This window comes from Mastigoproctus giganteus, chromosome 13 (assembly GCF_048544385.1).
Source record: "Mastigoproctus giganteus isolate SK-2022 chromosome 13, ASM4854438v1, whole genome shotgun sequence".
Taxonomy (NCBI): domain Eukaryota; kingdom Metazoa; phylum Arthropoda; class Arachnida; order Uropygi; family Thelyphonidae; genus Mastigoproctus; species Mastigoproctus giganteus.
The window spans coordinates 35,262,127-35,334,215 of NC_143587.1; the positions used below are offsets into that span (position 1 = coordinate 35,262,127).

General features: G+C 35.8%; 1 protein-coding gene across 2 annotated transcripts; it reads right to left on the reverse strand.

Annotated features, from left to right (window-relative positions):
• Positions 1-10,843: 10,843 nt before the first annotated feature.
• On the reverse strand, positions 10,844-56,504 carry LOC150075960 (uncharacterized). Of its 2 annotated transcripts, XM_090387513.1 has the most exons (4): positions 56,047-56,504; positions 55,648-55,911; positions 18,983-19,042; positions 10,844-11,232 (listed from the first exon to the last, which is right to left on the reverse strand). In XM_090387513.1, exons 1-4 carry the CDS (start codon positions 56,204-56,206, stop codon positions 10,877-10,879), a joined length of 840 nt encoding a protein of 279 aa, XP_090243639.1. In that variant the 5' UTR covers positions 56,207-56,504; the 3' UTR covers positions 10,844-10,876. The 2 variants fall into 2 exon arrangements, with proteins under 2 accessions (XP_090243639.1, XP_090243640.1); XM_090387514.1 differs by lacking the exons at positions 55,648-55,911; positions 56,047-56,504 and adding an exon at positions 30,639-30,990.
• Positions 56,505-72,089: the final 15,585 nt, after the last annotated feature.

A 72,089-nucleotide genomic window follows, 5' to 3' on the forward strand; every position in this document is an offset into this window, starting at 1 on the left:
TGAGTTTTTGAGTAGTAAATGGATGGCCAGTGCTCAAAACAGAAGGAACTGGAAAGTTGCTGGAGAGGCCTTCATCCTGCAGTGGATTGAAAATGGCTGATGATGATGATCATTATTTTCATACAGGTTTAATTCATTTTTAAGCAGTGAAAATTTTGTGCCTGGTGGCTTTATATGCTTGGTTGAAAATCAGTATATAAATAATTTTTTTGATATTCCAAGGTGGTCATATAACATTGGAGTTTATAAGAACTTTACCATATTTAGGGTTACTTTGCAGGGACAGTCCATACTTTTTACTTCTGCATGATTAAAGCTTTTTGATTCCCCTCAACACTGCTTTAGCCTCTTTAGAAAATCCTTGGACTGCCCCTGATCACATTAACTGCTCAGCCACATTGGCAGAAAGTGGCGATTAAAAATTTTACTTAATTTTGTGATAATGTTACAATTTAATATCCAAATTTATTTTGGATATTAAATTGTTGATTTTTGTTATTGATATCTGTAATACTCTGCATGCGTTTCATCCTGAAAATGTTTTATTTGTAAATGCACTTTAATAAGAGGATTACAATTGGGAGTAGAAATTATCCTGTTGTTCCCTATGATAAAATATGCAGTGTAGGAGAAAATATGCTTCTGTATTTCAAGTGCTTCTGTTTTAGTAAAGAAAATGCGCTATGGCACATTTCCTCTTGTAAGCAGTGAGGTATGCATGTTCTATACGAATACGTTATAAGTTCTTCCTTTTCGCAGTACTGCCAGAATTTTTTTTTTTTTTTTTTATTAGCTTCATTAACTGGGTGTTTTGTCCATATATACTGCCATTACAACTAGTATTAGCTACCGTATATTTCCTCTGCTTAAACAGCAATATTTTTTGCTGCTATCCTAAATAAAATTATGAAAAAGATATGTCAGACAAATACCCTCCAAAAAAGAATTCGGATGCCCGTTTTCAGTCTATTGAACCTTTCCACATTCAAGTAACTTGGACTAGTATGTAAGGAGAGCATATGGGTGACCCGGTTACTTGTTGCCATGGTACATAAATCCAAACTGATTTCAAAAGGTGTTATTGGATATCACACTACTAACTTGTCAATTAGTACAACTGCTACCAACCTACACCATCCAAAATTTACTGCTGATGTTATCACAAAATGGAAGCATCACTGCCATCCAGCAATTCACATTAAGTCACTCAATGTGATCAGCAGGCACCTAGAAGGTAGTGCAACGACCTTCAGTCATATCCCTGCAAAACATCAAGTTTAAATCATTAGCAGTGATTGAGATTTATATAAACCCACTCTAGTTGCACAGCCTTATCACAGTGCATAAGCCAAACCATTAACTGCAATTAGCACTTTTACCTTTCATGATATAACAAATACCAGCGTAGTGAGTGTTCTACAGTGACAGCTGCTTCGAGTGTGCCTACTGTTGGAATGCATTGTGTTCCAACAGTAGAAATGAAGTTCAGAAGAGGTGTAGTTAGTGGCGGCTCGTGACTGATGTACTGCTTCTTAAAGTTACATAAAATTGCCTTTGTTACAAGACATGTAGATAGTAATAACAATGAACAAGTTAAAAATACTACAAAACATTAACTGGACACTTACCATTAATAGACTTGAGTAATCTTGTAATTTTATTTAAAAATAATATCCATTCTTCGGTTTTTATTTGTTGAAAATAGATTAATAACGTTTTCATTCAGGTATTGCTTTCATTTCATTTCATCTAGACATTGCCTGAACCACTGGGTCCAAAATGTGGAACTGTGTAGTGCACAGTTCCAACCACAGTTAAACTTTATATTAACTTGTACTTGTAGAAGAATAAGAGAAATTTACCTCAATATGATACGTAGACCACTTCTGTATGATACTCTCCAGAAATTAAAACAATATTAACACAAAATTGATTTAAATTTTTTTTTTTTTTTTTTTTTTTTTATGAGAACCCCAAACACGAGAGGTATTAGAACCTATAGTACTTAGTACCGTGCTTGGGTTGGAGGTTGAGAACACGAAAGAAGATATTTGTTGATATTGGACTTGAACTTCTGTAGATTGTAATTTTCAGGAAATACATATGAAGGAAGGTTGTTCCAGAAAACGGCAGTTGAATGAATAAATGAGGAAGATGAAAAGTTGGTTCTGTGGGTTTGAAGTTGGACAGTAAATGGATGTTGGCTGGTGGCGGCACGTGTTCGGACTGTTTTGAAAGAGAGAGAGGGAATTATAGAAGCCAATTCAGAAGAACAGTGCCCATGGAAGTATCTGTAGAAGAGGCATGCAGCAGAAACAGTGCGTCTATGAGAAAGCGAGTGGAGAGACTCTGTTAGAGATGAATCATTAATTAACCTAACTGCCCTCTTCTGAATGGAATCAAGAAGACTGAGAGAGGTTTTGGGGGCACCACCCCAGATGTGGGAACAATATTCCATGGCAGGGCGGATTTGCGATTTATACAGAGTGAGCAGCTGTTTGGGAGAAAAGTAACGCCGAGAGCGAAAGAGAAAACCAAGTTTTTTAGATGCAGAGGAAGCAATATTTGTAATGTGCTTGTGCCAAGAGAGATTAGAAGTCAGGGTAATCCCCAAAAGAGATATATCATTTTGCCTAGAAATCGGAGTGTCACTAAAGATAAGCATAGGAGCAGAAGAATCCTTTTTGCGAGATATAAGACAAGATTGAGTTTTAGAAGGGTTGAAATCAACTAAGTTGTCTTTGCCCCACTGGAGAATTACCTGAAGATCGGCATTTAAGGAATTGGCAGCAGATTTTCGAGAACTTGAAGCTGATTGAGCTGGACAAGGTTTCTCAAAATGGAAAGTTGAATGCAATGTGCTATCATCGGCAAAACTATGGATAGGATTTCCAGTCAATGGAAGAAGGTCAGAATTAATTAATGGAAGAATTAATTGAACAATTTAAAAAAAAGTTTAACGTAAATTTTGAAAAACGATTTTCTTCCCTTCCTTCCTTAAAGAAAATCGTTTTTCAAAATTTACATTAAAGTTTTCAAGTTAATTTTGCTTTAATATTATATTTGTTTTAATTTCTGGAGAGTATCATAGGAAGTGTTCTATGTATCACAGAGGTATATTTATTCTACAAATACCGAAAACAACGTAGAACATACTGAGCATCATAGCCCTGGTTTATACTATTAACTTGTACTGTATTGTGAACTATTCGTGTATATATATAACATGGTTAAAAATTCGCATTAAATGAAGGCTAAGTTTGATTTTAATTTCCAATTGGTCAGTCAGTCATATAAATAATATTTTTTCTCTGCCACTAGAAAAACAAGCTGAATCTGCCCAAGTCTTGATTTGAACCTTATGGGATTAATTGCAGTGTTGGGTGAGGGCCAGAGACCAACACACTACATTAGTAACTCAATGGTCACTGTTTTAAGGAAGGAATGTGTTTTACCTGTAAGTCTAAATTTCATTGGACTGCCTATTCAGGAGGGTGAAGTGTATCATGGCTGCCAAAAAGGCAACTGACATGCTCAAGAGTAGTTCCAGGATTTTCTAAAAGGAAGTAGTTTTAAAAATATTAAACTTTAATTATCACATAGCATTAAAAAAAAAAACAAACAAACAAAAAAAAAAACATTATTTTGATCACAAGGGGGGAGGTTCGGTTTATAGCCTATTTAGTCCTTATCTGGGCCTGCCCTGGACATGTGAAACCTTGTGTCGATAACTATACGATTACCAATTTGACTTGCTTTAACTTTGTCATATGACCAATAAAAGGTTTATGCACAGCATTTATTTATGCATACTATAGTAAGATGTTACTACTTTGTGTGCATTAAAAATCATTTTGGCATGAAAAGTTAACATTTTGTGCCAGGCAGCTTGAAATGGAAGCTTTTACAAAACTGAATACTTGTCAGGATATAATGCACATAGAAGGCAGTTAACATTATATGACATTACTGACATGACAAACTGGAAGAGCATTATTGTTACTGCATCCATTCTGAACCCTGATGCCAAATTACACTGGTTGTAAAACCTGCAACTGTTTGGTAACAGCTTTGTACATGGTACAATATGCTTGCATTAATATCACCCCTTTAATAAACTGTTCATAAAACATTGCTGGATGGATGTATAAACTGTAGTAGTAGTAGTAGCACACAACCAAATGCTTGAAAAATAGAAAACTTCTGCATTTTTCAGCATTTCATTCTTCACTAAGACCTCATGCAGTCATATGAAAAAGTGGTTTCTAATGGATGAAAAGGAAACAATTTTCCCCATTTTCTACTGTGTTTATGAAGTTTAGTGTTTCATTTACAAATTTAGTCACTGCATTACTTTGTACACGGTAGTAAGATGTTTCAAGCATGGGCTGCTTTTAGTCACACTGGGCATCACAAATTTTGTGAAAAGCTCTCTTAGCTTTATTAAGTGTTTTAAATTGCACCACTGTGAAGATGCTGTTCAAAGAATTAAATTCCCTTAATGATGCATAGGTACGTTCACAGGGATATGGGCATGGTATATACTCCTCCATGAATGTTTTATTGGATAAAGTATTTATATAATTGTACTTTCACATACTGATGCTTGTGAAAGCTACCAATGTGGAACCTATTCAGTGAAAAAAATTTCTGGATGTCACACTAAGGAGATAAATACAGACTGCCTTGTTCAAATTAGAAGAAACAAACAAATGTTCTTCATGACAGAATAGGATTTTGACTTTTTTTTTTTTTTTTTAGAGTTCCTGTCTTCATCTACTGAATTTTCTTTAATAATGCACCAAGTTGTAATTTAAGATTGGTATACTCCTTACATTAGGAAGAAAGAAAAGAATGATCTTTTGAGAAAGACTGACCTTAGAATACATGGTACAGACTACACAAGCAATGAACTCATGACACCCGAATTGCCTATGGTCATTTTTATCTGAATGATGATATTTTCAGTCGAAGTAAATCTTGTAGCAACCATTATTAACATTAGAATTAAATTCACAAAATATTACAATAATTATGCAGATACCAAAAATTTATCAACTACCGAACTTAAGAATTTAAACTTACAAAACACCAAAAAGAATTTACAAAAAACTTCAAAAATTTCAAAATGAAGTGAAATTTATAAAATTACAGAATTTAAATTTAAGATATTAAATAAATTAAGGAAATGCAAAAGTTAATCTTCTTCTAATCCTCAGATATAATTTCTGGGAGAGGGATTATAATCTATCATCTGTTGGATAACATCATCGGAACCGAGACTCATCTATTCTCTGCAATGTCACCTTTACACAGGTCATTACTAAAACAAGTAAAATTCTATATATAGAGTGTTTCATAACAAGTGGGCCACACTTTCAGGTTTGATTCAGGGCCTAAAAACACCGACAGAAATTTACATATATATGTGTCTAATTCTGAATGGTTATGGAGCTATGGTTGTTTCAATTTTAAAAAATAGCTATGGAGTTTTCAGTGGTTAAAAATAATAAAATAAATAAGCTATATAAAAACACTATCTTATTTTGTAATTTAGAAACAAGGTGATCATATACTTGGGCACTGAGAATAGTTTAAAAAAAAAAGAAAAGGTAGTAGTCATACTGAAAAAGGTTTCTATAGTAGTTTTTCAAAACTGTCCTTTTGATCTCAGCAGAAACTTTGCTGCAGATTTCACAGCTAGTTTGGCAATGTTGACCAAACTCGCACTAAAATTTCACTTGATGGTTTGTTGATAAAACTATACCAAAATCAACATTACTCCAATAAGTATTTTAATTTTTAAAGCACTTGCAACACCAGAAAGTCTGTTACGTCATGGACACGTACTGAGTGCCTTTCAATAACTTAGATGACAGTTCATAACTTTCAAACACATAAGCTAATGGTGGCACCCTGTTTTGGTTTTAAAAGTACTGTATAGCTATATATTTATTGCTCTTATAAGTTTTGATTAATTGAATAATATACATTTTATGTAGAAAGAAAAAAAAAAAAAAATAATAAATAATAAAAAAAGAAAAAAAAAATTACACGGAAACCAAATACAAACTCACAATATCATTTATTAAATACACTGTATAACTACAGCAGGATACTTCTTCATGTACCATTTCATATTTTTCATACCATCATAACAAAAGCTGATATTGGTTACAGAGCTGTTATTCTTTGTCATTCGTGACAGCTCCTTTAGTCAATATGATTTGTTCCACAAGTGTTGCTGATACTTAAGAGCTCAGAGGTCTGTCCATCAGAACTACAAGACATGAATTTCAAAACATTTTATATATGAAATCAGAAAGGCCATACCGTAGAATATATTAGGTACCACGGCAACCTGGCACTAAGGATATGTTGTGCTATAACTGTACATGTCACACAAGAAATTATTCTTCATTGGCAAGGTCCACACAAAAGAAAGACGTCTTGATAATATCCTGTAAAAATGTGAGAAGGCTAGTCCCATGATCAGTGCCAATTGCTTTCCAAATAACTTTATTTTGAAGTACTTCAAAACTTACAGAAACACATAGAATTAAGAGAATTTTACAATTATTGTACGTTTAAGTATATTTTATATTATCATATTGTTAAACTAATTCATACAACATCCATATTACTATGATATCCTCAAAATATTTAGCCTCTCACAAAGTTAAAATAAAATAAATAAAATTACTACACTATGTATTTACAAAAACTAATATAATAATTAAATTATGTACATTGTGAAAACATTAAAACTGTAATAAAATCCTTGCAATAAAATATACTAAAATAAACCAGATTAAAAGCGATAAAAACCTGGAGCTTTTGGAAGCATCGGCTTCCTTCCTCAGCAGTAACAAAACTTCCTTATATAATAGGCTCACGGTACTTAACGTAGTTCAGTCGTGCATGGTACGAACGTGAAGCAGAAACAGCCGGGAGCGTGTCAAGCAAACGTTCATCGTCATCCGTACTTAGGACAATGGTTTCAAACAGAGGATGCATACGCATACCTCTGTCCCTATTCATGATATTGTTGCTGGATGAACAAATTGTAAGCTCTTGAGCCATTTACGGTCCCAGAACCCATGCGCTTGATCCACAATAACCGATTGAACCACGTGTATAAGTACCGTGAGCCTGTTATATAAGGAAATGTTACAGGAAGTTTTGTAACTGTTGAGGAAGGAAGTCGATGCTTCCGAAAGCTCCAGTTTTTATCGCTTTTAATCCGGTTTATTTTAGTATATTTTATTGCAGGGATTTTATTACAGTTTTAATGTTTTCATAATGTACATAATTTAATTTATTATAATATTAGTTTTTGTAAATACATAGTGTAGTAATTTTATTTATTTTATTTTAATTTGTAAATTTTCAGTTACAGTAAAATACTTATTCTTATGGTTGGTGTATGAGTATATTTATTGCTAAGATATGAATTTGGCCAACCCAGAGGCCTTTTCCAGGATATTACATTGTAGTGCTTGTGTGAACTGTCATAGGTAAACCTAAGTTGTCTTTATTCAGCCAGTAGAAGCAATATCTACCCAAATAAATAAAAATAATGCCTACACCAGCTAGTTAATGCATCAATTTCATATTATGCAGGTACTCTGCCACAAGTTTTGCCAGCACTGAATTATTAATCAAATGCTGTTATGGAGAAGAATACTGCTATTAATAAATTATTGTGGCACAGAGCAAAAATGGAAAGAAAATGACAGGTTGCAGTAAAAATATGCTGATGTTCACACAAACAAAAAACACAAGTAAAAATAATACAGAAAAGTAATACATAGCTTTCTGACTGGAAGGCGTCCTTCATCAGTTGTGACCATTAATCTAAAATTTAGTCATGTATGGTGAACTGTGTGTATGTAACAATTAGCTGTTAAGGGAAAGCTGTAATGCCTGGGAACATTGTAAATGCCACTGTTTGTCAGCCAAGAAAGAGGATGGTCATCTCAGTAATGGGATGGACACGCCATTCTCTGTTCCGGTTAAGGGAATCGCTACAGCATGAGATGTGCAGTGACTCCAACCAGGTGTGGAGACAGTAATGGCAGAACCGATCAATAATCATGACATCGCGGCATGGGTCAATGTCGTGCTGGGTCACCCAGAAGTGCTCAAGTCCTCCAAACAGATAGCTCTTTCGTGTTCAGAAACAAGGTTACTGAGCCTCATGCCAATTCTAGTTGATAAACAGGAGAACATGGCTTTCTAAGCCTTTGCAACTGCAGTATTTCTTAGGCAGAAGACTCTTCTGCATCTGGAAGCCTTGGATTTGTAATGCAGTATGGTGTAGTGCCAAATAACCTAAAGTTCTGTGAAATCGTGGAGGCTTGAGTCTGCTATATCCACTGCAACTCCAGCTCCTTGTGCTGGCATTTCTATTCTCGGCAGCTCCTGGTGCTGCTGGCTTTCCAACAGACTGTGAACAGCTGTAGCTCTTTACAATGAAGTTTGGACTTTGTCTGAAATTTAATTATAGGTACATTTATTTTTTATGTAACTTGATTATTTTCAGTTTGTTCATATCAATCTTTTTTGGTCATGGCAGGTTTTTCCCCTCCCTGTTCTTGGACAAACAGGAGAGGGAGTATATAAGAGTACTGCTAAAATATGTGTAACAGCAGGGTTGCCATTGGTTGGCTGGGACTGCTTTAACTAATAAATATCAACGGGCCTCATGCCAGTTTCACCAATGCAGCAGCCAGTGCAGTCACAGCAGGGAATACAGCAGACTAATCGGCTCTGCGGTGGTGGTGGTGGGGTGGGGGGGAAAGAACAACTGATGTTTTAACTCTTGAGACCAGGGATCGCAACTTCCTGCCCGGGAGTTGCAAGCACTTTATCCCATTAGACTTTAAGACTAGAAATCTGTTGTGATAGGTTCAGGTAGAATGGGATAAAGGTGGTTGAGGCAGAGTCATTACTGCGCATGGTCCCGTGGGTCGCTACGTGGTCACAGGCCTGTAGGTCACACCTACTAGAGCAATGATGCCCTAGATAGTTGTGACCTATCTCCGTGTGTCTGTGATAGGTGTAATCTCAGTGCATCTCTCATCAGCAGAACCAGAGTGGGTCCAGGCGTGGGTTAGCAGGGCTCGCGCTGTGCCGAGAAGATGGCTGTCTGCGTGTGCTGACTGGTAGCTGGTGAATTGGCTTGCAATAAACTGACTGTTGTCTTCAAATGCGTGCTCTTTTTTTCTTTTTTTTTTTCCCCAGACAAGGGCATTGTCTGACTCCAGCTCGATGGTGAATTGAATGAAAGGCGACAGAAAGTTAAGGTGGTGGAAAAGTCGGCTGCCCAACTTGCGGGGAATGACCACAAACACATCATCCACATAGCGACACCAAAAGGCAATGGGATCTGGTAGATCCACAAATGTGTGACTCTCTAAATCCTCCATTGCGATGTTTGCGGTAACTGAACCGGGAAACCCATGGCTGTACTGTGTATCTGCTGGTAAATGGAGTCACCAAACATGATGGCCCCAGCAGTCAAGCACAATCTAAGGATGGAACAAATGTCCTCTGAAGTTAGAGAAGATCTGTTGCTCGGGGTCAGGTCATTGTCCAGAAGCTCCTTGGCACATATAATGGCCAGTTCGACTGGGATCGAAGTGAAAAGAGACACCATGTCAAACGAGGTTGCCTTGATCATCTGAGATGGATAGAGTATGAATCCGATCTAGGAACTCCCCACTGTTAGAAATGGTGTTGGCAGTCTTGCCCACTAGGGGAGAGAGTAAGCTGGAAACAAACTTAGATAACTCTTAAGTCGGCAAACCACAACAGGAGACGATAGGTCTTAAGGGTGCTGCTTCCTTGTGGACTTTTGGTAGTCCGTAAAACTGCGGAATCTGGCAGCCGGAGGCATGTAGATGCCAGCATATCGATTCGGTGACTTTCCCTGACCAAAACCAATCTTTGATGAGGTTGTTTACTTTGGGCTTCCATCGTTCCAGGGTCTTGGCAGGAGAGACGATTACTGGTTGGTAGACGGAGGTGTCTCATAGGAGTAATAGGGCTTTCGCTTCATAGTCTGAATGGTTCAAAACGACTGTTCAATGCTCTTTGAGGAAGTTGTAATCCCTCGTCTCAAGAGTTAAAACATTGTCCCCCCCCCTTTATATTGATATCCTGTCATATTCCTGAATTTAGGCAAAAGTTCTGAATCACTATGTATAAAAAAGCAAATGATAAACAACAATATGCATTAATTTCATCTATAATAAAATAAAATTCAAACCCACTTCAGTAGGATATAACACTATTTCAAATTGGATTGCAAATAAATATAAACATAACAAATAATCTAATGAAATAATTTAAGATAATATTAGCAAGACTTTTAATATTTCTTACATCAGCGATTACAAGTTCCATCTTCTCTTGTAATTCACAATGGGACCTTCTGTCTAAAATATATTCATATTGGTTTGTATGTATATATGTGTGCACACACTCACATGCATGCAATTAACAGGTAGTACAATTCATTTGAATAAAATGAACACTTTACTGTGTGAGTAGGAATGATAAAAATAAAATTTAATGGATAAAAAAAAAAGTACTGTGTGAAAGAGTTTACAAGTATATATTTCATTTCGAAATTTAAGAATGGGTATGTAAAGTAACTGAAATGCATACCACTTCCTAAATTTCCGAACTGCAAATAAATATCAACATTATAATCTAATGAAATAGTAAGATTACATATCTATATGCACTTCAAGGGCAGTTATTTTATTTTTATTTCTTGAAATTTTTTGAATTTTCTACTCACTTTAATTCAAGTTTAAACCAAACATGTTCCAATGCCCTTCAATATATATCAGAATGCAATTCATTGTTAGCTTTCAGATTTCAATATGTTTCCACCATTGTTCACATTTTGGATTTCTAAGGAATTACTAGTTGTCCTTTTCATCAATTCAGTTATATGCACAAGTAATCTATGTCTATCTTTCTTCAACAATTCCTGGGCTTCCATTTGTCTTTTCACTCTCTCTTGCTCTTGGGCAACTTCCATTTGAAATCTTCTCTCTTTAAATTCTGCCTCTTGTTTCCAGCAACCTTTCTTAAACTCCATGAATTGCTGAAAGTGTTTATCTTGCAATTCTATTAATTTTAACATAGCACCTTCCATGGAACTTAACAGAGAAGGATCACAGTTTTGTAAATCTTTTATAGCAGCATTTACTGACTCTGCAAAAATAAATCAAATATTTAAAATTAAAAAAATTATAATGAAAAAGGAATAAATTATGATAAACAAATCAATATATGTCTTTACTTATGTGAACACCAGATGGAAAAGGAGCGAATCACATTGGTCCACTAGACATGAATGGTATAACTATTGACGATAACTGAGAGGAAGGTGGAAAGAGAAATCACTGAAGCTAAAAGCAAATAAGGTACCTAGGACAGATGCGATTTATCTGATTACATTAAGGGAGGCAGCAAAAAAGGTAAACAAACCTTTAGCCATAACTGAGAGCATCTGTGATTCAGGGGCAGTCCTCATGGATTGAAGATGGGTGAATGTCTCTTCAGTTCATAAAGGTGAAACAAGTAATTACAGACCTGCCAACCTGACTTCTGTTACAGGGAAAATAATGGAGTCACTGGTTGAGGAAGTAATGCAGGATTATCCACATATGAATGCAGTTATGTAGCAATCACAGCATGGATTTGTTAAGGGGTAATCTTGTCTGACCAATCTGATTGGATACTATGATGTAGTAACAATAGAACTAGATACAAAAAGTAATTTTGACATCATATATATAGACTGCAGAAAACGTTTTGATACTGTTCCACACAAAAGACTGCTGTAAAAATTGGAGCAGTGTGACATTAGGGGGCAGTTCTGTTATGGATAAAGAGATGGTTGAGTGGAAGAAGACAGCAAGTAATTATCAATGGGCACTGCTCTTTTTGCCCTAATGTTATTAGTGGAGGTCCCCATGGTTCAGCACTAGGCCCATTGCTCATTTCAATATTTATTAATGGTATTAGTGATGGCATATCAGGCTGAATGTCCAAGTTTGTAGATGATACAAAGGTTGGCAGGGGGGTTAATAATTAATCAGGGTATGCTACTACAACAAAATCTGGAAAAATTAGAGATAGTCCGCAAGGAAATGTATGCAGGTAGCAGGGTTCTTAAACTGTGGGCTGTCCTCCTGGAGGGAGGTCACAAGAAATTTGGGAGGATCACGTTTTTTTTTTTTTTTTTTAATTCTGACTAATTTTAAATATGACTGTTTGTGCTCATTTCCAATGTGTCACTCAAGAAAAATAAGCTAAAAACTTTTTCTTACCTTTGTTATCTTCAGGCTGCCTTCTGTATGTCCTTAAGCATAATCACTCTTTTTAAGAAGCCTTTAATACTTTTTATATGAATATATACAGTAATAAACAGTCAAAGGTCTTTCCTTTAAATGTTTTTATTTACTGTCTGATTCTAACTGATATAAATTGCTGCCTTTAAAACTTTTAAGACAATTAACAATGCTCTACTAGCATTATCAATTGCCTTAAGCAAGAAACACATTATTTTCCATCTTTTAACTTTAAACAGCAAAATCACTTTACTAAAAGCCAATGTTTAAAACCTTCCTATCACAGTAATTCAGCTTTATTGGCAAACTTTGCTTTCGTTTCTCTTCCTAACATATGGAATTCCATAATATCCTAGGGCGTGCAGTACTGACACAACTGATAATGGTCAGTTATATAAACATAACAAAATCACTTTGAGAATAGTAAGCGTGGGAAATGCCGAAATGCAGTGAGCAAGCATGTATATTAGTAAAAAATTACATTATTAAATCATTGAATTATGATTTGATAACTTGCAAAATTCAACAACTTTATGACTCACTCATAAACTAAACAATTAACTGAATAACATACTGTGCATGAGTTAATAGCCACAAGCAAATGCATGCATTAAAAAAGTTCACTGAAAAAAGTTCTAAAATATTAGCCTCAACTTCTACACTACCACTACTTGATTTGCCTGTGTTGTGAAATGAAAAAACCATATATTCACCACCTGAGATAAACTAATGTGCAATGTGAAAGAGAAAAAAAAAAAAAAGAAGCCCATAAAAGTTTTCCCATCCTATCCTGAATTGAACTCAGGCCTCTGCACATGGTATGGAACAACAAGTCATCATCATAATGCTAACTGTAGAATATTATCATGCTCTGGAAGGTTAGTGCTTTCAATTTTGATACCCTATAAGCAGCTCACCATAACCCTCATAAATGTGTTTCTGCTTATAAATTATATCATATGGTGTCACCCTATGGTTGACAATAAACTTTCAGGATCAAAAATACAAACTTTTAATAGGAAGAGCAATTAAATTTGAGAAAGGTCACACAAACTTGGGTGCAATCAGTAAAGATGAACTTTCTCAAATTTAATTATACTTTGCCTATGGTTTTTTCTTTATTTCCGACTCCTCTCTGGAATAATGTGCAGTGAGTGCGAACATATCATGCAAGCTGACCACTTGCATGATATGTTTAAATATTGCCCACAAACTGCTGGATAAGATTTAAAGTATTGTCTTGCAAATGGGTTTTCTTAAAAAGAATACTAAACTTATAGCTAGAGCACTAACTCTTAACATTTACAGAATATGTTCTCAAATATTGTTCAATAAAGTCAAGTTTTCAAAAATATTATTACCATATTAAAGATACAAGTAATTATTGTTAATTACTTGTACTTGAAAGAGAAAATGGTTATTTAAAATAAGAATTAGCAGTGCCTTGTGCACAATGCTTGAATTTTAGTTATTAGCAAAATCCTCTACTAGAATGCATTACTTTATAATACCTCTTCAAAGACAATACTTTCAGTGTATGCTTTCCTTGATGAAGCAGGTAAAAGGTTCCTTGATGCAACTTTTTACCCACTTCATTTACACATTCCTCCTAATGTCTGTCTTGTACTGAAATATTGTATAATATTACTGATTATTTGGGGGCATTTAAAAGAGGCATGCAAGGATCATTGGTTATACTGCTTCATTCTCACCCTGACCAGCTAAGGAATCGGTAGCATATGTTCCAAACAAATAACAGTTGTAATAATAATAGCTATTTTCAGGGTGGCAATTATAATTGGTTATGTGCTAATTTGTGCAATTTCAATTCATGCTTTTACAAATCATTAATTTCAAGTTAAATACATAAATAAACTTCAGATTAATATATAAGTAAATAAATGAGGAGGTTATATGCAAAAAGCAATATGTCCACCAAGACAAGTTTGTGGGAAATGTCAAATTTGTTTTCCGTCTAATGGTAGCAATAAATATATAAACATTACTTCCTATAATGATTTCATGACTTTTCAATGTGATTTAAATTGAATTTTCTTAACTGGGAAGATAAAAAATTAATTTATTTGTTATTAGACATATTACCTTTTGTTTGAATTCAACAGGACATGTTACCTTTTGCTGAAACCTTTGTTTGCTATTATGTGATCAACTTGTTTGGACTTGCTACCTTTTGCACCAACACATGTCTCACTTTTTGAATATCAATTTTTGACTGTGGGCCTTCTTCTTCATAGTAAAAAAAACACTAATACCATTATTGTGATAGTATGTTTTCTTAGCTTTGTTATAAAATAAATCATTTTTTGGCACACACAATAGTGAAGCTTATATATTTTACAATAAATTTTTATTTTATATAAAAAAAAGAAAATTAGACACTACACTTTTATTGTCCAACAATGAATAATTTTTCTTATAAATTGCTTTGTAAAGAATTAAAATATTAAGAAAAAAATGGAATATCATTAATGACAGTAAAAAACACAATATTGTGTTATATCTGCATTCCTGTATCTTCTTCTAAGCAGTCACACTCTTCTTCATCATTGGCTGCTATTAGATCTTCATGAGGATATAACATATCCCTATACCAGACAAACAGCAGATTTCCAGTCTCCAAGGCTCATGGTGGCAGGCAGCGATTCAACATCAGCCTTCTTTTCTTGAGAAAACAATATGGCCAAGGTTCAGATATGGTACAGGAAGGAAGGACCGCCTTGCTTCCCATCCTCTCTTTTGAAGTTTTTCGAAGGTTTCATTATCAGACTCATATTGGAAATGTTCAGTTGCTTTTACCAAAACCTTGGACGATTCAAACTTTTTTTATAAAGATTCGTTTTTTATTTTTGATGTGATCAACTTTATTGAAACATTGAGACAAAGCTTTGAAATCCAACAAAGTGAAGTCAATGCCCAATTTTCAAATTTCACTCACTTCAGAATACAGTTTGTAATACTCTTCCTTGTTCTCAATTATTGGCCTCTTTCTCAGAAGTTTTTCAAATCGACCAAACACTTGGTCTGCAGGAAGCTGTGACCAAGAACAGGGAATGGCAGTTCGATATCTTTGAGACTTTCAGGCAAGTCCGGTGAACCCAGGAAGTGGAGAAGACTTTGAACTACGATGTTATTCTTGTTCTGACCAGGGCATCCATTGCAGAACAGTCAAACACACCAGATCTCTCACAGATCCAGATTTCTCAAAAAATGTGATAAAGCTGAGGAAATTTCCCCACAGCCACACCCAGCCTCATCTTCAGACCACGAATAAAACACAGGATTCTTTGTCTGAGGGTCGACAACACCTAATACGTAGATACTCAGTTGACGCAAGTAAAACGCTTCAGAGATAGATGCTTTAGGTAAAGGCTGCACCTGCTGCAAATAAAAACAGAACATCAGCTCATCATCTTGGTTTTCTTTGTGTAGAAGCTTTCTGAAGGCTTTTGCTCTCTTCTTGTGAACATATTTTTCTAAAATTAAATCTTTAATTTTGTTTTTACTCTGTTCTTTCTCATCCTTTTTCTTTTCAAGTCTTATTTCGTTATCAATACGGTAGCACAAGCTACACATATCAGAGACTGGAAAACCAATATTGAACTTTTCCAGAAAAATCTGGCGAAACATACTTTTTGAAACGTGAAAGTCTGAGCTAACGGAGGCATTATACAAATCTCTCAATTTTTTTCCAGTTCATGTCACTATGGAGGTAGACGCGTTTTGATTTTGAGCAATTGTAGTGGCTCTCCCAACCATGCAGATCACTTAAGAATTTATGTACCTTTTCTACTGATTTACTGCTTGGTCTCCCCCTCTTTTTTCTTTTAAACTTGTCCCTTCATGAACCTTTTTAGCTATCATAGAAAGCCATTTAGTTTTCATGCTTATAATGTGCATGAAAAATTTCTTGCATACTGTGTATTTTTTTTATCTTCTGTTGAAAGAAAGTATTTAACTGAAAAAGCACGAGGCTTAGGCTTACCTGCTTGCTTGCTGTTTGCAGCCTTGTTGCTAGGCCTAGGTCTCTTCACATTTTCAACTCTTGTGAAACTTGCAACAATGTTGTTTTGTACAGGCTTGTCAGGTAGCTCGTAAAGTTTTTTCCTTATGCATACAGCTCTTGGAGTAATTTTTCTACACATCAATGTTTTTGTGTTATGTAAACAGAGATGAAAGGGGTTCGTTCCAGAAGGAGCACTGTGGCAATGTTTTTTCTGTTTATCCCGCTTTGACTCATTTCTTTAGTCCCTTGATTGTAGTCTTCAACCCTAACACTCCCCTCTTCCATCACTGCAAACATAAACAATAATATTACAAATCACAATCACGAACACTTTCCCCATAAAATCATACAAAACCTACAAAACAAGAATGTTCTATTGGAGGAGGGAGATCACGACTCACTAAATGGCTGTTCACTGGTGGGAAGGACATATTATAATTTGCACAGAACCATTTTATTTAACAGGCAAATAATATGGGTTCTGTTGCTTTTTGATCAAATCTATTTGTCGATTTGATTGACAAACAGGAAACGACGATTTTGTGACATCTTTTCCATGTCGCAAAATCACGTGTTTGTTTTTGTCGATTAAATGCGATTTGAAGCACCATTCATGCGACAAGGCACGAATGGTGCTTAAAATCAACAACACCACATCAGTCAGATCGTCCGAGCTTGCTCGTTGCCATCATGAATGGAGTCACATGTAAATTCTCACCGAACGTTCTGAATTATCCAAGATAAATGCTGGGGAAGGATAGTTCCTCTATGTGCTCGTCAAACTGTAATCTCCGTAGTACGTTAGTCTCTCATGGGGCGATTCTAAGATATTTATCGTCACTCCACAATGTTTGTTGTTGGGCAATGACTTTCCTCGATTGGAACCGCTTTGCTTATGTCATCTTTAGCCAAATTAATTTTCACGTGGCTGTCATCAAAGAACGACTGATCTATCGTGATTTGATACAATTGATAGAGAGACGTGTGAGCCAAATATTGAAGTCACGCTTTAACACTTGCTTTCTTACTAACCCGATCAAATAGTTGGACTTGTGTATTTTCTTGCATTTTATATGCACAAATAAAGCGCACGAGATACGCATACAGACAATATGGTATTCTGGGCCAAGTGATCAATGTGCCTGTTTCAGTCAATCTCTCTTGGCAAGCGAAGGACTATTGCATTGACTGAAATAGGCACATTGATCACTTGGGCCAGAATTCCGTATTGTCTGTATACGTGTCTCAAGTGCCTTATTTGCATGAACGGTAAGCGAGGAGAAATAAGCCTCTCTGTCACTAAATCCAACTTCAGTAAATGCAATTGAATTTCTGGGTAAACAAAGCTGTTTGACTTAGATAGTGCTGGAATGGTGTTGTTCTTAAGTGATCCTCTGCAGCTATTACACACAAGGATCCTGTCAACGTTAACATTGGGAAATGCAGTGCATATCAATGGTGCATCTTTAGAAGCTGGTTTCTTTATGTCATTTTTGAACCATAGAGACACAAATGTAGAATATAGAACAGAAATCATTTTTCATAAATATCCTTTCAAACTCTTGATGCATGTTCTTATGTAAACAGTAGTCAGTGTAAAGAAAAGGAGCTTGATCATTTAAACTCAACTGCTCCAAAATTGGAAAAATGTTTCGTTGTACATAATCAATACTCACTTTGGGTACGTCATTGTTAGATGGAGTGGCATTGCTGGTTGAAGGCACTGCTAAATCCATTGCTTGATTTTCTGTTTGTCTTTTACACAATCTCAATAGTCTTTGTTGTTCTCGCACACTCATTGCTACCTCCATCTTTATTTTGTTAGACTGGCTTATTTGATACTATTAATAACGCTTTGCATTTGACTTCAGCATCGTTGAACACAAAGGCTATAGCAGTGTGGCATTCAGTTCCTTTCACTTCTCAGAAAATTATCGATGTGAAAACATCTATAGAGGCAACCTAACAATGGAATGTAATGAAAATACAGATTGCAACAATACAAATACTTGTATTGTTGCAATCATACTATTCAACAAATGGCTACAATCAAATGGGTAATTAGGCTATTGGCTTGGATTTCGCTAACCTCTTTCAAATGTTGATTCAGTAGAGTAAGTAGTAGGTGTGTGCATAAAATGCTACATCGTTCATACTAAATATTTTGGACTGAAGTATGAAGCTAATGTCACTAATGTTGATTTAGCAGAGTAAGTATCCGGTGTGAGCACAAAATGTTACATTGTTCACGACTACAGTTCTAGCTTTTCGATTTTTGTCAAAGATGTTTTCACATAAAACATCTTTCGTGCATACAGGGTATACACACGGTTTTTTAATTACAAAATTACACAAATGAATACTCTGGCCATTTTACTAGTTTAAAAAACTAGCTACGTAGGCTATTATTATACCTCGAGTGCATTCCCCTTTCCCGAAATCATGTGATATGAAAATAAATAAAAAAAAGCTTATCATCAAAATAAAGTTTAAAATTAAATAAATTAACCACTGTACACTAAAATACAACTTTTAACAAATTAATTATGTTAACAATTTAATGCAAAAATATGAATTCTTTTACCTGCACTAGAGCTGCTTTGAGTCTCCATTTCAGACAGACACTGTCTTAGATCATTGGCTACTACAAAAAAAAAAAAAAAAAAACCCTCTTTTCAACTGTCTAACAAATTTTGAACTTTTTGTCTTGCCTTAAAATGAAAATAGATGATTCTAATATGTTTCAACATTCTAAATTCAAATCTAAAATTAAAACTACCACGCATCATTTTTTAAGAAAAAAAATTTATACTATACAGGGTGATTCACTACCAGTGCGACAAACTTGCAGGAGGTGTAGGGGTTACAAAGACGAATCGGAATCACATACCATTGCAGGGTCCGAAATGCTTTCGTCATGCGGTAGAGGACGTTGAACGTTAGGTCGCGTGAACAGCGATCCCGCTGGAAGTCAGCATTTGCGAACCGATTCCCGAGGCTGTTGGATTGACGAATATTCAAACGTACAAGCGCAGGCGCACCGCTCTGCGCTTGTACAAGGAACATTTCCCGCACAGGCGTGCTCCTCATCATACGATTTTCGCATGTGTGCACAGAAGGTTACGTGAGCCTGGTTGTTTCACGAGAGGTACCATGAATCGAGAGTGAACGACGAGGATGCTAGACAATGAGGAGAATGTCCTATGTCTTGCAGAAGGCAATCTGAGTATGAGTACTCGAGCGATAGGCCAACGATTGGGTATTTCCCAATCCACTGTATGGAGGATACTGTCGACAAACCAAATGAGTTCATACCATCTGCAATGTGTCCAATCATTGGAGCCTGCGGATTATCCACTCCGGAGGACTTTTGCTACTTGGTTTCTTCAACAGAAACGGTTCGCAAATGCTGACTTCCAGCGGGATCGCTGTTCACGCGACCTCCCGTTCAACGTCCCCTGCAATGCTATATGATTCCGATTCATCTTTGTGCCCCCTACACCTCCTGCAAGTTTGTCGCAATGGTAGGGAATCACCCTGTATATATTAATCAAATGTTATATATGTCAAAATGTCATCACCCAGTTCAGTACCACTACTTTAAACTCCCTGTCTGTTGCACTTGGTGTATTTCATACTCCAGGACGAATGCTAAAATTCACGGCAATGCAATTCTGATAGATATTTAAATTTATAAGTTTTACTATTTCTGGAATATGAAACACACCAAGTGCAACAGACAGGGTGGCAGTAAACAAACAAAGTGGCAATAAAGAGAGGAATTGCCTACCTAGTGTCACAGAGGATTAGCCATTGCTTTGTGTGACATGGACACTGTCAACCTCTGCTTACATCGGCTAACACTGAAATTTGATACATATGACCCACAAATGGGACCTGAATATAAAAATCTATCAGCATTTTTGACTTCCAAATTGCACCCTGAGCTATCATTACTCTTTTATCGTCCTTTACGGTCCCTCTTAAAATCCTCTCCAGTGATTGTTTTCTTACATGACATGAAGTCTATCAGAATTCTGCCTATATTCCAAAACATGGTGGCCTTGATTTTCACAGTCAAGGGGCAAGTAATAAATTTTTTTGGCAATAGTGACCCATGGTGTTTCCATTGCATGGGCTCTCAATTTTTTCCCTTCTGGATCCTAATGATGATTCCATGTTTCATCACCAATTACAACTCCTAAAAGAAGCCCTTGTGGATTTAAAAACTATAAGTTTAAAAGTAGCTGCAGGCAGAGGTGAAGGTGATTCTTGCACAACTTCTATTAGAATAAGTAGCGACCTGGAGCGAGGGGTGCTGGGGGTTTCAGGGACAGAGGGCAGTCATCGTGAAACAGGTGGGTATATGGGATGTGTTAGGGTAACTAATAATAAGGATAGGTACATGTATACTTGCATGTATACCAATGCTAGAAGTACAGTAAATAAATTTGATGAATTTGAAGTGTTGGTCAAGACATCAAAGGCGGATATTGTTGGGATAGCAGAGATGTGGTGTCACATAGATATAAAGGAATGCAGAACTGGAATTTGGGAAGTACAATGTGTACAGAAAGGGAGGAGTTGTCATGCTGTTAATTAAGAAAAACAAAATCAAAAGAAGTGCATCCAGTTGATAAAGGTGAACAGTGCACTGTTGAGTCAGTTTGGGGTGACATAAGCACTGCAAAAGCAAAAATAAGAGTAGGAGTGTGTTATAGGCCTAATGACTCGAATGAGTACAATGAACAATTGTACAGAGAAATAGAGTGGGCTAGTAAATCAGAATGTCTTATAATGGGGGATTTTAACTTCCCAGATATTGACTGGAACTTGTGGGTTGGTCACTCACGCACTAGTATGACTTTTGTGGATTTATTGAATAACTGTTTTCTGCAGCAGCATGTTCAAGAGGCAACCAAAGAGGGTAATACTCTTGATCTGGTTATCAGCAATGATCATTCGTGCATTAAGAATTTGCAGATAAAGGAACCACTAGGTGGCAGTGATCACAGTGTACTGATGTGGGATTTAGTTAAAGATATAATTACCATCAGGGGTAAAGGAAAGGGTTTTTGCTTCCGTAAAGGTGAGTAGTGGTCTCAGACAGTTTTTAAATTCTGTACAATGGGATCAACTGACGATGTTACCAACAGTAAATTCTAAGTGGGAAGCATTCAAGGAATTAATCGTGGAAGCTACTAAAAGTTTCATACCTATTAAGAAATATTGTTCAAGGTTTAGGCTTAAATGGTTATCAAATGAACTAATGAGACTCGTGACAGAGAAGAAAAATGCATGGGATGCATATAAATTATCAAGCGACTCAGAAGCCTATGGCAGATATAAGCTAGTCTGTAATCAGGTCACAAAGGAGGTTAGGCAGGTGAAGGCAGATTACAAGAAATCTTTGGCAAAAGATGCTAAGAAAAACAGCAAGGATTTCTTTACTTATACAAACTTTGAAAGGAAGGGGATGAATCTGATTGGTCCACTTAATATTGATGGTTCGACTGTTGATGATCTTTCTCAGATAGCAAACAAACTGAATGAGTATTTTGTATCTACATTCACACATGAGGAGTTATTAAGGTTTGAAAATGGCAGAAGGTTATCAAATTGTAGCAGGGTGCTTAAATGATTTTGTAATAACTGAGAGCAAAGTGGAGGAGAAATTGTTGAAGTTAAACATAAGAAAGGCACCTGGGGTGGATGGGATCTAAGCAAACCCTTAGCCATAATTATGAGAGCATCCTTGGACTCAGGGGAGAGGTCCCCACGGACTGGAGATATGCAAATGTATCCTCAATTCACAAAGGGGGATTGAAGGGTGTCACCTTCAATGGACAGGCATTTGGAGGGAATGGTGTGATTTTTTTTTTTTTAATCGAGTAATTACAGACCAGTTAGTTTAACTTCTGTTTTAGGTAAAATAATGGAGTCACTGGTTAAAGATGCATTGCAGGATCATCTAGACAAGACTGCAGCAATAATTCAGACACAGTATGGGTTTGTTAAGGGAAAGTCTTGTCTGACAAATTTGATAGGATATTATGATGTGGTTACAAAGGAACTGGATGCAAAAAATAATTTTGATATCATATATTTGAATTTCAGGAAAGCTTTTGACACTGTTGCACATGGAAGACAAATTGGAGCAGAATGGTATTAAGGGTAAGTTGCTACAATGGATAAAGGGATGGTAGAGTGGGAGAAGACAGAGGGTGGTAATCAATGGGTGCTGCTCTTCATGGACTAATGTTATTAGCGGAGTCCCACAGGGTTTGGTGTTGGGTCCTCTGTTGTTTTGTATATTTATCAATAATATTGATGAAGGTATATCAGGCTTAGTGTTGAAGTTTGCAGATGATACAAAGGTTGGCAGGGTTGTTAATGACAGTGTGCTACTGCAACAGGATCTAGATAATTTGGGCAGATGGGCTAAGAAGTGGCAACTGAAGTTTAACCTTGACAAATGCAAAGTACTGCATACGGGTAGAAGTAACCCCAGAGAAACGTACCAACTGTGTGGTACTACACTTAAGGTGGTAGAAAATGAAAAAGACCTGGGAGTAATTGTGCAGTCAGATATGAACTTTTCTGAGCAATGCAGACAGGCTGCCAGGGCAGGTCATGGAGTTTTGTCAATGATATATAGGAATTTTGCTAGCAGGGAAAAGATTGTCCCTCTGTATAAGGCTATGGTCCAGCTGTGCCTTGAGTACTGCGTACAGGTCTGGAGGCCTCATTTTAGGAAGGATGTAGATTTGCTTGAACATGTACAGAGAAGGGCAACAAGATTGGCGAGTGGAATGAAGGGATCCTCTTATCAAGAGAGGTTTAAGTTCTGCAAATTGCAGTGGCTGGAGACTAGGCTTGCTTGTTATTTGGTTTTTAGGAGCATTAGCAACTAAGGCCATATTGCTCCGGGATATGCGGTGGTCATTCCCTGACCTTTCTGCATCCTCTGTATTTTGGTGGTGACGGGCTCGAACCTCGGTCTAATCAAGAAGCATGTGCTATACACTGCTGCTCCTTTCCACCTGGAGACGGCACCTGCGAGGTGATCTGATTGAGGTGTATAAGGCCTTGAATGGGTTGAGCACGCTGAATTCTGATGGGATCCTTCGACTTGTTCAGATTACGAACCTAAAGGGGCATAAATTCAAATTAAGAAAAGACCGAGTAGAATAGATGTGCGGAAATTTGCCTTTAGCCAGCGGGTGGTTAATTGCTGGAACAAACTTCCATCTGGTTGTGGAAGTTGATAGGTTAAATAAATTTAAGGAGGAACTGGACAGGTATTTGGAGGGAATGGTGTGATTTTTTTTTTTGGCTGATGCTTCATAAGCTCATAAACTTGCTTTCTTGCATCACATGCCACTACTACAACTACTATTTACATGCATGTGTAATTTTACCTTATAAATGTGACCTTTAACATGGCCAAGTGTTCATGAAGGATGATCCCTCAGAAATATTACATTCTTTGGACATGTATAACATGAATAATTAGGTCTTCAATCTTTTTGGCACATTTCTGGAGTGGGAGCATCTTCCATAGATTCTTCGCTACAATCAAATAATTTCAGATGATTTCAGGGTGGCAGAAGAGGGTTGTGATTACTGGCTGTGCTTCAGACCAGACTAACATAAGAAGTGGAATCCTCTAAGGATTTGTACTGGGTCCACTGTTGTTTCTGATTTTCTTAAATGACACCAGTGAAAGGAGACAGATTAGATTTCAGAGATGGTCAGAGAAGTGGCAGCTATGTTTTAATGCAGCAAAATGCTGATCTTATACTTAGGGAATAGCAACCCCAAAATAATATACATTTGGTTGGGTTGAATAAAAAAAGTATATAAAGAAAGAGATTTGGGAGTTACAATAGGGGCACACAATTTCTGTACCAAGTGTAGACAGGTGGGCTGTCTGAACATTTGACTGTACAGATAGGGAGGTCATAATCGCACTGTACAAATGGAATGTTGTGTACAGTGCTTGGAATACTTTAACATACCAACTTTGTGGTACTACACTTAGCATAGTGGAAAATTAAAAAGATGTGGGGATGATTGTGCAGTCAGATATGAAATTCTCTGAGCAGCATATAAGGTTTTGCCAATGATATACAGGAACTTTTCTACCAGTGATAAGGAGATGATTATTGTATAAGGCAATGGTTAAGCTGAATCTTGAATACTGCATACAGGCCTGGACATCTCATTTTAAGAAGGATGTAGATCTGCTGGAATGGGTGCAGAGAAGGGTGTGAGATTGGCAAAGGGAACAAAAGGGTCTTACCCAGAAAGGCTTTAGTTCTGCAAATTGCAGCATCTGGAGACTAGGCACCTGTGAGGAGATCTGATTGAGGTGTTTCAGCCCTTGAATGGATCGAGTAAGCTCACTACTGATGGAATTCTTCCTCTCTTGCTCAGACTACATATAAGGGGATATAAATTCAAATTCAGGAAGGATGGTTGCATTAGTTGAATGATGAATGTGCAAAAGTTTGCCTTCAGCCAGTGGGTGGTTGATTGTTGGAACAAACTTCTATCTGTTGTTGTGGAAGTGGACAGTCTGAATAAATTCAAGGAATTACTAAATAAATTATTGGAAGGGATAGACAGGTGATGTGGGAATTTTTTTTTATTTTCCCTTTTTTGGTTGCTTTATAAGCTTGCTTTCTTGCAGCATCATTTACCACTACTAATACTAAGTGTTTTACACTTATGCAGTGAAGTGTTTCATTCTTCTAATCACTGAAAAGAAAACATCCTAAAAATGTCATACACTGAATTCAACATATACAGAAAGTGGTTGACTAGCTGGGAGCATACAGTCTTTCCCAAAATAAGAAAAGACATTCAGTAGATAATCTGAAGTTGTAACAGCTGCCAACCAACACTTTATACCAAATTTGTCTGATTTTTATGGCCATATACTTGTTGAATCAGCATCAAATTTTAGTTGGAAATAGCCGATCCTCTATTGTAATGTTTGCTCCAGGTATATAGCAAGCTTTACAGTTGGAAATAAATCTGCACCATATTTCTGAAGCTACAGCATATTTATCGTTTTGATGCTCCTTCCTTGAAGAACGTATATCAAATCTTATGAACTGATTAAATTCATAAAATTTGTTACATGACATTGTATCATGAAAAAAATTGAGGTCCCTATACAGTTGATCACAACTATTCAGTTCTAAATTTCCACCACCATATGCTCCACAAGCTAAAAGTAGAGGGACAAAAGTATCAAGTTCTTGAATGGATGTAGACCAATTATTATCTTTCATTTGTCTTTGCACTTCAATTTCAGTTGTTGTTTTTTGGTTTTTAGGAGCATTAGCAACTAAGGCCATATTGCTCCGGGGGATATGCGGTAGTCATTCCCTGACCTTTCCGCATCTTCCGTATTTGGTGGTGACAGGCTCGAACCCCGGTCTAATCAAGAAGCGTGTACTATGCATTGCTGCTCCTGCCCACCTGGCTACGGAGGCGCCTTCAATTTCAGTGCAGGTCTGTATGTTTTATCATTGAAGTGACTATAAATAAATGAAATGCACTTACCATGGAATCCATACATGCGTTTCATCTTGCACAAGGAGTTGGCCAAGAGTTCCTTTGTAGTGAACATCCAGCTGAAGGATCAGATTTTATAACTTCCTATATGTACCCAGATTTTGAAGTACATTTGCTGTCCACTGATAGACACGTACAAATTTTACAATTATGATGCCATGTATTGTCATCTATAGTACCACTTCACATATAAGTATCAGAAGTATTATTTTTTCTGCTACTAGATCCTTTCCTCTTTCATTAGGAATCCATTCACCACTTTCTATTTCTCTAAATTCATCTCCATTCCATTTTTGCCAACCTCTAAATCTGAATTTCAGAAAATTGTCTTTTGAAGGCGAAAATTAGACTAATATTGTGGCCAACAGACATTATATCCCCTTCCTCTGATTTTAATTTAAGTTTTTGTGCACTGATTTGTTAAACTGTGTATTATTACTTGTAAACATGAATAAGAGATAGCAGCAAATACTAGAAAATTTCAAAATTTGTATGTTAATGGATATTTATTTGGAAAATATGCATATAAATCCCCATTATAACATGCTTATAGAGCTCGCTTATAGCACTCTTTTCCTGTCATGTGGTTAGTCCTATGGAACCATGCATTTTTAACATATATACAGGCCTGGATGACTCATTTTAGGAAGGATGTATATCTGTTGGAATGGGTGCAGAGAAGAGCAACAAGATTAGTGAGGGAAACAAATGGGTGCTCTTACCAGAAAAGGCAGTATCTGGAGCCCAGGCACCTGTGAAGAGATCTGATTGAGATGTTTAAGGCTTTGAATGGACTAGGTAAGCTCACTGCTGATGGAATCCTTTCTCTTGCTCGGATTACACATGGGGGGGGGGGGGAGAACATAAACTGAAACTGAGAAAGGATGGTTGCAGAATAGATGTGAATTTGCCTTCAGCCAGCTGATGGCTAATGAAGAACTTGACTTGCAGGCAATGATAGTGAAAGAAGAAAATGCTGATAAAGCTCAAGATGAACCAAATGAGGAGCCGAGACGCTTCATCATCAGAGAGATGGCAATGGCATATCAAGAAATTGCATCAGCAATGGTAAAGTTTGAGAAGATGGATCCTGACAGAGAACGATTCTTAAAAGTTAACAGGGGTGAATGATATGCTTGCTTCCTACGAAGAAATCTACGATGAAAAGAAAAAAGCCGCCGTCCAGTCATCCATTAATATGTTCTCGTAAGGTTGAGCGGCTGACCCTCTTAAATCTACACAGCCCTCAACCTCTGTAGTGGCATACTTATCAGCTGAAGACAGCGATTTTGGCAACAATGCTCGAGAGGTAAAACTTACTGACATCTTATTTTGTAATTTTATAATTTTGAAATTTTTAAATTGCACGCTTTTGTAATTTTTCCTGTGCATGAGATAAAAAATTGAATAAGTACAATAAATAATTCTATTTACATGTTCGTTGAACATTTCTTTTTTGATTCAATCAATTCAGTGAGCACAGTTGCAAGTGCTGCACAAGCATGGGGGAAATTCCAACTTACGTAGAGTTCTGTGTAACGCAACCCTTACATTAATTGGGGAGTGGCTGTGGTTTATTTATGCTGCTGCAAACAAAAACCTAGGGCTTTCTTGTATCATACGACTGCACAGTTGGGTTGGCCTGTGGATATAATACAAAAATATTATTTATTATTAGCCACATGCCTGAGGCTTATGCTGCACCAGCCAAAAAAAAAAAAATAATAATTCCCACATTACCCTGAGAGAGAGAGAGAGAGAGAAAGAAAAGCAGAATGGAATCACCAAGAAAGAGAAGAATGATGACATCCAACTCAGGACCCTGGGTTTGCCAAGCCCATACTCACCAGATAACATTATGTTAAAGGCACTTGCTTAATCAGTGCTCTCCACACTTTTTTGATACGGATACACTTATGTATGTGCCAAGAATAATTTGCCACCGCATCCTTTTTATTTATCTTTAAGTTAATTGTAATGGTATGCAACCTTTCTTTCAAGCCAAAAAACATTGGGGAATGGGGGAGGGGAGATGTGTTACTGAGCAGGACCATTTAAAACCAATTACAACTATTAGCTTCCAAAGAGAAAGAAAAGGTGTGGAGCTCACCGGTCACCAGTAGGAAACACATGAAGAAATAAATGTGGTAAATTTTGATTGCATTACTCAATAATTGTATTTTAATTAACCAATTATATCAATATATGTAGCAAAAGGGTAGCAGCCACTTGCAATGCCAAAATAAACTTTTTTTTTTTGGTTAGAACATTGCTTGTCTACAATATTTAAATCAGCTAGAGGGCTGATTAATCATTTCAAGTTTATCAATGACAACAACTGAAAAGTATGTTTTTATTTATTTTAATAAATTATTTATCTTATTCATTACAAATATGCACTAACAAAAGCATCTGGGGCTAGAAACTGGACCCAAACTTGCTTTGGCACAAATTACCATCCTTCTGCTATGTTGGTGTTGCAGAGTATACACAAGCATGGGTTATTTGCTATATATTTTTAGAGTGGCAAGCTGCTTTATCCAAATGACTTATGAATACATCTATATTATATAACATCAGTTATAAACAAAAGTTAGCAATAAATGAAATAAATATAAATCAGTAATAAATACAAAAACATTTCTTTTCCCCCCTCAGGGGGTACTGTGGCAGTTCAATGACTCAAATGGCATTTTATAGCCAACTGCCTCTAGTGAAAGAAATTGGAGTGAAAACGATATTGTGCAATGCCAAATTTTGGCAAAACCCTGAGGTATAGCACCACCCACTTTGGAAGCCTCTAAGCTAAGTGCTTAAATTATACTTGCTATACCTTTTATGGATTACTTTAAAACAATACTGAAGAGAAAACAGTGTTTCATTGATGTTTTCTTTGGTGAGTTATTGTAATAATAATTAACTTGTTATTTATGCAAATAAAGTTATAAATCCACAAAATGATTATTTCTTTTTAACAAAAACACCAAACATGAAACGTTTTAGAAGCTAGAATACTTGATACAACACACACAGGTTGAAGGTAGAGAAGACAGAAGATACTTGTTGACCTTAGGTTTTAAATTCTTACATTGAAATTTTTGAGAAATATATATAAAAAGGTTTTTCCAGATGAGAGAAACAGAAAGAATAAATGGGGAGAAGTTAGTTCTGTGAATTTATAGTTGGGCAGTGAATGAATGTGACATGTTACAGCATGTTCAGACTGGTTTGGAAGGGAATGGTGGGGGGGGGAGATAAAGAACATCCATAGAAGCATCTACAGGAAAGGCACACAGCAGAAACTGAACATTTATGAGCCAGAGCAGAGAGACTTTGTAAGAGAAGGGTCATTTTATATTTGACTGCCTTCTTTTGAATGGAGGCTAGAAGTTTGAGAAAGGTTTGTGGGCATCACCCCAGATGTGGGAATAATATTCCATGGGGGAATATTATTCCCACATGTGAGATTTTGTACAGTGGGCAGTTATTTAGATGAAGAGTGAAAAAGAAACCCAGTTTTCAATGCAGAGGAAGCAATATTTGGGATGTGCTTATGCTATGAAATATTAGAAGTCAAGGTAATCCCCAACAGAGAATATGTGATCTTGTCTAGAAATCTGAGAGTCAAAGATGAGCACAGGAGGAGAATCTTTTTTGTGGGAAATCAGACAGGCCCGAGTTTTAGCAGGACTGAAGTAAACTAAGTTTTCTTTGGCCCACTGGGCAAATACATAGATATCAGCATTTAAGGGATTGGTTGTAGATATTTGGGAAATTGGCTGTTTGCACAGGGCAAGGTTTCTCGAACTGGAAGGTGGAATGCAGTGTGCTATCCTCAGGAAAAATATGGACAGCATTTTCTAATCAGTGGAAGGTCATTAATATACTGGATAAAGAAACTTGAGGAACCAGCATTAGTGGAGAAGTTGGAAGACAGCCATCAACATCTGCAATGAGAAGTCAAAAAAAGACAGAGCAAACTGTATCTGTTTAGAAGATTTATTTCCATTGAATGAAACTGTCCTAAGATTAGCATTATTAGAGGCATATGATGCAAGCTTATACAGCATCAGCCACAAAAAAAAAAAAAAAAAATTCCCATTTCACCCATCCATTCACTTCAAATGTTTGTCTAGTTCTGCCTTGAAATTAAGTTGTTGACCTCCACTACAGCAGATGGAAGTTTGTTCCAACTATTAACTACCCGCTGGCTAAAGGCATTCTGCACATCTATTCTACAACCGTCTTTCCTCAATTTGAGTTTATGGCCCCTCAGGTTCGTAATCTGAGCAAGAGGAAGAATCCCATCAGCACTGAGCCTGCTCAAACCACGCCTTATACACCTCAATCAGATTACCTTGCAGGTGCCTAGTCTCCGCTCTACAATTTGCAGAAATTAAGCCTTTCTTGGTAAGAGCACACCTTTGATTCCTCTCATCAGTCTTGTTGCCCTTCTCTTTACTCATTCTAGCAACTCTACATCCTTCCTAAAATGAGGCCTCCGGACCTGTATTTTAGGAAGGATGCAGAATTGCTAGAATGAGTACAGAGAAGGGAAACAAGATGTGTAAGATAAGCCAAATATAAATGTTATGAAGTTTTTTTGTTACAGAAACATTACAGTAATGGAATTCCTGCATATAAACACTTACTAGGATGTGGACAACTAAGTACTTGCCGAGGACAACCAATACCCTTAAGTCGGTCTAGCCTCTGCTGATCAGTATTAGCTTTCATAGAAGTTTTTTTATTCTTCATTCGATATCGCCTTTGTCGTTCACGATTAGCTGCCTTATAAGTTTCTCCATATTTCATGCGATATCGCTTTTGTTGTTCACGATTAGCTGCCATGACAGTTTCGCGATTTTTTATACGATATCGCCTCTGCCGTTCACGATTACCTGCCATGGCAGTTTCGCGATTTTTCATCTGATATCGCCTCTGTCGTTCACGATTAGCTATCTTTTTATGTTCATTATTCATTTTTCATACAAAAAGATATCTGAGAGACCTGAAAAAGATTTAAAAAAAAAAAAAGAAAGAAAAAAAGGACACATGTTAAACACTAACAGTCAATTAGTACCTTGATGAGGTAATTCCGCAGTTTAGTGTCAGGCACAGAGTGGTCACTTGCTCAATTACTCCCAGTGCCATCACTGTATGAACATGGAACTAATGTGCCAATCAAAACCCACAGAGTACTGTACTAACGTGTATACCCAATGCCAATAAAGCCATTACTGTATTTGGATTTGATTAGTGTTAATAAGTGTAGCAAGCTCGATATACATTGCACTTTTTTGTTATTATAATTATTTGTGTAGTTGTCTACTGACATCATGGACAGAAAGAAGTGTTTCTTTTGTAACAAATCTAGAGTGCGATTCCGCCAATTTCCGAAAGAACATTTAAGGTAATTTATCATAATTGATTATCAGGAAATATGTAATGAAATGTTAAAAAAAATCTACTGAATAGCTCATTAATAACTTATTACATTAATTAATATGAAGTGTACTTATGTTAATTGAAGTAACAGTTTATCGGATAATTAAATAATTTAAATTTATAGATATTTCTAAAAGATGACAGCTCCCACTTGTTTTATTCTAGTGAACTGTCTACAAGAAAGTCATAAACATGTTTCAGAGTCTTCTTTATCTGTATCTTTCTTAAAACTCCAGTATCAGAATTACCTGAAATTTAATGCTAGAGTTGTAAAAAAGATACTGATATTTGAATTAGCAAGGAAGCAAAGTTTATCTCTCAGTAACAGCAAGGAATACATGCCATAGCATCTTTACAGTTTATGAAATCAAGGATTGTATTGAAGACTGTCACACAGTGCTTTATTATTACTATTATTATTAATTTATTTAGTTTTGTTGCTTGTACTGGGCATATGTCTTGCTTTTAATTTTACGACAAATCAACGCGCTTTTTTTTTATATATATATTACAGGACAGTTCATGTGATATTACCAGTGCTTTTTTTTTTGGGATGGTACAGTGTACTAGCACCGTTATGAATGCTCTGAGTACGATACCAATTTCATCAAGTGAATATGAACAAGGATTTTCACAAATGAATCTGATCGTCAGCCCAACCAGAGCTTTGTTGATAACAAAAAGCAATTTCTTCACTACTATTTCTTAAAATTGCAGACCCACCACTAACGTGTTTCGATCCAACAAAATATGTTGCTTCGTGGCTGTTTCTGAAATTTCATTCAGCAACAGACACAGACAGTAAGATTATAGTGTGGTGGATGAGAACTTAATAAAAAATTGGAATATTCTGTAAAAACTTTATTATGAAATTATTTTTACTTATTTTACCTATTTTTTTTTAATATACTTGAATAATAAATTTCTGCTTAACCTGTGTTAATATCGGAGTGGCTCTTCCATGGGCACTGCAGAACTGCAGCATACCCAGCTTTTCAAATCTAAATGTAGTCAACGGAGTTATATGAAGTTTTGCAAAGAGTGATGCAACGCAATGAATATTTTTATTAACAGGTCCTGCATATAGTATACTCATCCTCTATTTCCAATAATAATAATAAAAAAAAATAATAAAATAAATAATTTCTTTATTCAGTACAAGTATTAAACATAGCCTGGGTCATCCAGGCCCAAGGTTCATGGGAAAACAACTATTTCCAGTAATCATTTCAATAATAAAAGAATAAAAATAGGAAATTGTAACTTCTGAAGTTTAACTGTAGACAAAATTGTGTGCTAGACAGTGCCACATTTTGCTCTCAATGGTTGAGTCAATGCCTAGTTGGCTGGCTGCCAATACACATTTTTTAGCAGTGACAAAGCAAGTCAAAGGAAATGTGGAGTGAGCAGTGCCGATTTGAACAGTGCGCCAAAATTGAATCAAAAAAGTATTAATCGATTTTCAACAAATGAAAACCGAAGAATGGATTTTATTTTAAAATAAAATTTCAAGATTACCCAAGTCTGTTAATGGTAAATGTCCAGTTAATGTCTTGTAGTATTTTTAACCTGCTTATTATTATTAATATCTATGTCTATATGTCTTATAACCAAGGCAATTTAATGTAACTTTAAGAAGCAGCACTCCCATACATTAGAGTCGCAAGCCGCCACTGGTTAATATACTTAATTTGTTCTTATTCCAAAAAACATTACTAGTAAAGTAACAATATCAGGAAACTATTTTAAGAGTACTTTTCATATCTTTTCAATTTACAATTTTGCCTGATAGCAAAGAATGAGTACTGGAACCTATTTTTTTTTTTACAAAAAAAGCATTGGATATTACTATTTCAATTTACAGAAGACTACATATAATACAAAAAATCTTTCATATGTAATGAGAAACTTCATAAATTAAAAGAATTTCAATTATAAAGTGTGATGTTTTGTGTTGTAATGCATCATCATTCTAAGGGCCAAGCCCTGTCGCCATAGAGATCTTTTTTTCTCCACTCAACCCAAATTTGGGCTTTTTGTTTTGCTTCCTTGTAGTTCATTTTTGAGAGTCAGAGCACATCATCAAGTGGTGCGACTCTTGGTCATCCTCTGCTTCTTTTCCCTTCAAGCTATCCTTCTGGTAGGCTTACTATCCAATCACTGTGTCTCCAGAGATGTCCTAGGAACCGCACCTTCCTCTTTATTATGGTTTTCTCGATCTTTCTTTGTTCCTCAGCTACTCTGAGGTCTTCTTCATTCGTCTTTTAGTCTCTCCAGTTGATTTTCATCAATGTTCTCCGGCAAAACGTCTTAAATGCTTCAATTCTTCTCCAGTCTGTTGCTGTTATTGGCCATGTTCCAATCCATACAGCAGTATACTCTATATATAGGTTTTGGCGAATCTCTTCCTCTTTTCTTTGTTTCTTGCAAAAAAAAATTTTTTTTTCCCCCAAAGTGCTGCTTTCGCTATAGCAATTCTCCTTTTTATTTCTAAATGGCTTTTGCACATTGCTTCCAAGGTTTGTAATGCAAACTCAACCCCAGGGGCTCACATCTGGTGAGTATGGACTTGGCAAACCCAGGGTCCTGAGCTGGATATCATCATTCTTCTCTTTCTTGGTGATTCCTTTCTACTTCTCCCCCCCCCATCTTAGGGTAACTTCTGAATTTTTTTTTTAGCCGGTACAGCATAAGCTTTAGGCTTCCTTGCACCATATGGCTAATAATAATAATAATATAGTGATCTAAATGAAAGAATGCTAAATTACTTTTGTTAAAGAAAATAACTCAGCAAGTCAAAATTCAGTCACATATAATTGTCTTTGAAATTTTTCATTGATTCCAGATTATTTGTATTTTTGTGTAGTATAAAAAAAAAATAATAAAAAATATTAGTGGCTCTGGTTAGCAGTGTTCGTTTCATAAGATGCCAGAACTAGAATAATAAATAAATAAAGGAAAATAAAAATTAAAACCAAAGTCAAAACGAGTTCAATTCATTATATTGCAACCTATAACAAGAGTTGAGATTAATCAGTGACCAGATGTAGATTTATGGAGTTAAGGTTAAATAAGTAATATTTTTAAATATAATGGCCAAACTTTGGCTAAAACGCAGCCTAGAAGAAGATTAAGATGACAGTTATGTGTGTCAGTTGCAATAAACATTAATAAATATAGAATTTTATGCACACACTACTGGGTTCAGGTAGGTGACAATAAAAAGGTTTCAGTAAAGTGAGACTAGTGCACCTGTCCCACTGTATTGAAACCTTTTATTATCACCCACCTGAACACAGTAGTGCACACACAAAATTCTATATTTATTAATGTTTATTGCAACTGGTACATGACTATCTTAATCTCCTTCTAGGCTACATTTTAGCCATTGTGTGGCCATTATATTATAAAAACCATTCAAAACATTACTTATTAAATTATTATATATATGTGAAAACATAAGTAAATTTCCATATTACACTGGAGAAATGAAGTTAAAGTATAAGAAGGAGAAAAAAAAAAAGGTGGGGGGGAAAAAGGAGGATTTGAACTGAGGAAGGAGAAAACTTTTTTCAACATTACCACATGGCTATTATAACCATAATTGCATTGTTCTCGAAATCTTTACTTATGTTTATATTTCACTATTCATCCGTCTTTAATAGTGTCTTGTTTTGTATTGGAATAATAAATTGTGAATATCTCATACTAATAATCAGTGGATCAACATATTGTCCATTGCAATTACAAAACTGTAGAAAATTCTCCAGGAACTCTTCGCAATGTTCCAGCCTGTTTCTATGTTCATACAATGGTGGCTCCACTTTCTATGCACTTTAACATGTAAAAAAGAATTAACATTATTGCCTATGAGAATGTCCACTCTGTGGTGTTGGGAGTCACTGTCAGCTTGCAAATCACTCACTGTATCTGCTGGTCTATATACTGGCAATGTACTACATACAGTATTTATTGATTTTTCCCCCTTATCTGTAGTCCTCGCATTAATTAATAAATCTGACTTGCAGAAGGCTGCTTCCGACCTCACATTAAAAAACAACCAAGTTTTAAATGTGCCAGATATATCAACAGAAATTGAAAGGTTTCAAAAATCATGTTTTATCAGTTTTGTAGAATATAAAATCTATAATCCCTTTGCAACATCTCCAATTCATTCATGTGTATTGTGTTATCAAATCTTATCCAAACACAGAAATTTTAAAAATCACCTTAGATCAATAAGTGGACAAGAACGACTAACCAATATATCAATTATATACATTGAAACTCACACTGCACAAAACATAAATTAGGATAAAATTATTGATGATTTCGCTTCCGGAAATGGAGAAAAATTAAATTAAAATAACACATCTTCATTGCATATATTTAGTTTATTATCACTTGAAATGTTTTTAACAAAGGTACTACCGTATTTTTAGACAGTTTAATATATATATTAATATTAAAAATATAATATATATATATATTAAACTGTCTTGTACACATTTTATTATTTTTTTGCAATGAAATCTTAGGATTCATAGGTGTATTTCTAATATTAATGTATAATTATATGAATGAATTGCAGAATTAAGTACGGTTTATAATTGGTGCATGCGTGGGAAAGTGATGTACACTGATTGACAGAAACAATCCACATATTCTTTCTAAAAACACGTTAAAATAGCTATTTTCCCGGAATTAAAAAAAAAAAAAAAAAAATTAGAGCGAGTACGTTGCCAGTATATATACCGGCAGATACAGTGAGTGTCGCGCATGTTCAGTCATGTAGGAACTGCTCCGTCAGAATACGATTCACGACAGGTTAGAGCTGGCGGTGACTTGCGAACTGACCGTGACTCCCGACACTAAACTGCATGATTACCACTTGATGATTCCTCACCTTTTTCACGTGGACATAAAACCAGAAAAAGGTTTATAAACAAAAAAAAAAAAAAAATACTATTAAACCGCTAAACAGTGACACTCGAATAGTAATCGATCATTTCGTAGATTTTTCACATGCAAAGACCTTTACACTATAAAATAAAAGCCGTTAAAGTGTTACTGCATTCGAGTAAACTGGAAATCGTACACAAACTATAAACATGCAGCGTGGCCATCTCATTGGTGATTAACCAATTACCGGTTAAAATGCACAGAAAGTGGCGCCACCTGTGAGAACAACGACACGGTAAGGGCACGTTCCTCGGATTTTTTTCTTTCTTTCTATTTTTTAAATTGTGATCTATCATGTATCCTCGTTGAAATGATCAATTAAAGAAAAAAATAATACTGTTACAAAAGATTGGGTAATAACGCTTACGTTATTACTCAGCCTTTTGTGACAATATTTATATTATTATTATTTAACCCAAGGGGCTCACGTCTGGTGAGTATGGGCTTGGCATACACAGGGTCCTGAGCTGGATATCATCATTCTTCTCTTTCTTGGTGATTCCCTCTTCTCTCTTTGTCTGTCTGGGTAACTCAAATTTTTTTTTGCTTGTGCAGCATAAGCCATATGGTGCAAGGAAGCCTGAGGCTTATGCTGCACCAGCCAAAAAAAAATTTGAGTACCCTGAGAGAGAGAGAATCACCAAAAAAGAATGATGATATCCACCTCAGGACTCCAGGTATGCCAAGCCCATACTCACAAGATGCGAGCCCCTGGGGTAATGTCAATGTTATTAATCGATCATTAGCACTAGTAGAGGCATACAATGCAAGCTTATGCAGCATCAGCCAAAAAAAAAAAAAAAAAAAAACCCACCTCCCATTTCATCCCTCCATTCGTTCCAAATGCCTGTCCAGCTCAGTCTTAAATTTATTTATGCTATTAGCTTCCACAACAAAAGATGGAAGCCGGTTCCACAAATCAACTACCCGCTGGCTAAAGGCAAATTTCCGCACATCTATTCCACAACTATCTTTCGTCAGTTTGAAATTGTGCCCCCTCAGGTTCTTAGTCTGAGCAAGAGGAAGAATCCCATCAACATTCAGCTTGCTCAACCCATTCAAGGCCTTATAAACCTCAATCAGATCACCTTGCAGGTGCCTACTCTCCAGGCACTGCAATTTGCAGAACCTAAGCCTTTCTTGGTAATAGCACTCCTTTGTTCCTCTCACCAATCTTGTTGCCCTTCTTTGTACTTGTTCTAGCAACTCTACATCCTTCCTAAAATGAGGCCTCCAGACCTGTACACAGTACTCTAGGTGTGACTTGACTTTTGCCTTGTATAATGGGATAATCACCTCCCTGTCCCTGCTAGCAAAATTCTCATATATCATTGACAAGACTCCATGACGTGCCCTGGCAGCCCATCTGCACTGCTCAGCAAACTTCATATTTGGCTGCACAATTACCCCCAGGTCTTTTTCACTTTCCACTTCCTTCAGTGCAGTACCACACAGTTGGTATGTTTCTCTTCGGATATTGCTACCCACATGCAGTACTTTGCATTTGTCAATGTTAAACTCCAGTTGTCACTTCTCAGCCCATTTTCCCAACTTATCTAGATCCAGTTGGAGTAGCATACTGTCATTATTGTCTTTAACAACCCTGCCAACCTTTGTATCATCTGCAAACTTGGACATTAAACCTGATATACCTTCATCAATATCATTGATAAATATACAAAACAACAATGGGCCGAACCCTGGGGAACTCCACTAATAACATGTCCACGAAGAGCAGTGTCCGTAGATTACCACTCTCTGTTGTCTCCCACTCAACCATCCCTTTATCCATTGTAGCAGCTTACCCTTGATGCCATACCTCTCCAATTTGTACAGCAGTCTTCCATGTGCAACAGTATCAAAAGCTTTCCTGAAATCCAAGTATATGATTTCAAAATTATTTTTGGCATTCGGTTCCTTTGTGACCACATCATAGTATCCAATCAGATTGGTCAGACAAGACCTCACTTTAACAAACTCGTGCTGTGTCTTAACTATTACTGCAGTCTTGTCTAGATGATCCTGCAATGCTTCTTTAACCAGTGATTCCATTATTTTCCCCAGAACACAAGTTAAACTAACAGGTCTGTAGTTACTTGTGTCACTTCTGAACCCCCTTTGTGAATTGGTGATACATTTGCACACTTCAGTCCACGGGGATCTCCCCAGTCCAAGGAAGCTCTCATAATTATGGCTAAGGGTTTCCTTACTTCCTTTGCTGCCTCTGTTAATATAACGGGATAGATCCCATCCACCTCAGGGTGCCTTCCTTATGTTTAACTTCAACAATTTCTCCTCTACTTTGCTCTTGCTTATTACAAAATCATTTAGCTCACTGCCAGAGTTGAATACACCTCTGGCATTCCCCTCACTGAATAACTCCTCATGTGTAAATATAGATTGAAAATACTCATTCAGTTTGTTAGCTACCTGAGCAGGATATTAACAGTTGAACCATCAATATCAAGTGGACCAATCTGATTCATCCCAAAGAAGTCTATGTTGTTTTTCTTTGCATCCTTTTCCAAAGATTTCTTGTAGTCTGCCTAACCTCCTTTGTGACTTGGTTACGGACCAGTTTATATCTATCATAGGCTTCTGTGTCACCTGATACTTTATATGCATCCTAGAGATTCTTCTCTGCCAAGAGCCTCATTAATTCATCTGACATCCATTTAGGCTTAAACCTTGAACAGTATTTCTTAGTAGGAATGAAAAGCCTAGTAGCCTCCAAAATTAAGTTCCATAAGGCTTCCCATTCAGAATTCAACGTTGGTAACAGCATCATCAGTTGATGATGATGTTACCAACGTTGATGGTAGTTACATGTTGAAGTAATTCCCACATCAGTACATTGTGATCACTGTCACTCAGTGGTTCCTTTATCTGCAGATTCTTAATGCATGAATAATCACTACTGATAATCAGATCAAGAGTATTACTCCCTCTGGTTGCCTCTTGAACATGTTGCCGTAGAAAACAGTCATCCAATAAATTCACAAAAGTCTTGCTAGTGTGCGAGTGACCAATGCACAAGTTCCAGTCAATCTCTGGGAAATTAAAATTCCCCATTATAAGACATTGATTTACTGGCCCACTCTATTTCTCTGCACAACTGCTCATTATACTCATCAGATTCATTTGGCCTATAACACACACCTACTCTCATTTTTCCTTTTCCAGTGCTTATGTCACACCAAACAGACTCAACACTGCATTGCCCACCAACATCAATTGGATGCACTTCCTTAGATTTTATGTGTTTCTTAATTAACTAACAGCATAACCTCCTCCTCCCTTCCTGTACACATTGTACTCACCAAATTCCAATTCTGCACTGCTTATATCTGTGTGACACCACGTCTCTGATATCCCAACAATATCTGCCTTTCATGTCTTGACTAGCACTTCAAGCTCATCCAATTTATTAACTATACTCCTAGCATTGGTGTACATGCAAGTATACCTGCACCTGTTTCTACTCTTAGTTACCCTAACACAGGCCATGTATTTATTCGTTCCACTATGACTCCCAGCAGTCCTGGAAATCTCCATTACCTTGCTTTCCACGCTGCTGCTCATTCTAATAGAAGCAGTGCAAGAATCACTTTTGCCTCTGCCTGTGGCCACTGTTAACCTTTTAATCTGTGTATCCCCCCCCCAAGCTAGCAGTTTTCTGACCCACCTAACACTGCCTTGATAGCATCAGCAAATATTCTTGCACCTTTTCTATTTAAGTGTATCCCATCCCTGTAGAAGCAGTCTCTCCTAAACTCTTCCATTTAAGACTGAGTAATAACAGAAATATTATTGCCCAGTCTTTTGGGAGTGTATTTATTTATATATTATTTTTTTCTTTAATTGATAATTTCAATGATGGTACATGATATACCACAATTTAAAAAAAAATAGAAAAAAAAAAAAATTCCTCATGGACTTCGATAGTCGAATAATAACATTTAAAGTGGGTTAAAAACTGACTTTATTCATATAATTAAAAAAAAAAAAAAAAAAAAAAAATATATATACAGTTTTCTTTTTTTAAATATTCATTTTTGTTTACTTGCAAATAATAGAGAAAAATCAAAGTATTTGAAATGATAAATATTTCAAAGACTAAACTATCTGGGAATAAATTTCTAAATTAATACACAGTCGAAGCTCTATATAACAACCCCCCAGAGAATGATAAAAGGGTTGTTATATCGATTGTTTATAAAATAGCATTAGGTTAATGGGAAATTGGGTGGGAGCCAACCACACTAGGATATTATAATGTGTGGGACGTTAAAGAGGGTCGCTATAAACAGCTTCGACTATCTACTTATTATAGAATGGTTATAACTGTATTTTTTACTAGTATTTCAATAATTATTTCATTGTTTATGTATTAATATTTTATAACCAGAAATGTTTATAAAGAACAAAAAAACAGAGGCAATATTTGTATTGCCTTTATGCAGGCTTTACAAATTCAGTGATTTCACAAGCAATAAATGGGTTATAGCATAACTATTACAGAAATATGTCAGTGTCTTTCTCTTAAAACTCATCAAAATTCTATGAAAATATGACTTCCTTTTTGATTGTATTAGTGGTGGCAAATGACACAAGAAAGCAAGCCTATACAGCATCAGCCAAAAAAAAAAAAAAAAAAAAAAAACCTACATGTGTACCTTTGTATGCATAAAAGATGTTTTATTTTATGTGAAAACATCCTTGGGGATGTTTTCACATAAAACACACAACATTTCACATAAAACATCCTAGGATTTTAGGAACGAAAATAATCTGAACGTCTTAACATTTTAAAGCTCCCCCCCCCCCACCCCGACAATTTCATCAATCTGAGGTTGCAATACATCTCAAAAGGTAAATTACTTACAATGGGTTTGTGATAGCTAAAATAGCAAACGTACACTTTTTTTTTCGTTCTCTATGTTTTTGAACTCGATCTTTTGTCAACATGGGAGGCTTCTTCAGTGACTTTGAAGCTTTAATTCTTTCCATTTTTTTTCGTTCTCTATATTTTTGAACTCGTTCTTTTGTTGACATTGGAGGCTTCTTCGGTGGCTTCGAAGCTTTTATTCTTTCCATCTTCAAAATGCTCTTGTCGGTTGTAAACTTTTCTCAACACCTGAAATTAGATTTGGTATTTTCACAATTCGATAGTAGACGATGAAAGAAAATCAAAGCCGTTTAAAATTTTAAAATCAAACAGCTAGAATTGAAATTATGAACAATGTAACCTTTTATGCTCAAGAGAGCATTAGATGGAAGAAATGAAGGAATATCTGTCAATAATAGAGTGATTAACAACCTTTGCTATGCAGATGATGTTGTACTTTGCACAACTAATATGCAAGACTTACAGATACTCCTCAATCATGTGAGTGAAGAAAGTGAAAGAATGGGTCTCAGGATTAATATTAACAAGACTAAGCTCATGGTCCTTAATGGGGCAATGCCAACACCTCCCCTTATGTTAAACGGAAGGCTGATAGACAGAATAGACAAAATCAAATATCTAGGCTGTTGGATCAATGATAAAAACGAACCGGATATGGAAATAAAAGCAAGGATTGAAATGGCCAGGCATTATTTTCTTAAAATGAGACCTGCATTGTGCAATGGAAATCTGGATCTCTACCTTAAAATCCAAACAATGAGATGTTATCTGGTCAGTTTTGTATGGTGCCGAGACAGACGCTGAAAACTAACACCTCGAAAAACCTAGAAGCATTTGAAATGTGGACATACAGAAGAATGCTAAATGTGGACATACAGAAGAATGCATGGATAGCAAGAGTGACCAATGAGAGTGTCCTGCAGAGAATTGGAAAAACAGAGGAATTTCTGAAGGACATAAAGAAAAGAAAAACAGCATACTTTGGACACCTGATGAGGAACAACAAATGTGCAATTCCACAGATAATTATTGAGGGGAGAATGCAAGGAAGAAGAAAGTCTGGGAGAAGACCTATATCGTTGCTTGATAACATTAAGAAATGGACAGGACTGAACACTGAGCAGCTGTTCAGAACTACCAGAGACAGAGAGACATTTGCCATGGTGGTTGCTGACCTCTGTTAGATGGCACACGAATAAGAAGATGCTCAACCTATAAAAGACGGAAGAATAATGAAATATAAACATAAGTAGAGATATCGGGAGGTTTATATTAATAGTGATGGTGGCCGTGAGGTAACGTTAAAGAAAGTCATTTTCTACTTCCTCAGTTTGGATCTCTCCATTTTCAGTCCCTATCTTCCCCCCCCCCCCTCTTCTTATACTTTAAATTCATTTCTCACATATACCTATATTATTAAATTATAATATATATAAATTTTAATAAGTAATATTTTTAAATAATTTTTATAATATAATGGCCAGACATTGGCTAAAATGCAGCCTAGAAGGAGAATACCATCATGCATACCAGTTGCAATAAACATTAATAAATAAAGAATTTTATATACAGGTGGGTAATAATTGCAGGTTTCAGTACAGTGAGACCAATGCACCTGTTTCACTGTACTGAAACCAGTCAGTAAGTCTGAAAAAAAAAAGGAGTCAAACCTAGGGATGATAATTAAAAAAAAAAAAAAAAAAAAGATTGTGCAGAAATGGCATATTAGAATTGCACACTTTGGAAAGGTAGAGTGAACGCCCCAACCATGTCATTACATTATAACTTTAAATTATTTAATTATTCGATAAACTATTACTTTGATTAATATATTAATTAATTAACTACACTATTAATATTAATTAATGTAATAATCTAATATATTAATAATGTAATAATAAGTTACGAATTAGCTTTAATTAGTTATTCACAGATTTTTTTATTATTTTTTTTTTAACATTTCTTTAAATATTTTCTAGTTCTATCAATTATGATAAATTACCTTAAATGTTCTTCCGGTAATCAGTACAACTGCACTCCAGATTTATAACAGAAGAAATACTTTTTTCTGTGCATGTGAGCAGACAACTCCACAAATAATTATGATAATAATAATAACAAAATATGTAATGTAAAACGAACTTCCTACGCTCAACAAACTAACCTACTACCAAATACAGTAACGACTTTATTAGCATTAGGCATGTGCATTACTACTCTGTGGGTTTTGATGGCCATGTTAGTTTCGTGTCCTTGCATTGGTGGTGCTTGGAGTAAATGAACAAGTGACCACTCTATATCTTACTCCTCTGTGGGAGAGGCAAGGTAGAGTGGATGTATATAATCCAGTTCAAGATCAGGGACTAGGTGGGAATGACATAAGTGTTTCTGTCTCGCATTTTCGCTACCAATCAGTTTACTGCAGTCTGAAAAATTTAGTAGGTGCTGCCAAAGATATTTTCACATCAAAAACATCCCCATCATCTGTCCATCCTCTCCAATAGTTTGTCTACTTCTTCCTTCAATTTATTCAAACTACCTACAGATAGAAGTTTGTTCCAATAATCAACTCTGCTGGCTAAAGGCAATTTCGTGTCTATTTTGCAACTATCCTTACTCCGTAGCCAAGTGGTCAGGAGCGGGAGTGCAGTAGCACACGCTCTTTGAATAGACCGGGGTTCAAGCCCCTGACTGCTAAATACGGTCGATCTGCCAACCCGCACTGGACCAGCGTGGCAGATTATGGTTCATTTCCCTCAACATGAATTGTTGAGGAGGCTTCCATCCTGCAGTGGGTTGATAATGGCTGCACTTTACTTTTTTTTTACTTTTATCCTTACTCAGTTTCAATTTATGTCCCTTTGTGTGCAGCCTGAGCAAGAGGAAGAATGCCATCAGTATTAAGTTTACTCAATCCATTAAAAGCTTTAAACATCGTAATCAGAGCTCCTCACAGACATTTATTCTCTTAATGCTGCAATTTGCAGAAGAAAATTATTGTTCTCCTCACCAGTCTAACTGCCCTTCTCTGTATCCATTCCAATAAATCCACATCCTTCTTAAAATGAGGCTCCCAGACCTGTATGCAGTACTCAAGATGTGCCCTGACCATTATCTTACACAATGGGATAATCACCTCCTTGTCCCTGCTGGCAAACCCCTATATATCACTGATAAAACTTGATGAGCCATCTTGGCAGCCTGTCTGCACTGCTCAGAGAACTTCATATCTAACTGCACAATTACCCCCAAGGTCTTTATATTATTTTTTACCTGCCCTCAGTGTGATACCATACAGCTATATGTTAATCTGGGTTTATTGTTCCCCACACAGAATACTTTGTATTTTTCAATATTAAACTTCAATTGCCACTTTTCAGCCTATCTGCCTAATTTTTATAGATCATGTTGCAAGACCAGCTCATCAAGAGCCCAGCACCAATCCCTGGGGTTAACTCCACTAGCATTATTCCACAGTGTCCACTGATAACCACTCTGTTCTTGCTCACTCAACCATGCCTTTATCTATAGCATTAACCTGCCCTTAATATCACACTGCTCCAATTTATACAACAGCATTAAAAGCATGTGATATCAAAAATATTTTTTGCATCCGGTTCCTTCATTACTGCATCATAGTAGCCAGTCAAATTGATCAGACAAGTTAGTCACAGTGATAATATAAATAATAACATATACACAGTGATAATTCACTATGTTAAAATAAATAGGAGCTATCATCTTCCTGGCATCTTTTGATGAAATCAAAACACTACAGCATGTCATGAAGGTTTTGTTCCTGCATACAGAAATCACAGAAGTCTATTTATGTTGCTGATGGAGCAAAGAGTTATGTATATAGCTATATCTTACCAGTGCTTAGAAAAATACATAATACAAGAAAACTGTGCACTCACTGTTAGTTTGGCCAGCAGAGAATTCAAGCATAGAGTTCACGTGATACGAGGTGTTGCTATTAAAGAACAAGATCGTACACACAGCCAGTACTCACCAAGCACCTGTGAAACAAAGGCACAGCAGTTGACCTTAAACTTTTCCCTAGTTGCCTGCCAAGTCATGTTCCAACACATTCATCCATTTTTCAGTGATATATGTTTTTGTTACCTTGTGTTTTTGAAGTTGGCTGGAAAAATGACAGACAAAAGAATCGAACAGGAACAGAACTGAACAAATCAATCTCAACTTTTTAACAAAAATAAAGAGAGAACCAACCGAATGTTATGAATTGTTATATCAAGTTTATGGGGGAAGATATTTTGTCAAGAGCTCGAGTGTTTGAATGACATTAAAGATTTTTAGAAGGAAGAGAGGTGGAAGATGATGAATGACCAGGCAGTTTGGTATACATGAAAACTAATGAAAATGTGGACCAGGAAAGAATATTGATTAGAAATTATCATCTTTTAAGCACTAAAATGCTTGCATCAGAACTCAATATGGACAAAGAAACAGACAAATTTTAACTGAAAATTAGTGTTAGTATTAGTAGTGGCAAATAATGCAAGAAAGCAAGCTTACACAGCAACAAAAAAAAAAAAAAAAACATAACTGGATAGATCCCGTCCACTCCAGGTGCCTTTCTTAAGTTTAACTTTAACAATTTCTTCTCCATTTTGCTCTCAGTTATTACAAAATCATTAAGCTCCCTGTTAAAAGTTTAATAAACTTCTGTTCTCCACTTCCCTGCAGAATTCATATGTGAATGTAGATGCAAAATACAAATTCAGTTTGTCAGCTACCTCAGCAGGTTCATTAATAATTCGAACTGTCGATGTCAAGTAGACTGATTTGATTCATCCCCTTCCTTCTAGAGTTTACATAAGTGAAGAAGTCTTTACTGTTTTCTTTGCATTGTTTGCCAAAGACTTCTCGTGCCTTTGCTTGCCTAATGTCCTTTGTGACTTGATTACAGACTATGTTATATCGACCATAGACATCTGTGTCTCCTAATAATTTAATTCCTTGAATGCTTCCCATTTAGAATTTGCTGTTGCTAACATCATCAGTTGGTCCTACTGTATAGAATTTTAAAACTCTCTGACATCACTGTAGTAGTGGCTTGTGATGCAAGAAAGCAAGTGTATGAGCTTATGCAGCATCAGCAAAAAAAAAAAAAAAAAAAAAAAAATCACACCATTCCCTCCAAATGCCTGTCCAGTTCCTCCATAAATTTATTTACCCTATCAACTACCAAAACGACAGATGGAAGTTTGTTCCAGCAATTAACCACCTGCTGGCTAAAGGCGAATTTTCGCACATCTATTCTACATCTGTCTTTTCTTAATTTGAATTTATGCTCCCTTAGGTTCATAATCTGAACAAGTGGAAGGACCCCATCAGAATTCAGCGTACTCAACCCATTCAAGGCCTTATACACCTCAATCAGATCACCTTGCAGGTGCCTAGTCTCCAGCCACTGCAATTTGCAGAACTTAAGCCTCTCTTGGTAAGAGGATCCCTTCATTCCCCTCACCAATCTTGTTGCCCTTCTCTGTACACGCTCAAGCAAAACTACATCCTTCCTAAAATGAGGCCTCCAGACCTGTGAGCAGTACTCAAGGTGTGGCCTGACCATTGCCTTATACAGAGGGATAATCACCTCCTTTTCCCTGCTAGCAAAATTCTTATATATCAATGACAAAACCCCATGACCTGCCCTGGCAGCCTGTCTGCATTGCTCAGAAAACTTCATATCTTACTGCACAATTACTCCCAGGTCTTTTTCATTTTCTACCACCTTAAGTGTAGTACCACACAGTTGGTACGTTTCTCTGGGGTTACTTCTACCCATATGCAGTACTTTGCATTTGTCAAGGTTAAACTTCAGTTGCCACTTCTTAGCCCATCTGTCCAAATTTTCTAGATCCTGTTGCAGTAGCACACTGCCATTACTGTCATTAACAACCCTGCCAACCTTTGTATCATCTGCAAACTTCGACACTAAGCCTGATATACCTTCATCAATATCATTGATAAATATACAAAACAGTGGACCCAACACCGAACCCTGTGGGACTCCACTAATAACATTAGTCCATGAAGAGCAGCACCCATTGATTACCACCCTGTCTTCTCCCACCCAACCATCCTTTTATCAATTGTAGCAACTTACCCGTAATACCATTCTGTTCCAATCTGTACAAGTCTTCCATGCACAACAGTGTCAAAAGCCTTCCTGAAATCCAAATTGATATCAAATATGATATATGATATCAAAATTATTTTTTGCATCCAGTTCCTTTGTAACCACATCATAATATCCTATCAAATTTGTCAGACAAGACTTTCCCTTAACAAACTAATAAGACTTTACCTTAAAAGTGAATGGAACAAAGGGGTGCTCTTACGAAGAAAGGCTTAAGTTTTACAAATTACAGTGTCTGGAGACTAGGCACCAGCGAGGTGATCTGATAGAGGTGTATAAAGCCTTGAATGGTTTGAGCATGCTCAATGCTGATGGGATTTTTCCTCTTGCTCAGAATAATTGTGGAAGTTGATAGACTAAATAAATTTAAGGCTCAACTGGATAGGTATTTGAAACGAACAGAGGGGTGAAGTGGAAGTGGTTTTTTTTGGCTGATGCTGCATAAGCTTGCTTTCTTGCATCATATGCCTCTACTAATGCTAATCCATGCTGTGTCTGAATTATTGCTGCAGTCTTGTCTAGATGATCCTGCAATGCATCTTTAACCAGTGACTCCATTATTTTACCCGGAACAGAAGTTAAACTAACTGGTCTGTAATTACTCGTGTCACCCTTCAATCCCCCTTTGTGAATTGGGGATATATTTGCACATCTCTGGAGGTCCATGGGGACCTCTCCTGAGTCCAAGGATGCTCTCATAATTATGGCTACGGGTTTGCTTAGTTGCTTTGCCGCTTCCTTTAATATAACTGGATAGATCCCATCCACCCCAGTTGCCTTTCTTATGTTTAACTTCAACAATTTCTCCTCCATTTTGCTCTCAGTTATTACAAAATCATTAAGCACCCTGCTACAATTTGATAACCTTCTGCCATTTTCAAACCTTAGTAACACCTCGTGTGAATATAGATGCGAAATACTCATTCAGTTTGTTTGCTATCTGAGCAGGATCATCAACAGTCAAACCGTCAATATCAAGTGGACCAATCAGATTCATCCCCTTCCTTTTAGAGTTTATATAAGTAAAGAAATCTTTGCTGTTTTTCTTAGCATCCTTTGCCAAAGATTTCCCATAATCTGCCTTCACCTGCCTAACCTCCTTTGTGACCTGATTACAGACTAGCTTATATCTGCCATAGGCTTCTGAGTCACCATATAATTATATTTATATAATTTCTATATAATTTATATGCATCCCATGCATTTTTCTTCTCTGTCACGAGTCTTATTAGTTCATTTGATAACCATTTAAGCCTTAACCTTGAACAATATTTCTTAATAGGTATGAAACTTTTAGTAGCTTCCACGATTAATTTCTTGAATGCTTCCCACTTAGAATTTACTGTTGGTAACATCGTCAGTTGAACCCACTGTACTCGCCTTTACAGAAGCAAAAACCCTTTCCTTTACCCCCTGATGGTAATTATATCTTTAAGTAAATCCCACATCAGTACACTGTGATCACTGCCACCTAGTGGTTCCTTTATCTTCAAATTCTTAATACATGAATGATCACTGTTGATAACCAGATCAAGAATATTACCCCCTCTCTGGTTGCCTCTCGAACATGCTGCTGCAGAAAACAATCATCCAATAAATCCACAAAAGTCTTACTAGTGTGTGAGTGACCAACCCACAAGTTCCAGTCAATATCTGGGAAGTTAAAATCCCCCATTATAAGACATTCTGATTTACTAGCCCACTCTATTTCTCTGTACAATTGTTCACTGTACTCATTCGAGTCATTAGGCCTATAACACACTCCTAATCTTATTTTTGCTTTCGCAGTGCTTATGTCACACCAAACTGACTCAACAGTGCACTGTTCATCTATATCAACTGGATGCTTTTTTTATGTTTTTCTTAATTAACAGCATGACACCTCCTCCCTTCCTATCCTTTCTGTACACATTGTTCTCCCCAAATTCCAATTCTGCATTCCTAATATCAGTGTGACACCATATCTCTGATATCTGAACAATATCCGCCTTTGATGTTGTGACCAACACTTCAAATTCAGCAAATTTATTTACTATACTTGTAGCATTGGTATACATACATGCATCTATTCATATTCACCCTGACACATTCCATATACCCACCTGTTTCATGATGACTGCCATCAGTCCCTGAAACCCCTCGCTCCAGGTTGCTACTTATTCTAACAGAAGTTGTGCAAGAATCACCTTCACCTCTGCCTGCGGTTACTTTTAACCTTTTCGCCGGCAAATCCCCCCAAGCTAGCAGTTTTCTGACCCACCTAACACTGCCTCAATAGCATCAGCAAATCTTCTTCCACCCTTTCTATTTAAGTGTATCCCATCCCTGTAGAAACAATCTCTTCTATTAGCAAGCACAGACCACGCTGAAAAAAATTCTACCCCATGAGCCTTGCACAATCTCTCCAGACCTGAATTGATTGACAAGGCTCTCATCATATACTCCCTCCTATCGTATCTGGACAGAATTGCAGACACTTTCAAATTCAAACCTAGCTCATGACTGTTTTATTTAACATTGACCTGTACTTGTTAATTAAATCTGCTTATCTCTTACTCTTAATATCATTAGTGCCAATGTGTACAACAATATCACCTTTTGTGCCCTTAAAAGATGATATCTGCTCTACAATGTCATCAACCTTTGCCCCTGGCACACCCAGGATCCTGAGCTGGATATCATCATTCTCATTCTTGGTGATTCCCTTTTCTTTCTCTCTCACAGGGTAACTCGGGAATTTCTTTTTGGCTGGTGCAGCGTAAGCCTCAGGCTTCCTGGCACCACATGGCTAATAATAATAATAAGCGCTAAGATATGCTAATGTGTCAGCATACTAGCTATGTAAATTGCAGGTATTGTAGGTAGTTTTGTATGCAAGTGCACAAGAGCAAGAACCACAGTTTTGTCTGACTTCTGTTACAATATAACCCTGAGTGTAAAGAAGAAAAACAAAAGCCTTTACAAAGAATTTCTCCAGGTCTGTAACCGTACACAGTAATCAAACCTAAGAGTATGGTATTATAACTCAGGTGAAAACAAAAACAGTTACAAAATTCAAAATAAGAAGTTCCTTTTTATGCTTTAGAATTCTTCTTTCCAATGGATGGAAAAAGGAATTTACAATTTCATTATAGCAGCTGATACAACAGCACTTGGCTAACATTGGCCCTGTATTTTTTGTGGAAGCTTTAGGCAATTTACAGGATACACTTTGGATGAACATCCAGGACAAATATCACCGTTGAATGTGAAATGAATGGGGATTCACATTTAGACTTGACAGTAAAAGTGAATCAGATAGTTTGCTTCATTATGGCACTAAGTGAGATATTATGTGTTCAGGGTCATTATCTGTAAACATTTCATTAATGAATGCAGTATAATCATTTCAAAAAAAAAGTAGAAAACATCAGTGTTGGTGGGTAAGATGATAAGGATCACACAATGTGATATTTTAGGAACATTAAAATGTTTAAGGGAATGGGCTACAGAAGACAAATAAATGTTTAAAACTACCTTTAAATGTCTGACGAACAACTAGAATTCCTTATAAAAGAAAGTGATGGCATTAATTCAAAAGAAGAATGCTGTAATCAGAGAATCTCTTTCCACCAGAATCATATGATCTTTGCTTTCATGTCACTTGCACTTGCAGTCCAACTCATTAAAATTAAATCCAATGTCAAAGATTGAATGGGTTTCCCTCCAAGTTGCTCTTTTTTTTTTTTTTTTTTTTTGTAATCTAGACTTTTACTGTTCTGTAAACATTTGTGGCACCTTTAAAAAAGATCTAACATTAAAGGAGTATATGTCTGGCGACATTTGAAAACCATGTTGGTATTTATAAACTTTCCAAAAATCAAAAAATTTCTGCGAAATTCAGATCCAGAATTTGATAAAATTGGTTTTATCAAAAGAACCAAATACATAAACAGATATAGCAAAATTTGCTGTATCAAAAAAAAAAAAGTAACAACAGATTATATTTAGGGATTTTTTTTCTAATTTTCAAGGATTTTTAAGAATTTCTCATTTGATTTTTCATAACTTTTACTCTAGTGTTGGGCAATAATGTCAAAATAAGAACATATTAATACAAAGTTTTTGTTAAAAAAAAAAAAAAATTCAAAATTCCATGAAAAAAATTCAATCCACAGAGCCATCTGCCACAAAAATGCACTGTCAAGGACCCAGAAACTCAATGCTGAAAAGTTTAACACTGAACACATGACAGAATACTATTCAAAAGTTTATCATTCTAAATACAAATATATACTGTACATGCAGGTATAATACATATATACACATAATACATATATTTGTGCATACCATATACACACAAATGTATACATATTGTTTAATTTATTACAATTATTTGAAATATAAAACTGCTATTCCTTTTACATGACATTGTACTTATTCAGTATTATCTCATACTTTAAAAGGTAAAAATGTTAGTTCCCTCTTTATACGAAACTTACCATTTATAATAATTTTGAGTAATTATATAAAACGGCTTTTATATAATGAAACTATTCAACTCTACCTCCTTTGATATTCATCAACAGTTTTTTTTTTTTTTCAAGCTTTTAAATTTCTAGGGCTGTAAAGCTTCAAACTACAAAAAAAAAATCCCCTTGTCATTGAAGTTAGCGCATATGCACAGTCCTGCACATTGCTGAAACAGACCAAAGTCTGTATAAGGGGCATCGTTATTTTTTTCAACTACATACAGAACTGATGCGTATGCACCAGCCGGTATGTCAGGTGAAGTTTTTCGTAATTTGAAGTTTTACATCTCTAGAAATTTATGTGTGCGTGAGTATACACCTCTTTATACCTTTCACATTATGTAAATAATCACAATTGGGTAGTCAGCTGTTACACCTTGGGTACCTACTTGCCCACCAATGAGGAGTCAACCAACCTTGGATAAAACCAACCTGCTACAATGGATAAAAGGATGGTTAAGTGGGAGAAGACAGAGGGTGGTAATCAATGGGTGCTGCTCTTCGTGGACTAATGTTATTAGTGGAGTCCCACAGGGTTCGGTGTTGGGTCCACTGTTGTTTTGTATATTTATCAATGATATTGATGAAGGTATATCGGGCTTAATGTCGAAGTTTGCAGATGATACAAAGGTTGGCAGGGTTGTTAATGACAGTAATGGCAGTGTGCTACTGCAACAGGATCTAGATAATTTGGGCAGATGGGCTAAGAAGTGGCAACTGAAGTTTAACCTTGACAAATGCAAAGTACTGCATATGGGTAGAAGTAACCCCAGAGAAACGTACCAACTGTGTGGTACTACACTTAAGGTGGTAGAAAATGAAAAAGACCTGGGAGTAATTGTGCAGGCAGATATGAAGTTTTCTGAGCAATGCAGACTGGCTGCCAGGGCAGGTCATGGAGTTTTGTCAATGATATATAGGAATTTTGCTAGCAGGGAGAAGGAGGTGATTATCCCTCTGTATAAGGCAATGGTCAGGCCACGCCTTGAGTACTGCTTACAGGTCTGGAGGCCTCATTTTAGGAAGGATGTAGATTTACTTGAGTGTGTACAGAGAAGGGCAACAAGATTGGTGAGGGGAATGAAGGGAACCTCTTACCAAGAGAGGCTTAAGTTCTGCAAATTGCAGTGGCTGGAGACTAGGCATCTGCACGGTGATCTGATTGACGTGAATAAGGCCTTGAATGGGTTGAGCACGCTGAATTCTGATGGGATCCTTCCACTTGTTCAGATTACAAACCTAAGGGGCATAAATTCAAATTAAGAAAAGACAGATGTAGAATAGATGTGCGGAAATTTGCCTTTAGCCAGCGGGTGGTTAATTGCTGGAACAAACTTCCATCTGTCGTTGTGGAAGTTGATAGGTTGAATAAATTTAAGGAGGAACTGGACAGGCATTTGGAGGGAATGGTGTGATTTTTTTTTTTTTTTGGCTGATGCTGCATAAGCTCATACACATGCTTTCTTGCATCACATGCCACTACTACTACTACCTTGAAATGACCATCTGGGTTGTAGTACTAAACCGAGTACTACAGTCTTCTCTATTTTGGAAGCATTACTTATTCAAAATATAAGAAATATATTTGGGTTTTATCTGGCATTATATTACATCTCACACTGTGAAGGAGTTCACAATGTGAAATGTTATAAAATGGTGTCCCTTAATATACAAACTTTGGTTTGTTTCATCTACACACAGGCTAATACATATGCACTAACTTGCAACAATTTTCTTTATAAAAGTATCAAAAAAAAATTGCCTTTGTAGGTTTTGTTGCTCATTTTTAGAATTAAACAAATACTATTCATTTGAAGCTGTTTTATGACATCAATAAATTTAAAAATATTCAGATCAGCAAAAAAAAAAAAAAAAAAAAAAAGTTTCTTGATTGTATTTGGAGTGAAAAGATTCAAAACTTTTAGTTCCTTCTGAAGCAGCAGAAGCACCAAGCCACAATTTAGAGGAAATCTAGTGTCATCATTGATAGTTTTCCACTAGATAATCCAAAACAAGGTTAATGTGTTGTTTTTTATTTGAACTCCAGGAAAGTCACCTACTCTCTCTCTCTCTGCAGTTCTATAAATATTAGTTCAAATTTCCAATTTAATTAAAAAATTACCAGTTTCACAATTTATGCTTTTGCATTTGTTTATCACACTTAATTGTTGAAATTTTTTCATATTATAATTTGTTTTGATTGTGGTAAATTAAGCCTGCAAACTATTATTTCAATATTGTTTCCCACTGATGAACATTAGCTGTATGAACTGATCCCTCAAAATCAGCTGTAACTTTGGTTGGCTTGAATTTAAAACTCGACTTCTCATATTCTTTATTTGCTAAATGAAAATTTTAAAAAAATATGACGTGTTTAAATCAGCAGAATAAATAATCAGAGCTAAAAAAAAAAAAAAAAGAAGAAATTAGACTGGTAGGGTTAAAAATTTTGCACTATTGTGTTCACGCATTTTGTGGCATTTCAAAGTTAAAAAGGTAACAATAAATAAATAAATAAATAAATTTAAATACTATACATGTATATATAATATTATTTTTAAAGCCTGTTTTTGTGACCAAGGCAGGCCTCACTTGCTTACACCTCTGTATATACTACGCATTGTTAATTCCACGAATGGTGAACACTTAGTATTAGTGGTGGAAAATGATGCAAAAAAGCAAGATTACACAGCAACAGCCAAAAAAAAAAAAAAAAACAATTTCACCTATCCATCACTCCAATAGTCTGTCTAGTTCTTCCTTGAATTTATTTAAATTCTCAGCTTCCATAACATCAGACAAAACTCTGTTCCAACACTCAACCACCTGCTGGCTAAAGGCAAACGTCCGCACATCTATTCTTCAACCATCCTTCCTCAATTTGATTTATGGCCCTCGTGTGTAGTCTGAGCAAGAGAAAGAATCCCATCAGCAATCAGCTTGCTCAAACCATTCAAAGCCTTATACAATTCAATCAGATCACCTAGCAGGTGCCTAGTCTCCAGATGTGGCAATTTGCAGAACTTAAGTCTTTCTTGGAAGTCTGCTCACCAATCTGATTGCCCTTCTCTGTAACTGCTCCAACAGCTCTACATCCTTCCTAAAATAAGGCCTCCAGACCTGTATGTGGCCTGACCATTGCCTTATATAATGGAATAATTACCTCTTATCCCTGCTAGCAAAATTCCTGTACATCATTGACAAACCCCATGTGCTGTCCTGGCAGCCTTTCTGCACTGCTCAGAGAATTTCATATGACTGCACAATTACCCCCTGGTCTTTTTTTCCTTTTCCACTACCCTGCATGCAGAACCAAATGGTTGGCATGTTAATCTGGGTTTACAGTTACCCATATGCAGTACTTTGCATTTTTCAGTGTTAAACTTCAATCACTATTTCTCTGTCCAACTATCTAATGTTTGTAGATCACGTCACAGTAGCATACTGTAAAAACCCCTCACCACCAACCTTTATATTATCTGCAAACTTGTTTTAAACTTTAACCAAAATTTTTGGAACATAATCAAATGTTCCATCAATACATTAATATCACAAAATGATAAAAATTTTAAATTTTCGAAGCATGAAAAGATTAAGATTACAATCATTAGCTAATATATATATTTATTTTTTTTTCATATTACAGGTAAGTAATTTTAACTTACTTAACACATCGTGATCTTCTAAAATACTTTTTGGCAATTTGGATAAGGATCGCCGCCGTTTATTGTAAATACATTTGCGTATATTGTATATGTCCTTTATGGTGATATTTTCAATGGTCCTGGGTGATGATTCTTTCAGTTCTCGATGAATGAGTTTTGCTGGTTTTTCACATAAATCTTCCGTTGCTTTTTTTTTCAAATTATTGGAGAAAGCTTGTCTGTGCAATGTTTTACTCGCTGCGTGATTGTGATTTACGTTCTCATCTGAAAAGTGAAAATAATCTACATCACTTTGGCTTAATGGCTGAAATTACTATTAATTTATCGTTTGTATGAATTTTATGTACTTTCGAATTATACTATCTGATTGTCAATTTATAACGCAAACATTACACGTACCTAGGATTGTAGTACAGGCCTCGTCAGTATACAACTTTGCCAAACATTTCTTATTGGTACACCGCCATTTCATAGCTAACCTGGTGGCTCCACTCTTCCGATATTTGAAGTTTTTATACACGATTAGCATCTTTCCTTTTTGACTTAATATTGTTTCCATGGTGAATTTTAATTATCACATACAGAGAAGTGAACTTTCGTTTCGAGTAGCGCACTTTTGGTTGCGGATCCTTCCCACAGCCACCTTATTGTTTATTGGTTATCGATCTAGATTTATTGTATTTATAAAATCTATTGAAAACTTAGGAATTTCTTACTAGAGGTAAGCACCTCACAGTTAAGGTTGAATTTTCGGGAACACACTTTTGCCTTCGGATATTTGATCCTTTATAATTATTTGCAGGGATTATAGCTGGTGAAATCGGCGCACCTATGCCATGTCCATTCACTAGTGGCGATTCATCCGCGATTATTCACCTAAAAATTTATCAAAAGTAGGCCGTGATCACTTTTGTTAAATTGTTTTTCATACGATTTACGTTCCTTTCTTATGATTCATACTTGATGTTCATCTAAAATGTATCGTTTAAATTGGCCTTTACAATTTTCGATGTGCGCCTGTGACCAAGTATACTGCCCAAAGACCACAGGACAAATACATGTATACCAATGAGGAGTTCGTGATGAATAATCTGTCGTAGATTAAGTTTAGATTACGTATTTCATTATAAAATTATAGTTATATTTAAAAAGTGTTCACTCTTCCCGATTTTTAAACAAGATTATAATTAGCTTCTCAAATCTTGTTGCTCGTGAATCAAAAAAAAAAAAAAAAAGGAAATATAGTACAGTAGTTTGCAAAATAATGTTTATGCTGTAAGAGAAATGATGTATTTCTCTTACAGCGAAATTTCGTTTCTCTTCATCTCTTACAGAAATGAAGAGAAACGAAAGGCCACATCATCTTATTAATTTACAATGCTAATCTAATAATAATAAGCAATCTGCTTAATAAATTATTATTATTAGCCATGTGGTACAAGGAAGCCTGAGGCTTATGCTGCACCAGCCAAAAAAAAAAAAAAAAAAATTCCCCCAGTTACCCCCTGAGAGAGAGAGAGAAGTATAAAGGAATCACCAAGAAAGAGAAGAATGATGATATCCAGCTCAGGACCCTGGGTTTGCCAAGCCCATACTCACCAGATGTGAGCCCCCCTCCCCCACCCCCCCGGTTAAATTAATAATAATAAGCAATCTCTAGTAAATTACCAAAACTAAATCAAAGTAAGTTGATCAAAAGTTGTTAATCAAAGTTAATTAATTGTTAATAAAAATATATCATAAAACTTCTTTTTATACTGCACTGCAGAGGGCCAGATTTACATATAAGCTAAACAAGCTGCAGCTTAGGGCCTCACATTACCAGAGGCTTCGCTCCATCTTAAAAAATCCTTTTTTGTAATATTGTCACAGGTGAACGGTAAGAGAGAAGAGCCTCATACATATTATAGCTTAGGTCCACAACAAGTTTAAATTCTGCCCTGCCCCGCCCCCAACCTTGTACCCCCTTAAATTTTAATATAAATTCCATGCTCCCATCTTCCAGGAAATGTGCAAATAAACAGATATGACAAAATTTAGCAATGAGTATATACATACACCCCCACTTAAAAGTTTGGAATCACAGTATATGACAACAGTTTTCGTTAATTTTTTTGAAATTAGTTACGATAATGTAAGTTAACCCCAGGGGCTCATATCTGGTAAGTATGGGCTTGGCACACCCAGGGTCCTGAGCTGGATATCATCATTCTTCTCTTTCTTGGTGATTCCCTTCTCTCTCTGGGTAACTCAGGAAATTTTTTTTTTTTTTTTTTGGCAGGTGCAGCAAAAGGCCTCAGGCTTCTTTGCACCATATAGCTAATAATAATAATAAAAAATGCGACAAAGTATTTTATAATTTTTTATTAAGCACTGAAATATTTACATAAAAAATATTGAAATGATTAATATTAATAACTGTACTGATTTTTCATCAAAATATCCTCCACAAGATTTTATCACTGCTTTACATAGACATGGCATTCTGGCAATTTCATAATAGCAGCTTGACTAACATTATTCCAAGCAATCTGCAAGGTTTTCCATAAATTTTGTGAAGATGGGCAGACATCATGGTCTTAGATGATCCCATGTAAGACACAAAAGCTCTGTCAACAAGATAATGACTTCTGCTTTATGTCATTGTCTTGTTTTAATATAAAATTTCTTGCACAAAGTCAAAGTCCAGAGGATATTGCATTGTGTTTAAGAATAATTTTATAGCCGCCTTTTCTTAAAATTCCTCCAATTCTGATGATGTCACCCACTCCAAAAAAAAAAAACAGAAGCAACCCCAAATCATGGTGGAACCATTACTGTGTTCACATCACTAAACAATGTGGCACCATTTTTTCTCAGTCAATGGTCTTATATAAACTCTATGCTTGGATCCAAAAATTTCAAATTTGGATTCATCCATCCACAGTACAACTGTTTCTTTTGATTTTCCAGTTTTAATAAGGATTTTCAGACCACTACACAACCACCAAGTCCTGCTTATTTAAGGCAAAGTTTTATAGTGGATGCAGACATGAGAGTTTATTCCTATTGAACTTGGCTCAGATTTCAGGTGCAGTAAGTCATCGACTGCATTTAGAAATCAGCATTATGGTCTTATCTTGTGCTTCTGTTGTTATGCAGACGTCCTGATCGTGTTTTGTCCTTTAAACTGCCAGTCTCTTTGAATTGTCAAATGGTTTGGACTCCTTAAATTAAGAAGCATAGATTTTTGCCAATACTTCTCATGGAATAACTTTCTTTATACAGAGTTACAACAGTGCTTCTATATTTTTAATATTCAGTTCCTTATTTCTTGCCAAGTTTATCACAAAATTTACACCAAACACTCTTTCTGAATGACAGGTGTTCAATTATATAAGTTATAGCTCTCACCCTTCAATTTAAATTATTGCAAAACATTCTAGAATCATCCACAATCTTCTATAATATTGAAACAATACTCCCACTTTCTAGAGCATGAGTGCCCAATATGGTCCCACAGGCCTTTAGCAAGGTGAAAGTTGCCCACATGGACTTCTGGTGTGTTTGTACCATCCATAAATCTATGGATAGTACAGACACACCAGCCAGGGCTCCCACTCACAAATTTTAAAAAAACTTAGATTGAAACTTAAATAAACCCAAAAAAAACCTAGTTTTCATCATATAGTATAGCAACACAAATAAGATAAAATTTACCATGCAGAAATATCTTTTATTTAATTGTAATCAGAATTTTCATCCCATTCAGTTCTCTCCACATTTATTTTTTGAAGTTCTTTCATTTTTTTCAAACGTTCTTCGTATCTTTTATGACAAGTTCCTTGTATGACTTCTTTTACCAATTCTGATTTAGGTTTCCATGTATAGCAATTTTGATTAGATCTATTTATCGCCTGTTTTGCCATTATTCGATTTTTCAGTTTCTAGTTTAAGGGAGTTTGTGGCTTTTGTTTTTATATGGTTTACTTGGGAGAAGATTCTTTCTACGCTTGCCGAAGAGTGAGGTAAAATAGTTAGACTGGTCATAAAGTTAGATAAAATCTCATATTTAGAATTATTAAAGCCATCTTTCACATTACGTAACAGATACCAAAACTCAGGGATGGTTTTGTAAGAGAAATCTAAATCTTGATTTAAACGAAATGATCTCCATTTATCATCTAGAAGATCTAGTTTGTCTTCAGAAACAAGGTGAGAAAACTGCATTGCTAAATGGAAAATTGAGGATGGCGAATTGGCACGATCATGTATCACTGCTGGGTCAAGAACATTGAGACTGGCGATAATTCCATCATCATTTAGAGGAAATCTTTTTCTGATTTCCATACAAAGTTCAACAAGAAATTTTAAACAATCATTTTTAAACCTGCTTTCACTGTCACCAAGTGGTGTTGAATTTAATAAGGCCATACAACGGCCTCCCAAATATATTTTATTCAGAGGCTTATGATTTATTGCATTGCTTGGATTAATTTCAACCAGCTTGCATGAAGTAATGACTTCTTCTTTTATGAAAAAACTAAGAATATTTTTATACTCAATTGAAACCATTGAATGAAGTAAGTGCAATCTGAAATGCTCAGATTGAAATTCAATATTCAGGCAGTTTATTTTCTCCAGTACATATCCTAAAAACAACAACGTATGCTTAGTTCCTTTGGTGATCATAGTATTGTAAATATTCCCTGAACCATCGATTTTGTCAATTTTTGATTGAGACTGAAAATAAAGAACTAACGCATCCCACTGCTCAATAATAATTTTTATTACATTGCCACGGGATAACCAACGTGTTTGTGCTAATTTGGGGATTTTATGCTTAGCAGTATCTACAACATCTTCAATCATTTTGAACTCGTTTAATCTTTTACTACTACGGGAAAAATAACAAGAGATATCTTTTATAAATATTTCTAGATATGATGGTGTAGTACCTTGACTGAATGACTAGCACATAATGCAAAAGAATGGCAAACACATCCCATTATAAATACTGATGGTACATCCTTTTTTAGCAATGACTGGAACCCACTCTTAGTACCCATCATAGTGGCAAAATTATCACTTCCAAAGCCAACGAGATTACTTATTTGAATGTTTTTTTCTATGAAAAGATCTTTTACAGCTTGATAAAGCCCTTCTGAAGTACCATTTTCGACACAAACAGTGTCAAGTAACACATCTACAACATCAAGGTTTTGAATATCAAAATATCTAACAACAGCAGCTAGAACTTGCGATAAAGATAAATCTGTACTTTCATCTATTATCATTGAAAACTTGTTGTTTCTGCATATGTTAGAAATGTATATTTTTTCATGATAGGCTATGCCATCTTGTATAAGATAAGAGACTTTAGTCACCTTCATCTGAACTTGTTTTGCAATATTGCTATCATGAAATGCTTTCTTACATGCTTCTATAAGGTGATCACATTGCGCAAATAGAATATTATGCTCAGAAATGAGTGCAGCAATTGTTAACTCTGCCTTTGCTACTTCTTCATTCTCCGTAGGTTTACGTTTTGTGAAGAACGTGTCTAACGTTGAACTTGTCTTAGCAATATTTTCACTTTTTTTATGTTTAACTGTATTTTTATGCGCTAGTAACATCGATTTATTGGCATTCTTTAATTTCATTTCACAACAAATACAGTAAGATGCACCTTTTTCATTACTGTCTTCTTTCAACCAATCCTTTAATTCCGGATCTTCTAACCATTCATTTCTAAAATTTTGAGTATACCACCATTTACTCATCTTTCTCTGTGGGGAACAAGTTTCAGACATTGTGGGCAATTTGTGGGTATGGCTAATTAGCAGTTATCTTATTTAAAATGTTCTATAAAATAAAAAATAAATCACTAATCCATTAACATAAAATAGAAATAGTCACTACAATTTAAATTTATTATATCACTGTATGTAGTACACGCATAAATGTAAAAATCACACCAAATAATGCAATAATACCACGAACGATCACGAAAGACTGTGCAGTAAAGACCGCCTTCCGCCTGCTCAATAGGCTGCCCATACATGTTAGTAACACGAACATGTATGCTTACATGTATGAACATGTAAGCGTAATTTCATAGTGTAGAACCCTGCGAAAACTTTGAAATCCTTTTACATTTGTAGTATTTTGTATAAGCACTTGAGATATTACAAATTATGATCAGTATTGTTAGAATATAAAATTAAGAAAATTGTAAACTGTTATTAAATGTATTAAATTTTATTGTATTTACGAGAAATAAAAATAAATTTTGACTTAAAATTAAAAATTACCGAAAAAACCCAGATAATGAGATATTTTTGTGAAAAAAACTTATCAACCCAGATGACAATCAAAAAACCCAGATCTGGGTGGAAAAACCCAGGAGTGGGAGCCCTCACACCAGCATTCAGTTGGTCAGCAACTGTAACACCCCTATTTTTACCACATGGACTTGCCCCTGAAGCACTGGTCACTAATACCAATTTTTTCACCAAAACGTGGGTGTGGGGCTAGTAATATGCAACATTAGAGTGCTCATAGAGAAAATAGAACTGTAATGTATTTTATTAAACGTGTGTGTATAAATTTGCATCAGTAAATTGTTTACAAAAATGTGTCAGTTTTACTTGTTATCTACCATATTGTCATAGCATTTACATGAGAATAAAAGGAAAGTTTATTATTATTATTACTGTTTAAAGAAAAGAAAAATTTAGTAGCCTGCAGAAGGAATCCTAAATAAAAAGTAGCCCACAATGTGAAAAAGTTTGCAGTTATCTTATTTAAAAGAATAGCATTTTCTAGAATAGCATTTCCCAAACTGGGGGTCTGCAAAACAGTGGTCAACCACCATATATATAACATATGCATATGTTATATAAAGGAGACACCAAATTTTTTTTTTTTTTTTTTTTTCATTTTTTAAGGGGTCTGTAAACTTTTGATTTTTGAAAGGGTCCATAGATCTCAGTAGTTTGGGAATCACTGTTCTAGAACATTGCAGTTTATAAAATGTTCTAGAATCATCTGCAATGTTCTACCAGATTGAAGAATCTTCTACAATGTTCTACCACATTCAGAAATTTTTTACATCTTTCTGAAATATTCTAGAAATTTCTTAAATATTATTTGTTTTTTTTATACATAATATAAAATATTTTAATAAAAATTTGTAAACAAGTTGGGGTCCTATTTTAATAAAAACTTTGAAAATTAAGAAAAATTAAATGTGATTCAAACTTTTAAGTGGGAGTGTACTTTTATAAATTAATATATACAGTACTTCAAAACATTTAGTCTCAAAAATTGAATTAAAATATGCCTCATACCCAGATTAATTGGAAGATTTTTACATATTTAATTTTTTCTTAATTTTTCTTTGGAGAGCGGTGAAGCAATTTTTTAAAAAATTGCTTCACCGCTACAAATCTACAAAATCTACAAAAGAGACCAAAGGAGTTTATTACACCTTTGCTGTAAATGTCAGACAGTTATAAAACATTGTCTTTATTGAAAAAAAAAAGCCAAATTGAATGTCTCAAAATGCTGCACATAAAAATTAAATAATTTTGCATTAATCAATAAATACAGCAAACTTATTGACTAATGCAAAATATAACAAAAAATAATTAATATAAAAAAGTAAATCAGTGAAAAAGAAAATTACACAGATTATTGAAAGTACTAATTAGCTTGATTGTGAAAGGTCAGTTTTGAAGGAAAAATTTTTAAATGAAATACAGTAAACTCCTGTTAACACACTCCTGCATATGGTGCTCTCTTTCCACCACTTTTAATGTTCTTTTCTTCTGGTCAGTTCTATGAAGTGTCATGCATTTTTTTAACCTCTGTGGTGCTTTCTTCTAAACTTTCCCACTTTTTTTTAAAGTTCTAAGGAATAACTGGCAAAGAAGTTCTAGGAATCATTTATGGTGTAGCTTTTTATTCAATATTTAACTTAAAGTCTTGAAGGCAGAAAGGCTGCTCTTTTTACAACTGAGTGTCTGGCATTTATTGCTGCATATAAGTTGTTATTTTTTTTTTAAATTCAGCATTGTTCATCTACTTTCCATGCTGGTACAGTAATTTGTGTCTTTTTGTGTGCTCAGTTGATTGATTTTAATTGATTGATTAATGACTTTTAATGGCACAATGTGTGTTCAATGCTACATCAATACATTTCATTAATGATAGCATTACTATTATGCTAATACTGCATTTATCATGTTTACAATAACCTATATATTGTGGACTTTGAAATAAAAAAAGCATCTTTTTTTTTGAAATCCACAATGCACTACAAATTAAATAGAAAGAGGTATGTTAGTTTAATAAAATAAAATCTTTTTTTTTTAAGTTTCCATTGTTTTTAATTGCATGCAAAAACAGGTTGAAAGGGGAGGTACAAAAAAAAAGAAGATGCATAGTATTAGTATTAATAGTGGCAAATGATGCAAGAAAGCAAGCTTATACAGAATCAGAAAAAAAAAAAAAAAACAACACTTCCCATATCATCTGTCCATCACTTCTAAACAGTTTATCTATTTTTTTTCCTTGAATTTATTCAAACTACCCACCTCTACACCAGATGGGAATTTGTTCCAACAATTGACCAAATTTCTGCACTTCTACGCTGCAACCATCCTTTCTCAGTTTGAATTTGTGCTCCCCCTCATTTAGTCTGAGCAAGAGGAAGGATTCCATCGGCATTAAGCCTACTTGATGCCTAGTGTCCAGATGCTGCAGTTTGCAGAACTGAATCCTATCTTGCTAAGAGTACCCTTTTGTTTCTATCACTAATCTTGTTGCTCTTCTCTGCATCTGTTCCAACGGATTAACATTGATCCTAAAATTAGCCCTCCAAACCTGTATGCAGTATTCTAGATGAGGCCTGGCCACAGCCTTATAGAATGGAATAATCACCTCCTCAACTCTGCTGGAAAAATTCACGTATATCACTGACAAAACCCCATCAGCTGTCATGGCAGGCTATCTGCATGACAGCTGATGGGGTTTTGTCTGTCTGCACAAGTACCCACAGGACTTTTTCATTCTCCACTACCCTGGGGTACCACACATGGTTGGTATGAAGCTTCTGAAGAAGCTTGCATTTGTCAATATTAAACTTCAGTTGCCACTTCTCAGCCTAATCTGCTCAATCTTGTTGCAGTAGCATACCCTGATTACTGCAATTAACTACCTGCCAACCTTAATATCATCTGAAAACTGAGACATTAAGCTTGACACTTTCATCAGTCATTAATAAATATAGAAAACAACAGTGGTCCCAGCATTGAACACTGTGGAGCCCCACTAATATTAATCCACATTAAGCCTGTAGGATTTTAACTTAGATGTAAGCCATTGTTTTGCGAACACCAAGGAAGGGGAGATAAATAAAAGAAGACAAAAATTAATGTTATCTACCAAAATGGTGAAATATCAAAAATAGTCTTCAGAAAGAGAGGGGCTTGCTTATAATGCTTTCTTGCTCAGTGCTCTTTCCAGAGAAAATGCTATGATGGGATGGGAGTTTACTATATTTACCAGAAATACTCTTGCTTATTAATCCCTGCTAAATTGTTCCTGAAAATATACTCTAAAATATTACTAAATTGCCTCTTTGAATAGGTGAAATTTGAACTCATAAATGTCATAACAACCACAAAACACAACCAAGTGTTTCCAGATGCAGCCACAATAATGGGCAGTGATCATGAAAAAACACAGCTTATGGAATCTGAAATTACAATGTCCAGACTTGCTATAAAAATATTTGAGAATTGAAACAAAATTAGACAAAAAGAAGGAGTAATCTTAAGTTTTTAAATGAAATTAAATAAGATTACGTTTTGCATGTGCACATACACCAGTGCTCAAAAGTTAATTAATCTTTTTTTTGTCATAATCTTTTATTAGATTATGACAAAACATTAGAAATTTCCTTAGTGTCTTATCATAAAAAAATCAGTATGGGTGTATGAAAGATTATGAAAATCCAATAATGCTTCCATAGCTATCAACTCTTGAAAAGCTGGAGATTTAGTAACTGCAGGAAGGAGAAAACCAGATTTTTTCGGTCAAATAAAGCAAAAAACAGTTCCCAAGGAAAACAGATTTTTGAAAAAAGCATATATATATTTTTTGAAGTCCACAATGCACTACAAATTAAATTTCACTGACAAAATACACATTTTATATTAAAATGCAGCTATAGGATATTTACTGATATTGTGTATGATTAATAAACATTAGCTTACCTAACATTTTCTGTCTGTTTGGACTGTCTTTTAGACATCAACTGATTATGATTGCTTCAAGAAAGATACTGTAAGAGACTTCTCACCTCTTCAGAAATGTTGAGTCAAGGTTTTGTTTATAACAATGGCAACACTATTCAGATTTGAATGTCAAGAAAACTTCTAAAATATTTTAGTAGTCAAAAGAAAGAGAACATTGAATTTTTTTTTTCCACACTGCTATGAGAATTAAAATACTAAGAATGATTGGCATTTTAATTCTTGGAATAACTGTTATATTCCATGCTTCCTTGTGCACTTGTCAGTTCCCAGATGGAGGACCAATGTATATCAATTCTTTCTTCTTTTATAATAGCATTAAGTAAGTTCCCACACTGAAATTGACAGAACTATTCTGCAAAATATCCGTTTCTTTACCTTCAATGATATTAGCATTAGCAGAGGCATATGATGCAAGAAAGCAAGCTTATACAGCATTGGCCAAAAAAAAAAAAAAGAAAAAGCTTCCCATTTCGCCCATCCATTCACTTCAAAAGTTTGTCCTCCACTTCTTTCTTGAATTTATTTAAGCTGTAAACTTCCACAATGACTGATAATTTATTCCAGCAATCAACTACTCACTGGCTAAAGGCAAATTTCTGCACATCTATTCTACAACTGTTTCCTCAATTTGAGTTTATGTCCTGTCAGGTTTGTAATTAGCATTAGCATTAGTAGAGGCATTTGATGCAAGAAAGCAAGCTTATGCAGCAGCAGCCAAAAAAAATAAAATAAAATAAAATAATAATAAAATAAATAAATAAAAAATAACCACTTCCACTTCACCCCTCTGTTCGTTCGAAATACCTGTCCAGCTGAGCCTTAAACTTATTTAGGCTATCAACTTCCACGACAAGGGATGGAAGTCTGTTCCACCAACCTTGTGCAATTTCTGCACATCTATTCTACAACTGTTTCCTCAATTTGAGTTTATGTCCTGTCAGGTTTGTAATTAGCATTAGCATTACTAGAGGCATTTGATGCCTCGACTAATTTGATGCCTCTACTACACCAACCACCCGCTGGCTAAAGGCAAATTTCCTCACGTCTATCCTACATCTGTCTTTCCTCAATTTGAATTTATGCCCTCTCAGGTGATTATTCTGAGCAAGAGGAAGAATCCCATCAGCATTGAGCATGCTCAAACCATTCAAGGCTTTATACACCTCAATCAGATCACCTCGCTGGTGCCTAGTCTCCAGACACTGTAATTTGCAAAACTTAAGCCTTTCTTCGTAAGAGCACCCCTTTGTTCCATTCGCCAATCTTGTTGCCCTTCTCTGTACTCGTTCCAGCATCCCTACATCCTTCTTGAAATGAGGCCTCCAGACCTGTATACAGTACTCTAGGTGTGGCCTGACCATTGCCTTATACAAGGGAATAATCACCTCCTTATCCCTGATAGAAAAATTCCTATATATCATTGACAATACACCATGAGCTACTCTTGCAGCCCGTCTGCACTGCTCAGAGAACTTCATATCTGCCTGCACAACCACCCCCAGGTCCCTTTCATTCTCTACCACTGTCAGTGTAGTACCACAGAGTTGATATGTTGCTCTGGGGTTGCTGTTTCCCATATGTAGTACTTTACATTTGTCAATGTTAAACTTCATTTGCCACCTCTCAGCCCATCTTCTCAACCTTTCCAGATCCTGTTGCAGCAGCATAGTGTCAGTAGTGTCCTTGACAACCCTGCCAACCTTCGTATCGTCTGCAAACTTGGACATTAAGCTTGATATACCATCATCAATATCATTTATAAATACAGAAAACAATAATGGACCCAATACCGAACCCTGAGGGACTCCACTAATAACATTAGTCCACGATGAGCAGTGTCCATTGATTTCCACTCTCTGTCTTCTCCCCCTCAACCACCCCTTTATCCATAGCAGCAATTTGCCTCCAATGCCACACTGCTCCAATTTGTGCAGCAGTCTTCCATGTGCAACAGTATCAAAAGCCTTTCTAAGATCCAAGTATATAATATCAAAGTTATTACCTGCATCCAGTTCTTTTGTGACTGCATCATAGTATCCAATCAAATTGGTCAGGCAAGACTTCCCCTTAACAAAACCATGCTGTGTCCGAGCTATAACTGAAGTCTTGTCTAGATGATCCTGCAGTGCTTGTTTAACCAGTGCCTCCATTAATTTTCTGGGAACAGAAGTTAAACTCACAGGTCTATAATTACTTGTCAGCCTTTGATCCTCCTTTGTTAATTGGGGACACATTTGCACATCTCCAGTCCATGGGTACTTCCCCTGAGTCCAAGGAAGCCCTCATAATTATGGCAAAGGGTTTGCTTACTTCCTCCTTTAATATAACTGGATAGATCCCATCCACCCCAGGTGCCTTTCTTGTGTTTATCTTCAACAATTTCTCCTCCACTTTACTCTCAGTTATTACAAGATTCTCTAGCTTACTGCCAGAGTTGAATACACCTCTGGCATTCCCCTCGCTGAATAACTCCTCATGTGTGAATGTCGATGCAAAATATTCATTTAGTTTGTTAGCTGATCATCAACAGTTGAACCATCGATATCAAGTGGACCAATCTGATTCATCCCCTTCCTTCTAGAGTTTACATAAGTAAAGAACTCTTTGCTGTTTTTCTTTGCATCCCTTGCCAAAGATTTCTTGTAATCTGCCTTCGCCTCCCTAACCTCCTTTGTAACTTGGTTACAGATCAACTTGTATCTATAATAGGCTTCTGTGTCACATGTTAATTTGTATGTATCCCATGCATTTTTCTTCTCTGCCATATGTCTCATTAGTTCATCTGACATCCATTTAGGCCTAAACCTTGAACAATATTTCTTAGTTGGTATGTAAAGCCTAGTAGCTTCCACAATAAATTCTTTGAATGCTTCCCATTTTGAATTTGCTGTTGGTAACATCATCAGTTGGTCCCACTGTATAGAATTTAAATACTATCTCAGTCCATCGTAGTTGCCTTTACGAAAGCAATCTGAGCAAGAGGAAAAATCCCATCAGCACTGAGCCTGCTCAAACCATTCAAGGCCTTATACACCTCAATCAGATTACCTCGTAGGTGTGTAGTCCCCAGATGCTGCAATTAAGCCTTTCTTCATAAGAAAACCCCTTTGTTCCCCTCACCAGTCTTGTTGCCATTCTCTATACTCGTTCAAGCAACTCTACATCCTTCCTAAAATGAGTCCTCCAGACCTCTATGCAGTACTCAAGGTGTGGCCTGACCATTGCTTTATACAAAGGGATAATTACCTCCTTATCCCTGCTAGCAAAATTCCTGTATACCATTGACAAGATCCCAGACCCCATGACCTGCTCTGGCAGTTTATCTGCACTGCTCAGAAAACTTCATATCTGGCTGCACAATTATTCCCGGTAATTTTCATTCTCCACTGCCCTGAATGTAGTACCACACAATTGGTACTTTTCTCTGGGTTACTGCTACCCATATGCAGTACTTTGATTGATATTGAGAAGTACTGGGAACTACCCCCTTAAATCAATTTGTTTAAAAAAAAAAAAAAACTTGTTCTCTGAATAGCATTATTGGATAATGAATTGGTTCTTTCCCCAAATATAATTATATTTAATGCTTCCAGTAATAAAGTTAGTATTAGTTAGTAAAAGTTATGGCTAGCAAAAAAAATGTTCAACAAGCTTATACAGTATCAGGGTAAAAAAAAAAAAAAAAACAGCCAAAAAAGTTGGGCAACATGTTGCTATATGTGAATTTTGTTTGGAGCTAGCAGACTTCAAACTGCCATAAAGAAACACACTGCGTATCAGGAATTCACAACAGAAAATCAAAATGGCTACCAAACTTAAGTCTGAAATTTATATTTGGAAACCTCAAATTTATTCATAAAGTCATGCAGCTTCTGCTACTAGTGTAATAATATCTGAAGTTTTAATACTTCATTAGATCATATCAGCACACAATCACCTCGAGAGTACATGTAACCTTGCACCATTGCTTTTTTTTTTATTGTATGTATAAAACAGCTTATGGTAAGGTTTTACCGTATCAAACTGTTTTGACATTTAACATGTATTGTCTTTATACTTGTCCCTCATATGTCTTTTGTAATTGCAATTGACAAGGAAGGCAGCCTTTACTAATTTATTAACAGGGGTAGGTGGTATTTTGGCTCATATTTTATCACAGTGTGAGTTAGAAGTTGAAAATACATAATTTATTTCCTTTCAAAATAAAATTTTTATGTTTGTTTTTAATAAATTTTAAGATCTTTAATTAATCTTTATTGCTTTCTAAATTCAGATAGAGTACTATCTCTGGGCTGTAACATATAGGCTGTTCTGGAAATGAAAACCTGCAGAATAAATATTCTGCAAGTTTTCAATAATATTGAAAAATACTGGAAAATTTTTTCTTTCCCTAAATTGTTTCAATTTGAGTCGAAAAACTTGTTCTCCAAATAGTGTTATTGGATGACAAACTAGTTCTCCAAATACAATCATTTTAATGCTCTCAATCACCCATTGGGTAACTTGCTTCCACGAATTCTGTTTAGTGAACAGAATTGAGTTAGCAAACTTTTGATTGCCATGAATTTTATCACTACTGTATTCGCTAATGAAACTAAGAAAAAAAAAAAAAAAAAAAAAAGATGTAGAAAAACAGTGCTTTTGCAAAAAGGTGAGAAACTCTATGGTTGGTTGGTGTAGGGATTTAGATGCATCAGCAACTTAGGCCATAATGTGCTGTATGTAATGTCTGCAAATTGCATATGTTCTGTGGTTGATTTGCTGTTTTCTGGATGAAAAACTCCAAGTTTATGGGGACAAAACCATGTTACCCTTGTCTGATACCGACTAATTCAGCCAAGTTATGAAAAAGGCCCATGAACATTCCTCGCATCATTAACAGGATTTGAACTCAGGTTTTTCCACCCAATGGTGATTATATCAACTCTGCTACCCATGAGGGAAAACTCTATGGTACCGACTTTGGTGCAGTGGAGTGGCAGTCATACCGAATTAGAAAAGTTGAATTCTCCCTCACCGTGTCTTTGCAATATATAAGCTATGTATATTATATTACAGGTATGGCTGCATCTTCATTAATTAATTTCCCCTTACAATTGCACCTAGCTACTACTATAAACTCATTATTGTTTCTAATCTTTCTATGAAATCAGTTTTTTGTTAATTTAATTTATGGTACCTTTACCACAATTCCTACCCATAGAGCATCTCTGTAATGCCTCCAAATTGCTACACTCCACACACAACTAGAGAAGTACCAACTCAACCAATGGAATTTCAGACATTTCAGTGTCCTTAATAACTGTGATTTTATTTTCCTCAACTACATTAGGCACAAATGCAATGCCACTATTACCCCTGTTCATAACAGTTGAATTTTAACCCATGGATCTGCTTCCTCTTGCAATTAGTAATGTTCCTAAATGTATACAGTGGGGTTCACAGCATTTCAAAAATTTTTGCACCCTTCCTATTCAAGTGGAAGGCATCACTACTATTGATGGACATGGCCTATGTCATAAATTCACTCTTGGAATACCAATTAACAATATCAGTAACTACAACTGTTCACTGGCACATCAGTGACTACAGCCTTTTTCACTAATGTGATATACCAATAAATGTTGGCAACTTCGGTAATAAATGAATCTACATGCTTAAGCAAAGTAGACAAACAGTAGTTATAAATGGCTATTGCTCTGACTGGACCAGATGTTTTTAGCACAATTCCAGAGTTCAATGTAGTGTCCCTTTTCTGATGTTTATTAAGGACATTGATGTTGGATGATACAAAGGTTTGTAAACAACAGAACCAAGGATGCTGCTTCAATCAGACCTAGAAAAATTATTTAGTTGGTCTGAAAAATGGCTATTTCTTTCCCGATACAGTCAGTTCTGCTATAACACACATTTTCGCAATGCAAATTTGCCCCAACATGATTGATATATTAGGGAACAATGCGACTATAACGTGATTTTCACGTTGGCTCATGTGCGATTTCATCTGCGAGTAAAGCCAGGTGAGCATAAAACCCAGCACCAAGCTGAATATAGCAACCTGCGCAGCAATACATACAACTTTACGAAGCTTAAAAAATGTCAAACGTCAAATGTGTGAGAGCTACATTTCCCATTTAC

Bases quoted from the DNA above. Each gene is read 5' to 3' on its own strand.
- LOC150075960 (XM_090387513.1), bottom strand. From the start codon at position 56,206: ATGGAAACAATATTAAGTCAAAAAGGAAAGATGCTAATCGTGTATAAA. The intron at 19,043-55,647 runs GTAAGTTAAAAT...TTTTTTTTGTAG, and splicing joins AGAAGATCACGATGTGTTAA to TAGCCAATGATCTAAGACAG. The intron at 11,233-18,982 runs GTAAAAGAATTC...TTATTTTTGCAG, and splicing joins TCAAAGCAGCTCTAGTGCAG to AGTCAGTAAATGCTGCTATA.